We start from the raw sequence: 67,371 nt of genomic DNA, 5'->3' as shown, positions 1-67,371 counted from the left end.
TCAAAAAAATTTGAGTGATGAAAATTAACCACAATAACAGCTCTAGGCTGCATTTTAAAGCTCATAATGGCCAAACAACGTGAAAAAAAAAATTCTATTTTTTTTTTAAAAAGTTACACTTGACGTTGAATTCTGGGACACCCTGAATATTCATATCATATATATTGAATTTTTTTATATATAATCCAAATTCATCAACTACCCTAATTTCTAAATTGAAGTGATGCTCTTTAATGAACATTTAAGATCAGTTTGCAAAATAAGTTTCCTTACATTTTTACTATTTCAGTATTAATTATTCTACTTGATAAAACATACATGTATAATCATATTTAATTTTTTTAATCAAATATTGTGTTATGATTTATCTAGCATTTTAAACATTTTACAATATTGGTTAAATACTCCAACTTTTGATAAAAATTTTAAAACACTTGTACATTTTTTCAAAAAAGGGCCTCTCAAATTCAAATTTTTTAATTTATAGAAAACTTTAGAGCAATTGGGTAATTATTTTGGTTGTAATCTTAGAAATGTTATTTACGGTTATGGTTTCTAAGTTTAAATGATCAGGGGGCAAACAGGTCCAATGTGTTATTTTTAATTTTAAAAGATTTTACGAAACAATAGCTACAATATTCAACCATAATGCTGTATATTATCTTGATCTAATATTTTGTCAAAAATATTTATTAGTGAGATTAAAATAACAAATTATGCCATCTATCTCTTACAAAATTGCTTTTTTTTAACTTAATTTATTTTTAATCACTATTTTTCTGTTGTTTACACCTTCGCCAGGGTAAAGGTTTATTTGGCTCATTTTACCCACTCACATATAAGTTTTTATAGAGATTTTATAATAAACAAAAACTGTTGAATATGTGTTTTGTCATACTGTATATAACCTTGGTCTGGAATTTTGTCAATACTCAGCAGTAGAATTGGAATAACTATTTATTTCATTTATCTTTTAAACAATTGCTTTTTCTTAACTAAATTTTCTGTTTTATTTACTGTTTTTCTATTTACCTTACCAGAGTAAAGATTCAGTTGGTTCTTTTTAAATATAAGATTTTAAAGAGGTTATTTAAAAAAAACTAGTGAATCTAACTTAAAAATAACCACAAATCTTGAATAACAATCAAATAACGTATCCTTAAAAATTATATTAAGGCCTCGTAAACTAAACAACAGCGCTCATAACCAAAAAACGAACAACTAAATAAAATACTTTTGTTATGGATTTTCAAATATTACCATTTAACCTCTGATAGCGACTTTATAAGGATGAAGATTATGGCTGTTTATACATTTTTTGCCCTCTACTTTCAAATATTGTTAGTAATAAAAAAATATCTTTACTTATTTTGGTGGACCTATTTGCCCTGTTTATATTTTTCATGGATCTTCAAGCTCTATTCTACTCTAGAAAAAATGTTTGACCAAATTCTTTAGGAAAAAGCGGCAATTTTGTTTATTTTTTTATTAATTCACCCTGATCGACTATACATGGAAAAGAATTTTGCACTTTTGCATCACAACTTTGTTTATATAAGCTGAAAACAAACTTTATTATTTTTAAATTACAAAACCTCCTTTATAAATTAACTCCCATCTGCGATCGTATTTAGAAACTTCGTGACTGCAAAATCGGCTCCGTTTTAAAATAACAAAGCCCGCGATAAAGTCGATATTATAAATAACAAAGAAAATGCAGCGATACTATAATAAGCCATATAATGCACATAAATGCCATATAGATATATAACTATATGTTCAACTTGATTTTAATGTCGAATTCCCAAAGTGAATGTAATCCATGAATCCTTCGGCACCATTGTTTTTTCCAAGGTTGCATCTTGTAAATGTCTATTATCCTATCAAATTCACTCGGCAATGAACAAATCGAGATTCGCAGAAAACGTTTATGTCACTGGGTTGATAAATTATAAATTATTTTCAGAATTGCACGTGTATATAACAGATACACTGTAAATTTAAGGAGAAGCATGCTTAAATCTTCTGAGCCAAGTCCAATTTTGATAAAACCTTTTTTTGTTCATCCAAGTCGATATGCTGATGGTTCTCATGAAAAAATGTGTGGAAATTAGGAAAAACTTAGCGTAAAACAAAATATCATTCTGGTGTTAATTTCTTCAAATTTTATAATGCTTCTCTAGAGCATTTCCTCCATGTATCCATATATCAGAATCGAATTATATTTTATTAGACGTGCATTTTAACTTATGCCAGTTGACTAGAATATTTTATGCATACTGCATTTCATCATATTGACTTTTCATTGAGTTATTGGTGCGTAGTTAAAATTTAAATCAATGAAATTGATAGCGGTACTCAGTATGTACGTGCAATAATTTCAATTGTAATCGATACGATTTAATTTATGCTTTCTTGCTGTCGTTCGAAATGCATAATAGATAATGATTGATTGCTAAATTGAAAAATATACCAGTTCGAACTCAAAAATATACCGGTTTAGCAACTAATGCACTGATAATTTATGGGATTAATAGGAAACAGAATTTGCTATGAGTAATACAGACTCAAACCAATGTCACTTTATATTGCTAAACAATTAACAACATTTAGCCAACTGAATATTATAGTAAATCCACCACTCTCAATTACTAAAATGTCGGAAAAATTCATTTCTTCTATTTATATAAAAACCAGTTATAATATAATCCCATTGACATCCGAAACGCATCTGTTCCGGTATATGCAATTTTAAATCTTGTTTAGGGGAAATATTAATCGCTAAAGAATGAATTGCGTATTTATGCAAATTTTCATAAAATCTCTGCCTGTATTAGATATCATATCATCCAAAACTACATCAGTACCCCAATGATAACGAAAATGTAAGAAAAAAAATTTAATACTTAGAAAAGAATTTAATACTTAGGATTTTTCATTTGATAATATAAAAATATAATTATTTTAACATAACATAATAAATTTCTATGTGTTCTTATTTCTATTCCTATTCCTATGTGTTATTGGTTTAACAAAAATACGAATCAGGCAATTGTTAAAAAATGATTAATGTATAATTTTATATGTAGGATATCGTTCTAGAGTAAAAATTATAGATCAAAATTAAAACTAATTCAAGAGTGTGGTTTTAATGATACACATACACATTATATATTGAGATTTGTTAATTAATCAATAATTTTACGGATTTCACAAAAATTGTGGTGTAGTGTAGAAATTTAAAGTTTCACTCCTAATATCCTTTATAATTTTTAGAATAATTATGACAATTATTCTACAAGTATATATTTCTACATATCCTTTAACATTTTTCTATTTTTTTAATCAAATTACATTTCTGCCATGCAAAAGCTGTCCTAGTTTCTATTTCATTCCCAGGGGCGTACATAAAGTAGGGTAACAGAAAAATTTGCATATGAAACGGCGTTTATTAAAACGCGCAATATCACAGAACACCATTCGTATAGTTTTCACAATTAAAAAGGGTGCAATTCGAAAACTTTGTCTGGTATCATTACTGGTTTTTATAAAAATATATTATAGAGGACGACGGGGTTAAAATTGCTGATGGACGATTTTTGCCAAAAATTAATCAACTAATCAAACAAATTAGAACGCTTGTCAAATTTTTACTACTGCATTTTAGTATTCTCAACGATTGCCAAATAAATAATAAAAAACTGAAATCTTACCATGTATTATTTTGCGATTTTGGATGAAATTTTTTATTGCCGATTTTGCTCATTTTCACAACGTTGGTTCCTTATGACCTGAGAAAAATGCTATTAAATAATTTTGATCGCATCGATAGTCTTTATCGATATAATATTTATAATCTCTTGGATTTTTCCCCAAAAAATTGGATTTGTGAATATTTTTGCCTGACAAGTCAATATATTTTTAGAAAAGGCTGTTGTTATGCTTCGTTTCTTATATAAAATGGTACTAAAAACTGTCAAAATGCTACTTGGTTCTTATACAGTCAGAAGTTTTAGATAGAAAACTCAATCTGGAAAACGTACAAAAGTCAAAAAAGAATCTTATCATAACTGCATATTTCTGAAGTGCCATAATAACAAGTGAGCAAAGTTGCATTTTATGTGTAAAACGTCTGATCGTATAACAAATACATAGCATTTTGACAATGTAGATAGAAAATTCAACCCAGAAAACGTACAAAAGTCAAAACATAATTTTTGTCATGACAGCATCTTTCTGATGTGTCATGATAACAAATGAGTGAAGTTGCATTCTATGTGTAAAATGTCTGATCGCATAGGAAATACATAGCATTTTGACAATTTAGTTAGAAAATCTAACCCAGAAAACGTGCATAAGTCAGAAAATAATTTTTATCGTAACTGCATCTTTCTGATGTCCCATAATAACAAATGAGTGAAGTTGCATTTTATGTATAAAACGTCTGATCGCATAGAAAATACATAGCATTTTGACAGCTTTTAGTATCATTTTATAGGGATTTGGAATAAAAAAAAATTTCATATAAAAATTTTGTTACAGTTAATAAATTTCTGGTGCAGGATCAAATTTTGGGTTTTTGGGCTAATCTGTTGGAAGAAAATTGGCACAATTTCCAGAAATGTTTGTATTTGTAGATGCCTTCCTTAAAATCTTACTACCCCCAGTTTCCTCTATTACTAAATACATGCACATTTCACCCCTACGGGTCCACATTGCGAGTATTTATGCGGTTGATGTGCATGACGAATTAACACGTCACAGACGAGCCAAGTCGATGACAGGCGCGTTTGGAAACTCAATATCTGAATTTAATCGAGGCATTCGCTCTTATTATCCGAACAACTAGTACAACAATGATGATCTAAATGGTGTCAGTACTTTTATAAAATAGTTTGGCATGTGTCCTGATAATGTGTCTGTATGCCGATATGTTGGCGATGAATAAATTATATTTGGGATAGTCAATAGACCAGATATTGATTGGGTGATGACTGAATCGAATCGATACATAAAAAACTAACAAATGTATTTTTTATGCACAAAAATTTGATTTATTTTATGCACAAATTTTTGCATAAACAATAAAGTAACATTTTTCGACCTATGACTCTACTTGCCTAGTCCAGTCAGTCGGCGCATTTATGTCAATTATATCAAGGACGATGATAATTCAGTTACGAATTGCGCATTTACCGTAAATTTAATTTTGTATTTATTCTATATTATTCCTTTAGTTTTGAACAAACAAATACGGTTCATTAGGTCTTTCCGCCGCCACACATCATAAGTTTTGAATACAATACGCTTTTGATTTTGAAACCAAACTCTGTGAATATTTTATTTAAAAATCGTTTATGAAATAATGTTAAACAGCAAATGTATAGAAATATCGCGTAATCGCTGAAATTTACATATTCGCTTAAAAACTATCTACCGGAGACTGGAGGGTAAAGGAATCACATTAGAAATCACTATTAGTGGTAAATGATTTATGTAAAAATTTTTACTATGTAAATAAATCTTAATTTTTGTAGTGTGTGGACTATAATAATTACAATTTATTTATATATTATACAATAAATCGCTGCATTTTTTTCAATATTCTTTAAATATTCAGAAAACTAATTTACCAACTGAAAAATTGATTTAGCAAAACTTTTTTGTTATGAAATTTTGCATAAAGTTTTCTCACAAGACTTAAAACGTATAGTTAGAATCTCTGTACAAGCCAGACAAAATCCTTGCATTTTTTCAATTTTATTCAAATATTTAGAAAACTAATTCACCAACTGAAAAATGGTCTAACATAAACTTTTTTGTAATAGAATTTTGCATAAACTTTTTATACACGACTTTGCTGTGACTTAATTAGTTTAAATAATATAGAATTTTAAACTTAGTTAATACTATGTAGTTATAGAAATTCTATATGTATAAGCCAGACAAAATCCGTGCATTTTTTCAGTTTTTTTTTCAAATATTTCGAAAACTAATTTATTAACTAAAAATTTTTTTCAAGCAAACCTTTTTTGTAATAAAATTTTGCATACGCTTTTCATACACGACTTTGCTATAACTTAGTTATTTTATAAATTAAAAAATTTTAAACTTAGTTAATGCTATGTGGATAGAAACTCTATATGTACAAGCCAGACAAAATCCATGTTGTTTTTCAGTTTTATTCAAATATTTAGAAAACTAATTCACCAACTGAAAAATTGTTTTAGCAAAACTTTTTGTAATAAAATTATGCATTAACTTTTCATACACGGCTTTGCTATAACTTAATTAGTGGATTACAAATAATTAAGTTTACAAAATGCATTGCTACGATTGTGCTTGTTTCTATATAGGGAAAAATTGACAATTTATATCTAGGAGCGTGAGGCAATATATTTATGATTTTAACAACCGTAAATAATTCAAGAGCATATTTTTACACATTTTTTACCGGATTGGATTTCCATTTCGGCCAGCTCGATATCAATCAGTGTGATATCAAGCTTCCACTTGAAGTTTTAGATATTTAAAAAAATAATTAATTGTGCATCGTTAGGCCTAAGTAGGTATGTATGATTTATAATTTATGTCCTTTTACCCCGGTTTCCTCTAAAACCCCAGTCCATTGTTGTGCGTGACCGCTGTAAATATAATATCATTGTTGGAGAAAACTCAAAGTTCATATTATATTTGTGTGTCTGTTTTCTGCATATGTACATAAATTCAAAAGTGGCATGTGGGCTCCAGGAATTCATATTTAAATATATTTAGAAATGTTTGACGTCTGCCTTCCGTCCTGGATTCATTTCAAAATTCCATTTTTGACAATGCAGCCTCGGAATTCGTAATAAAACAAAGAGATATTATGTTACATACAAATATCAAAATTTTTGTGTAATATAAAATAGTTTTTTTTAGTCTGATATCTTTAGCTATTTTTTGCATATTCTATTAGAGAAATAGAGGTTAATTATTATCATACCGTTTCATTCAATATAAACATTAATTAAACATCAAAGCGTTGAAATTAAATTTATACCACTCTTTACAGTATTAACGGTGGTATGATCGTTAATTATCACATTTGTGTTTTATTATCAAGACAGAGTACAATTAAATAATATAAGCGAGTACTTAAAATGAAAATATATTCATCACATCGAAATTACATTATGGGAGGTATTCAATGTAACAGTCAGATATAATAATTTATGAACATAAGAACAAAATTTAATAATTTTTAGATGAGTAAAGAAATATACTAGTCTAAAATTCTATTATTTTCTGTTCATTTTGATAATAAAATCGATATGAAAATCAAATTTTCTTTTTGTATAGTTTTTATATATGAGCCCAACAAAATCCGTGCATTTTTTCAATTTTCTTCAAATATTCAGAAACCTAACGTACTAACTGAAAAATTGTGTTAGCAAAACTTTTTTATAATACAATTTTGCATAAACTTTTCATACACAGCTTTGCTATAACTTAGTTAGTTTAGTTTTTTGTTTCGTTAGTTTAGAAGTTCTGTTCAAACCAGACAAAATCCGTGCATTATAAATATAAAATAATCAGAAAAATAATTCAATAACTGAAAAATGGTTTTAGCAAACCTTTTTTGTAATAAAATTTTGCATAAACTTTTCATACACGACTTTGCTATAACTTAATTAGGTTAGAAGTTATAGAATTTTAAAGTTAGTTAATGCTATATAGTTAGAAACTCAGTAGTAGCCAGACAAAATGAATAATTTTATTTCAATTTACAGAAAGATATTTTTTAGAAAATTTGTATTACTAGAAGCTATTAAATTTTGAAAATTATCAGCAACACTTTAAGAAATGCAACACATTTTTTTCCATCTATTATGAAAAGGCTACTCCGTGACTCAGTTGTAAGAGCTTTGGCCTTGCAACGGGAGATTCCTAGTAGGATACACTTTTTGTACAGCCTTTGTACAATTTTTTATAAATAGTAATCTTAATCTAATAAGTCTTAAGAAATATTTCATCAAGTTAAAAAAATGTCTTAGTAGTCACAGAATTTCTGAATTAAAAAAATTAATAAATATGTATCATTATACATGGACTTTAAGTTCTGATTCAAAAACAAAACAAAAATAACCAGTGTGAAATATTGTATTCGGTAATAAAATTTCGGTTTATTACATCATAGACATTAAGTACTTTTCTCAGAACTTGAAAAATGAGTAGTACAACTCGTTTGATTGAGGAACAATGTATGAGTGTATGTTTGTACGTATGTCTGTATTTAATCATTTGAATATTATTAACAATAAATTTATAATATTCATAGAAAACCAAATCAAACTATATTCCACGTTCCACGTTGAACAAAAGGCCATTGTATGAATTTACGAGATTTTTTTCTCTCTTCAAGTGTATTATTGCTGGCGCGCCTTCTACTTCGACTTCGACTTCGACTTACCAGTGATTATGCATTGTTCTTATGTTAGTTCTTAACCAAGTACATTATTGTCACATACAAAATAAAAAAATAAATAAAAATGAAAATCCATCCAGTACCTAATAAAGATGCAATCTTTTGATATGGTTAATCGAACAATTATCTATCATCTCGGTGTACCCACCAAAACCTGTTCTGTTCTTTTGTAATTAAATATTGATTTTTTACATTTTTATCATGACTTAATTGCTACGATGAGTATATAAAGTCGGATATTTTCAATACACAGTCTCATGAATATATCAATGAATTTTTGTAGTCGGTTTCAGAAAATCATATGAAATAATTTCTTTAATAATTATCCTTTCTATTTAGAATATTTGCAGATGGTGGTCAGGTATAATAAAATGGACAGATGAGATATATTGTTTTCTCAAGTCATAATTCTTGCCTTAAATATATGTATGGTACGATATATAATTAATGCGCTACCCCGGAACGATAAATCATTGTAGAATAAAACGAACGAGATTCTACAGTAGCATTCCTAAGAAATGTAATAATAACTTTATATAGGTATATATATATATATATATATATATATATATATATATACCTATCCCATATATAAATTATCCTATATTTTTATGGTTTTTTAACATTTTGGTACTAAAATACTTGCCTATATAGTATTGAAGCAAATGATGCAGCTCTTTTAGTAAAACTTTAAATTTCCTAAATTCTTTAAATTATTAATTTTTTTTGTCTTCATTAGTCTTGTAACCGTTTAGTTAATATAAAACATATTAGCTACTCTTATTAACTAAAATTTAATTTATTTTATCAAAATAGATAAGTTTTTAAAATCAACTATACGATCAAAGCTTTTAGTTGCCTAAGTCGTACCACCTATATGGTCTTTTGTCGTACCTATTTTAAAATTCCAGATAATAAATATTATCTGGAATTTTAAAATCCCTATATTAGTTAAAATAAAACATATAAGTCTCTATTATTATACAATTTACTCAATCTTCAATTTCAGTGCTTTTGTCAGCCAAATTTCTTAATTTTATTTAAGATTTTTCTACACCAATAGAGTGAAAAATAATTTTTGCTCAAAAATAATTTGGCAAAATTGATCATTTTACATTGAACCAAATTGCACAAAAAAAACGTCTAATTAATCGACTTAATCCAAAATTATTAATATTTTACAATTTTGATAAAAAAATTAACTAAAACAATTTATTTCATCAAAATAGATAAGTTTTTAAAATCAACTATACGATCAAAGCTTTTAGTTGCCTAAGTCGTACCTCCTATAGTCTTTAGTCATACCTACTTTCAAATTCCAGATGATAAATATTACTAATATTTTTTTCTCTATATTATTCTAGTTAAAATAAAAGATATAAGCCTTTATTATTATACAATTTACTCAATATTCAATTTTAGTGCTTCTGTCAGCCAAATTCCTTACTTTTCTATGATTTTTTTACAGCAATAAAGTGAAAAGTAATATTTGCTCTCTCTAGTCAAGATTTTAATCAGTCAATCATTATAGATTTTATTTAATTTTGTAAAAAAATGCTAATTTTCATTGGTCAAAAATGATTTGGCAAAATTAATCAATTTACATTGAACCAAATTGTACAAAAAATGTGTAATTAATCGATTTAAACAAAAATAAGTAATATTTTGCATTAGATAAAAAATGTAACTAAATTTTATTTATTTCATCAAAATAGTTACGTTTTTAAAATCTACTATACGATCAAGGATTTTAGTTGCCTAAGTCGTACCTTCTATAGTCTTTAGTCATACCTACTTTCAAATTCCAGATGATAAATATTACTAATATTTTTTTCTCTATATTATTCTAGTTAAAATAAAAGATATAAGCCTTTATTATTATACAATTTACTCAATATTCAATTTTAGTGCTTTTGTCAGCCAAATTCCTTACTTTTATATGATTTTTTTACACCAATAAAGTGAAAAGTAATATTTGCTCTCTCTAGTCAAGATTTTAATCAGTCAATCATTATAGATTTTATTCAATTTTGTAAAAAATTGCTAATTTTCATTGATCAAAAATTGTTTGGCAAAATTGATCATTTTACATTGAAACAAATTGCACAAAAAATGTGAAATTAATCGATTTAATAATAATAAGTAATATTTTGAAATTTAGATAAAAAATTGTATCTAAAACTTGATTTATTTGATCAAAATAGATAGGTTTTCAAAATCTACTATACGATCAAAGCTTTTAGTTGCCTAAGTCGTACCTCCTATAATCTTTAGTCGTGCTTACTTTAAAATTCCAGATAATAAATATTAATAATATTTTTTCCCAACATTATTTTAGTAATTCTAAATTCATCTTTAATTATTATACAATTTACTCAATATTCAATTTTAGTGCTTTTTTTAGCAAAGTTCTTTAGGTATGCACTTTTATCTATTATAATATTTTCCCATCTCAATAAAGTGAAAAATAAATCTTTGTTCAAGTCAATTAATTGATATCAAATTTAATCAATTTTGTAAAAATTGCTAATTAATAAAAATTGTCATTTTTTTGGCTTGGCAAAATTGATCATTTTGCCTTGATCCAAATTATAATACTTATCGATATGTGTGAATAAATGTTAAAAAATACTTTAGATGAACATTTTCAACTGCAACTTAATTTATTTCATTACACCAGGTACGTTTTTAAATCTTCTACAGGACTTTTAGTTGCCTAAGTCGTACTACTTAAAGTCTTGGTCGTACCTATTATACAGAACTCAATCTAAGTTTATTCCAAAAATAAAGTTTTTGCTTTCACTAAAAACTAATAAATACAATTTCTAATTGTTATCATTCAAACAGACTTGTATTATATATTGTAAAAATAATAGAGCACCAACCTGTGCTTAGAACATGCACAAATGCACAAGTGAAAATTATTGTAAAATTCCTAAGGACTAAATTTTAAAATATAGATGCAAAAATAAATAAAATTCTCAATATCTGGATGTCATCTAATTCCCAAGTTGTTCACGTTATAAATTTAAGTAATACTTAGGGAAAAAGTCATATAATATCCCTCAAAAGTTGGTAACTCGGAAGGTTCTCTATTACCGATTTCAAATTTTAGTTTATCATTCGATCTATATCCACCCACTGGTGTTACTCCAGTTACGACAACTAATTCTTAAGGAATTTCTTTATAAATTGCTCCAAGAATTTCTATTCGAAGGCGTTCGGAATTAATTCCTATTCCGGTTTTCGGTTCATAAAACTGAAATCGCTAATCTGGTTTTGCAACGACAATCGGTATCATTTAACATATGACTAATCCTAGCACGTGTTCATAGATAATAATATATGGATTGTAGAATAATAATTGTCATTAGTAAAAGTTATAGTCGATAATATCATTTAATGGTCTTTATTTTATTTTCAGAATGGATTTTCGCCGCTGATTTCGCTGTTTGCCCTTGGGGATGCTACTGAAAAGAATAGCAAAGCTGGTGAGTTGGAAAATATTTATATAAATTGTAAAAATCGTATATATATATATATATTACATAATTATATATAAATCCTGATATCTGATACTGACAAAACTGCGTTTTTGAGAGACTTTTCAGAAAGTCATGTTATTTTGATCAACTCTACAAATACTGTTAACATAAGTTCATACATCTATAAAAAGACAATGAAAAATTTGCAGCTGTGTTTTTCAAGACAAAAAGTTGAGTAATTGTCTATGGAATAGTTTACTATTTTTTTCTAAAATATTACATTTAAAAACTTTGCAATAAAATTACTTATTTCTGTCAAAAATGGCATAAATCGTATGATCATGAATTTTTATTATTCTCGTGTTGTATTTAAAATTCGGATATAATTTACTGAATATGTAAGAAAATTATAATATTTTGTTAAACAAATAATATTCATTTTAACTATAACTAAAAGAGAACATACAATCTCTTTAAATCAAATAATTGATACTGAAATTATTAAAATTTTTGTCCTTTTGCTTTGTAAATGTAAAAAACTTCAAAAACGTTATAATGATACAAAAATTATTAAATAAAAAGAAAATAGATAAAAACTAATTGAAATGTTGTAAAAAAAATTGATACTTGGAAAAATATTACTAACCTAAAATAAAACAGTCACACACAAAAATTCACAGAAAATCATATTAAAAACAAGACGCTATAAATGGAAGTTAATTGGAAATAAAATATTAAAATACTTGGAAAAAATACTATTAATAATTTGAAAATAATAGAGTCTTTTCTTATAATAATCTTCTATAACATTATTTATATTGCATTTGAAATTATTGTGAGTCTGAAAATAAACTGATATAGTTATAAAAAAAATTATGATACTTGAAAAACTTAAAAATAATGTATTTTCTTCTAATACAAGTTTTACTTCGCAGATTTATTTGAAAAATTATATAAAAGATAAATACGAGTAAAAATCAAGATATTTAGAATAGTTAAATGCCAATGATAATTTTGAAATAATATTTCTTTCTAACAAAAGCAATTTTTTACCAATTTCTGTAGAAATAGTATATCCATACTAAATAATTATTACTAATAATTTTTTGAATTAAGTCTAAATGCCAAAGTCCACAATTATAAATCTACTTCATTGGTCACGTATTAATTGAAAAATCACGATTATTTTTTGTTATCTTCAGCATGTCGTCACATTGTCATCGATCAAAGATCTGATTTGACAAAAACAAAATTGTTTTCTTGTTGCCAAAATCTATTACGGTTATCGCATTTGTACATTTTTGCATTGCAAAAACAAAAACGTCCGGACATTTATATGAAAACTCCGATAAAGCCGAAACACGCACATTTGTTTCAATTAATTGAATGCGCAATTGATTTATCAATAAATAATCTTCATAAGAATTCAAAATGCAAAAATTTGTTTATAAATAAAATTTGATATAAGGCACGTTTGCACGAAAATTGAGATTGTGTCCACTAGGCATATTTTTGTATTGCGTTCGATGTATTCAATTAATAATATCAACATCGCATACTTGGCAAAACTAATTATGCATTTGTTGAAAATAACTTCTTTAATTGTTATACAATGATTTTTGATTGGTGTATTTTGAAAATTGCCAATGATGTCATCACTTAATAACTTGCAATTACAATAATAATTGATACTGATAATGGGGCGCGGTAAGGCAAAACTTTTTGGCTTCTGTGATATTCTTAAAAACTAGATTAATTATTATTTAAAATACCTAATAATATCAAATTGACTTTATAGAATCATCAGTAATAAATAATATTAACATTATTTTTTATTATACACCATCTAGCAGTCACAATGGTAAAGTTTATTTTCAGATTAAAAAAATATTTTAAGTTTCTAGCAAAATTATGAAAATATTTGGGAAAACCTAAAAAAAATTCTAAACGAAGAAAATATTTATGTGACAAAGTTCATATTTAGAGTCGTTTTATTGACTTAGTTTTTTGACCTAAATCTTTGTTATTACATAATTAAATAAATGTAGAATTTTGTTATCTTTCTAAATATATAAATATCAATATAGAGTTACTAATAAATTTTGAAATTATATATAAAAGCTTCAAATCAAACATTAATTGTTTTATGTAGACTATATAAAAATGCATTTTTTTTAAATTTACTTTGTTAAAAATTCAAAATAATTAAATTAAATATTTTAAGTATTTACAAATTTTATACCAGTTTTATATCAGTAGGAGGTACGACTAAGGCGTCTAGGTGTTCCTAAACCTCATTTTTATAAAATGTAGAAATTACTATTTTAAAATAATATTTGTCATTCATAAATCAAGTAAATAAAATCAAGTCAATAAACCCCAAGGATTTTCTTAATATTGTAATTTAATTGCATTAAGTGTTACTGAGTTATTATCTCAGCTGGTACGACTTAGGCAACTTTGCTCTATTTTTTTCAGTATTTCACAAAATCCTAATACAAATCTCTAAACACTATCTGAAAGTAGATAACGCCAAAGTTTATTTTCTGCCATTTTTTCTTTGTCTGAAATGCAACTCCTTACTTAAAGTTTGCGTCATCATTTATTCCATCAAGGCGGCAACTTTTATGATACAATTGCCGTATAAACAAGATTAATAATAATAAGAAAAAAATAATCTCAAGATCTGAGACTGCTTGGCCGCGTTTGTCCTCAGAAGTATCAATTACGAATTTCTCATCTGAGCTAATGTTTACTTCCAAGGAATTGCAAATCACGACTTAATTCTGCCGCGATTGCAGGATCTCATTACAGAAGATCTTTTCTGGTCCAAGAAATCGGATTCTGGATAAAAAATAATACATGGTAAAGGATGTATCAATAGACACAGATTTCATGAGTGAATATTGGATGGAATAAACAGTTTATTCTGATTCCTATGTGTCTTCAAAAGTGGCTGAAACAATAACAAATCCTTTACCGCGTTGCATTTAATACACATATCTGTGTATATTTGACACTAAATAACTCTAGAACAAAAACAATCCTTAAATATACAAAAATTGTATAAATAAATATGTATATGAAATACGAAGCACTCTGTTGGCCAATCTGCCGAGACACGTTTTCATAAACAACTCTCGGAACGATAACCAAAATCGTAAATCTTTCAAATGCTGACTTAAAACCTTATATCAACAAAAGATTCAATTTAAAAAGAATTCGAAATATGATGAGGATTTAATGCTGGGAGGAAATAACATGGTCCAGACACATTATAAGCTGAAATTTAAGATATTTTTTTTAACTTTCCGAAGGAGAAGTTTATGTTTTCATAAAAAAATCGGATCGCTAATTTTATGTTTCCTCGGCGGTTCAAGCCATTCTGAATCGAATGAGACCAAATTTGGAAAAAGTATGTGTGTTCGTCTTTGTGTATGTATTTGATATATGTTACAGATTTTTTGCCGTAAATCAACTTTTTCTCAAAAACGCCTGGACCGATTCCAAAAATTTAAAAGTCATTTGATGTACCTCAATGAGCACTAGTATTTATAAATTTTGCGCGACGATCAGTCAAGCCATTTCTTTGTAAATAGCAGAAAAGTGAACAAAACTTCGTTCACGGTTTAGCTCGCAATTCTGAATCGATTTTGAAAATTCAAAAACTGTTCGAAAGATTTTGGTTGGGAATCGTGCTGATTAGTTTTTGGTAAAGTCGGCCGGACCGTTTTCTTGTAATAAAGTGTTAAAAAAAATTCCACGATTTTTTTGAAATTTTTTTGACGGTAGATACCATAGTCTTATAGATCATACTAAAATATTACGGCCCTACGACAAGTCGTTTAATTTTTAAAATTCATCAAAGTTTGCTAAACTTAGTATCGTTTTTTTGGCGTTTCTCAAAATTAGACTTTAATCGACGTTTTCTCGAAATCACCTAAACTTTTATCTGAATATCTAAATCTCCATTTCGGTTGGTTAAGTCAAATATTACACATTTCGGTTTAGATTGACTAAATCCATCTATCATTTACATCGTTGTTCCAGTATTGTTCGAACGAAGCAAAAATTTAACCCTGAACTATTGTTGCGCAGAAATTACTCGGAATATTACCAATCGTGTTGTATGAAATGAAAATGAGTATATGTAATATTGTTTCGTTCCCATATAATCTCGTTTACATCTGCGAAATGGAAATTTATTCTATTCGACCTTCACTGAGAAAACTGTCGCAACACTAGAAGAAAATGATTGTTTCAATAAAAAAGAATCACATCCTAAGTTTAGGTTTATCTGTTTAAGTAACTGAATGTACTGATTGTATAGTTTGTAACAAATTCCGAAAAAACGCGACATTTTTTCAAATTTGGACGAAGTTTTAAAATTAAACTAATTGTCGTAGGGATGTAATATTTTAGTATGATCTATAAGACCATTGTGTCTACAGTTATAAAAAATAATAAAAAAACAATTAATTACAAGAAATTGTGCCAACTATGAATCTTTACCATATATTAGGTTGTCAAATATCTCCCTTCCGCTTTTTTGCTCTTGGTTTATAATACAAAAAGGCGGAAGGGAGATATTTGACAACTTATTATATAATCAGGTCGATTCAGAATTGTGGGCTAAAACATGGACAATTTTTTTTCACTTTTCTGCTATTTACTAAGAAACGGCTTGGCTGATAGTCGCGCAAAATTGACAAACAATAGTCCTCAACGAGATACATCAGATGGGTTTTAAAATTTTGAAATCGGCGCAGCTGTTTTTGAGAAAACGTCGACGAAAGGTCAAAAAACTGTTCTTACACACATATACACATACACATATACTTTTTACAAATTTGGTCTCATTCGATTCAGAATTGCTTGAAACGTTGAGAAAACATAAAATTAGCAAATCTGATTTTTTATGAAAACATAAACTTCTCCTTTGGGAAATTAATAAAAATTGACTATTATTAGTGCTTAGGAAATTCTTGGTCCCTTTAGGTCCAAATGGTTCACTACCTCTGTCTTTTAATATTTTTGCATCTCCCAGCCAGCATAGCGTCTCTAAATCTCATTCTACAATTCTTCTAATAATGAGTAACAATTACGAATACATTTCTGTGAATTCTCCTCCAACTCTACCAACATGAGTCGTTTTCCAGGCCAGGTGTTGTTTATTATTTTCTTAAAGCAAAACTATGAGTCTAATATTACAAAGATTGTACGTAACTTGATTTCTCACATTCGATAAACACAACTACATAGGAAATTATTAAAATAATAATAATATGGTCATTTAGTAATAGAACGAAAACCAGGAATAAAATGTCTTGGTGTTTCTAAGTAAACTGATTAGATAGTGGTTAGAGATGTTGGAATGGAAATACTGATTGTGCGTTTTAGGAAATTGTCAGGATCAGGATTGATTGTATCGAAATGTGATCCTTATGGGTTCCAGAAAATATAATCGATTCCTACAATTTGATAATACAGTAATCGTTTAATACCATTAACGTCAGCATCATGCATTTCTGATTATGGAAACGAAAACATTACACCATAAATTGGTGACTAATTTAAAATCTACAATAACAATTGTAACTAGCAATAATTTCTCATATTCCAGTGTTTATTACGTCGAATACTGAATATCAATTTATCAATTGAGGTCACACATTCAATAAAAAACGCCTGTCGAATGAATCAAATCGTCGGACGAATCGAGGAACGTGCAGTCGAATAGTAATTTATATTAACGCTTATAAATTTATATTTTATGAGAATTAAAAATAGTATATTCAACTTTGCTGATACTATGATATATAATATCATTTTTGAACAATATAACTTTTAAATGGATATTTTGTGATCTTTCGTAAAGTAACGAAATATTCGAGGGATAGTAAATGTTTTCAAATAGATTATTATAAATACTGTAACATTTTCTAATATTTATAAGAATTATATGATCTGAATTACAAAGTTAAAATTATTTATTTAAAGTATATAAGTGAGTTTTAGAATTTCAGCCAGAATTAAAATTAAAATCCGAATTATTTTTGATATACAAAAAAAGTATATTTGTTTTGAATTTTTTTTAAATTTTGAAATAAATAAAGTCCTGAAAATCAATTGTTACGTAACCACAAACTGAAAGTTTTTTTAATTATTCACATCGGTTGCATAGTTCTCTCAAAAACTGCCATTTTTTCCACATTTAGCTCCACACACACACACACACACACACACAGACACACACACACACACACATATATATATATATATATATTTTGTATGATTCTGAATTTGATGTTGACATATGTATTAACAAAGTCTTATAATCGGGCATAACATCAATAAAAAACTGTTTTTTATTGATGTTATGCCCGATTATTAGACTTTGTTAATATATATATATATATATATATATATATATATATATATAGGTATTGATTCAATTTTTAATAATGTCTTTTATTAATTTGTTATATTTTTGGTAAACAAAAATTCAAATTAGATTTTTGATTGTTAAGCATCTCTTTAAAAAAAAAACATTTCTAAAGAATTCTTACATTTGAGGGAAGAAATATTGATTTATTGAATTTTTAATATAGCACATGGTTAAAACCTCAAGTAATAAAAATTTAAATATTATTTATAGTAATAATAGATACGATTTGTGAATTTTCGATGAACATTAAAATTAATAAATTATTTTGCTGAACAAATAAAAAATTATATTCCTATTATTTTCCACGATAATTATTAACAAGGAAAACAGCCCCAAAAACAAAATCTGATAGCAAAAATAATTACAATAAAAAATTCTAATGACATCTTAAATTTAAGGGTAGCTCATTTAATTTTGCATTCTTTATTTGGATCTATGGCTGAAAAACTTGTATTGCAAATATAGAGTACATCTTTATTAAATTTTTAATTACAATTATCTCGAAAAAACGCCCTGGATCAAAAACTTGTAAGTTGCTAGTAGAATCGTATACAAAACGTTTTGGTTCAAGTAAGCAAAATTTAAAATATGATATTTATTATTAATACTTACTATTTATGAGTTCCGTTAAGCTTAAAACTAAATAATTATTCTGTTGAACAGATGACGTATTACGTTGGGATTATTTTAACATAAAACTATGATTATAATTATGCAAAAAAAGCTCAGGATCAAAAATTTGTAAGTTCTTAGTAGAGTATACAAAACGTTTTGGTTCAAGTAAGCAAAATTTAAAATATGATATTTATTATTAATACTTACTATTTATGAGTTCCGTTAAGCTTAAAACTAAACAATTATTTTTTGAACGTATTATGTTCGGATTATTTTAATACAAAACTATGATTATAATTATGCAAAAAAAGCTCAGGATCAAAAATTTGTAAGTTCTTAGTAGAGAATACAAAACGTTTGGTTCAAGTAATCAAAATTTAAAATATGATATTTATTATTAATACTATTTAATAATACTATTTATGAGTTTCGTTAAGCTTAAAACTGAACAATTATTTAGTTAAACAGACAACGCGTTATGTTCGAATTAATCTCATACAAAACTGTGATTATAATTATGCAAATACAGCTCTTAACAGCATTTAATAATTATCATAAAAAATTCTAAAGAAATCCTAAATTTAAGGGTAGACCCATTTAAGATTCCCATCACATTTTTTCTTGTCTGAACACAACCATCAACTTCCTTTTATTTCTTTTCGGGGTTTATTGACCTCGTTCCCTTCATTCTCGAAAAAAACTCTTTTATAATCTATTCATATTTTTCAAATCCTCTCGCTCTCTGATAGAATACATCGGTCATTGTCAAACGTTTCGACAATAGCAGAGCTCAATTTATACAAGAAAAAATAAATAATATTAATAATAATAATAACAATAATAATAAAACGCATTCCTCCGAATGCATTGTATGCAGAGGCGAGATGCATCTCTCTCTCGGAGTCGTAATTCAATTAATAAAGCAGGGCGGAGGAATAGAAGGCTCAGCTCGGCTTCAGTCAATCATTTATTTCACTCAAATTGTAATATAAATGATGAAATCAACATATGGGCATATGGGAATGCAGTGGTGTAGTCCGAAATGCGAACAAAAAATTTTATTAGAATTGTTTTAATGGAGCGTATTTTACAGAATTTATTTAAACTGCGCTGAAATAGTTTAACTCAATCTTGAAACGGATGCTGAATTTGTGCTAGAAAAATATGTTGATATCAATAATTAGCAATATTTATAATAATTATTATAAATAAAATTTATAATAATAATATTATTAATTGTTTTGTACAATTGCAAAAATTTCCTGAGTTTTAATTTATATACATTTATCAATTATTATGATTGTTTGGGTATATGATTTTTGGCCATTATTATTTATTTATTTATTTATTTATTTATATTCAACTTTCATATTTTACACTGATTTGTAAAATGCATGAGTACTATTTAAACATTTGTATTTTACTTTGAAATAATATATGAATTTATAAAAAACATTATAATGTTCGAAATGTGAATTAAAAGTGATTTGAAGACTAATAAAAGATGTTCTAAAGTCCACATAATTATTAAGATACTAAAGTTTTCATTTCAACTGCGATTTATTCAAAGTTTTAAAATCGAAGTGTATATAAGAGCATTTACTGAATTTTATTAAATTTTATCTAGTTTATCTATTAGTTTTTACTAATGTAAACAAATTATAATGTCTAGTACAAAAATTTAAAGTTATTTCACCAAATGTAAAAAAATGTCTAAATCCATGTATTGCTAATTATGAAATCTCAGAAGTGTATTATAGCTTTTACGAGATTTTAGTAAATTTTATATAGTTTTTGCTAATATTAATATATTAAAATGTTTAAATTGAAAATTAAAAGTTTTTTGAAGAAATGTAAAAAATGCCTAAATCAATATGATGCAAATTATAAAAATACTAGAATCTGCATTTCAACTGTGATTTATACAAAATTTTATCATATAAGTGTATATAACAATTCTTCCTAAATTTTAGTAGATTTTATCTAGTTTTTACTAACGTAAATAAATTATAATGTTTGGAACAAAAACTTTTAAGTCTTTTGAAGAAAAGTAAAAAAATATTCTAAATCAATATAATTATAGAGATACTAAAGTCCGCATTTCAACTACGATTGATTCAAAATTTCAATATCCAAGTGTATATAACATTATTTACTAAATTTTAGTAAATTTGAGGTAATATGTTTAGGTTGATGTAAAAAAATTAAAATATCCAAATGCAACTTTAAATATTATTTGGAAAAAAGTTAATAATGTACCAAATCCATATAAATATCAAAATACTGAAGTCCGGATTTCATCCACAAATTATTCAAAATTTCATAATCCAGGTCTATATAACAGTTTTTACTAGATTTCAGTAAATTTTATCCAGCTTTCACTCATATATATATAAAGCAAATTGACAGGAGCAAAATTTCCACAGTATTCAGAAAAATGTAGAAAAATTTAACATATTGCTAGGAAAATGTTCCAACACGTTTTATACAAAATTTCATTATGCAAGTGTATACAACAGTTTTTACTAGATTTTAGTCAATTTCATCTAGTTTTCACTAATGTATACAAAAACAAAATATTTGGAACAAAATTTTATGTCATTTCAAGAAATGCAAAAAAAACAACACTATATTTATTATAGCAGCTTCAATAATCAAAGTTCAACAGAATCTTAACTTTTAGTTGATAGCTGAATCTAAGAGATTGCATGTAGAGAGGATGAGTCAGTAAAACTTAAAAGAACTTATACATATATTATATATGTATGTAATGTATGTACTTATGACGCAAATCAAAAGTTGCCTCCCAATTGTCCCACGATCATTACACGAGGATCCTCTATCATGCATTCATGCGTATTCAACTTTTATTCAACTCTCTTCTAAGACATTATATATATATATATATATATATATATATATATATATATACATATATATATATATATATATATATATACATTGTAAAGGATTTAGCAATCTGAAATCTCCATACATAAATAGAAAAATACATATATAAAATATACAGATGAATAAATGTTTTCACGCTTTTCTAGAGTTTTGCATATTCAATGTTTATTAATTTTAGATCCACTTAAATTTTCCACTTTTATTTTTACAAACTAATAATATTTGTAAATGTATCATCAATTAAATTATATAAAATAAAAAAAAGAACAAGACTCGTCAAGAATTAAATTTTATTAATATATGTTAAATTTGAAAATATCCAGACTTCACTCGTTTTTGCACTTTTTTATTATATGATATTAATTTCAAGCGTTTTGGGGCTATGATATGTTTCATCATCATTGCAAACAAAAATTAGTTCAATTATTTATGAAAATAAGTTTTTTAAACATTATCTTGCATATATTGAATAAATACTCTATTGTGTATTATTATAACCACATTAAATTTTATTAATTTCAATTTGATTTAAATAGAACTCATACTTATGGCTAAAGTATTACCATTGCAATTCTAGCAATTCTAGATACAAAACTTATATTTTTATTTTGGTCTTTGTAATTTTTATATTATAACGAAAACTTTGAGTGTCCCTAAACAAAAGATATATTATAATATTAGTTTTATTCAGTAATAAAAAACAAAATTTTAAGTACTCTCTTGTTGAGAATTAGTTTCAGTATCAGACTCTATATAAATTAATTGTATTCGTGTAAAGTTGATTTTTGGAACTCAGTTCTTATGTTTATACATATAACACGATTAATTTTGAATTTTTTTATAATCTAGTATAACAAGATTTAACAAGAAATTTCTTTTAACAAGAATGTTTGAACAGTGTGTTATTTTACAAATTAAAATTGATTATAAAATTGACTCTGACATGAACTTGTCCTGCTGTTTTAATTTCAAGAATCACAGCTTGTATATCACTGAATATTTTTTTCAACTCGACAAATTTTATGTGAATACCTACTGTTTTCATAATAAAAAATGTAGGAAAATAAAAATATTATGTGTTTGTTTTAAAGTTTGATGGTCACCAAATAAAATTTATGGCTGGTTTAATCATATTGTTTTCACGAGGAACCGTAGTTGACCATTTATAAAAATTGAATGATCAGATGTTATTAAATTGTTTAGATAGAAAATTATATTTTTAACTTTCCTGGTTTTAGGGCAAGTAATTGCAATCGTCCAAAAATCAAAAATGAAAATTTTTGCATATCTTCACGTTTCAGAAGTTTCTGAACATTTCGGCATACCTCAGTGTGTGTGTGTTTATGCATACAATTTTTCGTCCACGTTTTGGGGAACACGCATTAACCGATTTGAAATATTCAAAAAGCATTCAATTCCTATTGATAAAGAGACGTGCTGATTAGTTTTTGTCAAAAGCAAGTCCAGCCGTTTCGGAGATACGGAGCAAAGTTTGCAGAAAATAAAAATCGAGTTTTTGAGAGAACGGAGCATCCGATTTGAATGATTCAAAAAACATGGAATTCGTAATGATGGGAAGAAGTTGTGATTAGTTTTTGGCAGATGTAGGTTCAGCCGTTTGGGAAATATGGAGCTGATTATGCAAACAATTGCAGTTTTTGAGAGAACGGAGCATCCGATTCGAATAATTCAAAAAACATCTAGTTTATAATGATAAGAAGACGTGGTGATTAGGTTTTGGCAGAGATAGGTCCAGCCGTTTTGGAGATACGGAGCTGAATATGCAAGAAATGGCATTGAGAGAACTAAGCATCCGATTTGAATACTAAAATTACGTTGCATATATAAAATAATTTGTAGAAAAATTTTATGTAACAAACAAACTACATAGGTATTAGAATCATGAATATCATAATTAAATAAATTTTAATTTTATAAAAAAAATCATTAAAATCCGAATGCGATGATGTTCATCTCTCTAATCCAAACCAACTGAGTAATAGTTGAAGAATATTTCTTTACCATTACAATATAATGATATGTCTATATGTGCATTATTTCTGTGCATTCGAAATATTTTCTTTCTTTATATTATACATCGAACATTGTATATTGTAATACATGGTGAATACTTGATAAACGGGCTAGGCGTATTTCCATTGTTGTCATATGTTTTATTGTTTTATGCACGTCCGTGGGCAGTCATACATGCTTATATTAAAGTTCCTTCTATGATTAATATTGCGGACGACACTGGTAATGGACACAGCAAAATCTAACGATTTGAACTCATAATTCAAAATTAAGGGATTCCATTACTCATACCTTGGTAATAAAATATGAACTATTCATATTTCTATCTGTATCTGGTTTTCAAATTTTCTATTACATTATCTATTTTTTACCGTTTAAATTTTATTATCATTACCATTAGCAAAAAGCGAATGCCGGAGAGCTTAATGCCATTGTGTTCCCGCGACTGCGTTTTTACCTTAGTTAATAACTCGTAAAATTTTACCGAGAAGACAATGAATCTCTCTTACAATCCATCATCTTAACATCCCATATACATTTAACATTTCTTTCCGCAAAACGCGTTTGTCTTTCTCTGCGACAACTTAATTTCTGATCGTGCCTACGCAATGCCATTTATTATGATATTACTATTCAGGGGAGACTTGGGTTTAGAGGAAATTATATATTAAATTGTATTTATATACACTTCCTAATATATTCTGGAAATAATTGAACTGGTGTTTGAAATTTCAAAATTACTATGACTAACAACTATATCTCATCTCATCGAAAAAGCTCTTTCGTTTATGATAGGAAATTGAAAATAAATATTTTTCCAGTGGCAGTTTTTGCCAGTGTAAAAAATTAAAATATTCGAGATGAAAATTAGAAGTTATTTGAAGAAAACTAAAAAATGTTCTAAATCCATATGATGCAAATTATGAAAATACTCAATTCCGCATTTCAATAATTAATTACTCAAAATTTCAATATACAAGTGTATGTAAAGGATTTTACTTCATTTTAGTACATTTTATCTAGTTTTTACTTATGTAAACAAATTATTATAGTATCCAGAAAAAAAATTTAGTATTATTCGAAAAAAAGTTAAGTTTAATATATTTCGAAAAAAGCAATTACAAATGATCAAAATACTAAAGTCCGCCTTTCAACTATGAATTATTCGATATTTCGATATGCAAGTGTATATAATAGTTTTTGTCAGATTTTTGTAAATTGCATCTAGTTTTCAATAATGTAATCAAATTATAATGACCGGAATAAAAATTAGAAGTTATTTGAAGAAAACAACAAAAATTTTTTAAATCAAAATACTAAAGTCCGCACTTTAACTAGAAATTATTCAAAATTTCAATATGCCAGTGTATATAACAGTTTTCACTATATTTTATTAAATTTCATCTAGTTTTCACTAGCGTAACCAAATTATAAGGTTCGAGAAAAAAATTAAAAGTTATTTGAAAAAAAAAACTCAAAAAATTAGCCAAATCAAAGTACCAAAGTATGCCTAATTTCAACTAGAAATTTTTCAAAGTTTTCATATCCAAGTCCATATAACAGTTTTCACTATATTTTAGTAAATTTTATCTAGTTTTTACTGATATAAACAAATTATAATGTCCAAATTGAAATTTAGAAGTTATTTGAAAAAAAAAACTAAAAAAATGTTCCTAATCAGAATACTAAAGTCAGCATTTCAACAACAAATTACTCAAAATTTCAATATGCAAGTGTATAAAACAGTATTCACTATATTTTAGTAAATTGTATCTAGTTTTCGGTAACAAAAAATATAATACCCGAAGAAAAAATTAAAAGTTATTTTAAAAAATGTAAAAAATGTTCTAAATCCATATAATGCACATTATCAAAATACTAAAGTCCGCATTTTAAGGATAAATTACTCAAAAATTCAATATGCAAGTGTATACAACATATATTTTAGTAAATTTTATCTAGTTTTTACTAATCAAAATTAAAATATTCTGAATGAAAATATATAGCTTTAAATTTAATTTCACCTTTACTCCTAGTACAAAATTTTATCCTATTATTAATCATAGGCATAATTTGCAAGACAATAAATTATTATTGACTTGCTAATTTATATTCAAAGCTTTTTAAAATATTGTGCAATGAGCTTAAAATTATAATATGTTGTCAAATATCGATTGCATAATTACAAATAGTCATTACAACAATGACAATAGCATTTGAAAATAGAAATATCTTAAGAGCAATATATATAGAAAATAAATTTTCATTGGATCGATTTCATGTATCGACTAAATTATTGTTCATGATGTGAGCAAATAAATTATGCAAGAATCTCTGCAAAAACAATACGAATAGATCTGATATTTATACAAAAGCCAACAATTCAAAAAAAAAGAGTTTCTTCGCAATCTAATAATCAGTTGTCTATATATTAAAACGTTGAATGTTGCGACATATTAGAGCAGAAATATAGATTGCTTACTAAAACAATTTATAGGTGGAGATCTAGAGGCAAAATAATAATAGACAGTTAGATAGTTTATCAGCTATTTTTTTATTTTGTGTTCTACTAAATGATTTTATTCATTTGAACTTAACATGAATCTCTAGTTGACATCATTTGTAGCTTTGAAGGATTCAAATTATCCTGAGACATTTGTGTTTATAATTTTTTTTAATTCTATTTCTTTCCCCCCAGCTCCTTGTCTATCCATTATATCTGCTCTTATTAAGTTTGTTGTTTTTGCTCCGAATTCGTTCCATAACGAATCGTTCAGTTTTCGTTAATGGTTTCTTGTGAAAAAAAAACTCTTTGCTCATATATAACTCTTTGCCCGGTGGATGAGCAAATGCTATTAAATACTCTACTTGAAATGGAGAGAAAAAACATTTTTTTCGACATAAATCTTGATTGACATTTTAGTTATTATGATATATGTTAATTACGAATGTCGGCTTGTGCGACTTTGGAGATTATGTGTCCATTAGATATAGATCAGATTATACATTAGATATAGATCTGATTATGTGAAATGTACGAGGGGATTTCAATTTGAATTTAATTAATAGGCGATTCCATATTTGTTCTGAACTTTCGAAAAATTGTGACAGAAATGACATTTCTGTAAAAAATATTCCAAGTCATTACTCCAAAATTTGATCATTACTGTCATAAGCAACCGCAAAACTATATGTAAGTGAAATTCTGCCTTAAGGCAAGTCTCTACAAATATAAACAATTCATAAATATCCGAAATGAAAATCTAAAGTTATTAGAAGATATGTGACAAATATTCTAGATACCTATGATGAATTTTTTGGAAATACTGAAGTCCGCATTTCAACTACAGATTATTCAAAATTTCAATACTCAAGTATATATAACAGTTTTCACTAGATTTTAGTGCATTTTATCTAGAGTTTATTAGTGCAAAAAAATTATGATATCCAAAAGGAAAATTAAAAGTTATTTGAACAAATATAAAAAAATGTTCTAAAGCCATATATTGAAAATGGGGAAATACTAAAATTTGGATTTCAACTACGAATTATTCAGAATTTCGATATTGAAGTATATATAACTGTCTTCACTAGATTTTAGTGCATCTTATCTTGTATCTAGAATAAATATTAAAAATTATTTGATAAAATGTAAAAAAGATGTTCTGGATCCTTATATAGTGAATTAAAGAAATACTAAAGTCCGCATTTCAAGTACGAATTATTCAGAATTTCAATATAAAAGTGTATATAACAGTTTTTACCAAATTTTAGTAAATTTTATCTAGGTTTTACTAATGTAAACAAATTATAATATCCAGAATAAAAATTAAAAATCATTTGAAGAAAAGTAAAAAATATTCTCTACCTAATCATTTGGGTTTGAAATTATTTTATAGCTCCAAAATCTTTTACAAAATAATTTTTAATTCATAACATAAATTCCAATGACGAATAAAAACCTTCAGTATTTTTTCCATTATAATAATATAACCGCACCTTAACACCTGATGAAAAAATCTCTGAAGATATCAATTTAACTTCTCGTCCAATGCCTATAAAAAATTATATAGTGTGTCGATACGATCTTTGGATCTATAAAATCTCAATTCGTTATTTTTTGTCTTATATTTGAATTTCATAAAGAATATAAGAAAAATCAAAATTTAATAACCTGATAAGCCAGTTGTAATAAACGCCGGTCATCGCCTGAGATCGAAAAAAATATGAAATAAAAACTCGAATTTTTATAAAATAATATAGAAATTTATAGTAATGTTCAGAATGTTTTAATAAGTCATTATTTTACTGACCATGTGTCATAACATTTGCTATAATAATTACAATTATCCACGACAACAAAATTAACTATTTAATAACACATTAAATAAATTCATCTCTAATTATAATAACAATTTCTTAATTGGTCGACATTTTTGAATAATTCCAATGATGTCTACTTGGATGACTGGCCTGGATGCTATTCCTTCTCAATTGCTTTGGAATTCTTTTCAAAATGCTGAATCATTCGAATAAAATACTCAAAATTGAAGTTTTGATGATCTGTAATATTAGTTGACATGTTCGAGATATTTTTCTATAATTACAGGTCATAGACTTGCCTTCTATAGTAATTAAATCCGTTCAGATAAAATATCTTCTGACATCTGGCCAGAAGAAAATCTGTGAGAATGGATTACTATGGGAGTAAATGTTGAGTAATTAAAATTTTGGTAATTAGGAGAATTGTATTGAAAGTTGAAAGTCGGAATTAGCTCGTGTAATAAGTATCTTTCCTTTAATATCTGATTAGTGGAAGATTTTTCTGTTTTTTTTTTCTTTGTCGACCTATTTTCAAATTTATGTATTTGCAATAATAATTTTTAGGTCTGGTTACATTCTTAAAGCCATGTTTAGATTTCTTTATATATATATATATATATATATATATATATATATATATATATATATATTTGTTGGAAAAAATAGATAAAATTATAGACTATAGACAAACTTTGCAAATAAATGCTTTAATATTTACATGTTTATACTTACATCATAATAATTGTTTTCCTTTTATATTATTTAATTTTTCTGGATATTAAACAATCTACAAAATGTTATAATTTAATTTTAACCTCCCATATAGTTATTTTTGTGTAACTGTATTTTTAAAAGTATTTTATATAAGTTGTTATAGCAATAAATTTGAATAATAACTACTATAATTTTTTACGATAATTAAAATTAAGTACAAATTAGAAGACATATTATTTTACCAAAATCTATAGATGTTAAATGTTAAAAATTTGCAAAAAGCTACCTTAAAAAATTGATAGAAAAGGCTACCTAGAAAATTAACTTTTTAAATTAGAATCTAAATTTTAAATTAAATAATGATTTTCAAACGATTCAACATAATTTTTAGCTCTAATTTTCTTGTCTTTCTGATATGTTAAAAATAAATATACGTAAATTTAAAAAGTTTTTTATAATTATAAAAAATTTCTCAGAACTCGACGTCAAAATGAAAAAAATAGAGAAAAATATGTCTCATGTATTTTGAAAATTTTGAGCTTTCAAGTGCAACCCAGAGCTTTGGTGAAATTATGGCCATTTTTTGGATACTGTGAAACTGGTTTGATTTATATACAGAGTGTCCCAGAACTCAACGTCAAAATTTAAAAAAAACTAAAAAATATCTCAAATAGTTTGAAAATTATGAGCTTTCAAGTGCAACCCAGAGTTTTGGTGATATTATGGCCATTTTTTGGTTACTCTGTAACTGGTTTAATTTATATACAGGGCGTCCCAGAACTCGACGTCAAAATGAAAAAAATTAAAAAAAATATCTCTAATAGTTTGAAAATATTGAGCTTTCAAGTGCAACCCAGAGCTTTGATGAAATTATGGCCATTTTTCAGTTACGGTTTCACTGGTTTAATTTATATACAGGGTGTCCCAGAACTCAACATCAAAATAATAAAAAAAATATATATATCTCAAATAGTTTGAAAATTATGAGCTTTTAAGTGCAACCCAGAGCTTTGGTCTAAACTGTGACTATTTTTCGGGTATTGTGGTCAATTTTTATTATTTTTGTTCATTTTAACTTTCGAACCATAACTTTGATTAACATTTGTTAAAACACATTTAAAAATAATGATGCATTTGCCTCAAGTTTTCTCGAATTTTTGAATAAATTTAAATTTCTAAAAGTGGCCGAGTTTGAGAGACCGTCCTTTAAAAAAAATACACTAAGGTATATTGGCAAATTTCATCAAAACTCTACAAATTTGATCAATGTTGTAAAATAGTAAAATACTTGATGGTTACATAATAAAAAATTTGAGAAAGAAAAACAGAAAATGGCAAAAAATTTGCATTGTGCAAATTGTGCATTTTGCTCACTCAGTTCAGATGTTTGTTGTACGCAATTTTTTTCGACTAATAAATATTATTAATTTATATAAACAAAATTAAGTCAAAATTAAGTCTAATAACTTCAATAAAGTCACCAAAGCCATAATATTCTATACCAATTTAAATAATAATAATAAATTCATCGTACACTTCGCAATCTCAATAATATATATATTATATATAGAGGATATATCCTCCTCTATCGATTATGATTTTCTTTCTAAATACGTCCCAGATATTCTTATTATAATGTCGCAATTATTATGAAACACACGTTTAAGAAGTAAAATGTGTATTTATTCTGTAATAAAATTATTCATTGCGGTTCACGAAAGCAACACTTCGGAATTATATGGAAACAAAACACTTGGATATTTGAAACAGATATGGCACCGAGATTCCAAATAGGTTTGTAAACGACTCTATAATTGAGGCCAGAGTTCTGGAACTGGCCATAAAATTTTATATAGAGGAAACAGGAGGTAAATGACTCAGTTTTTATTAAAAAATTATGTCCTGGCTCTGGTAAAATTTGTATTGAAATACTTAATTTGAAAATATCAAGTTAAAACCATGAACTACCTATCCACGCTTTTTTTTAAACACTTTTCACTCAATAGTGAAACTATCAAGTTGAAGCCATGAATAAATTAAATAATTTTGTAATTTTTGATATTTTTGTGATTAATATTTAATTAATTTTATTATAGTTGATATTTTCTGTCTTATTTCTAATACATTTATTATAGAACTATTTTGTGATAAAATAAATTAAGATCCACGATTTTTTAAACATTTTTACTCAATTCAAAAATGATATCAAGTTAAAACCATCGACGTTTTTCTTGTTCGTCATAAGATTTTTCTCAATTTTATTAATTTTGCAATAATTCATGTTTTTGTAATTAATATTTTGTTAAGTTTGTCAAAATTGATATTTTCTGTCTTATTTTTAAATATTTATTATACAACTATTTACGATGAAATAAGTTAGGGTAACCATGTTTTTTAAATAAATGCACTTAATTTGAAAATATTCACGTTTTTCTCTTATTCACATTGAAAAAATCTATTTTAATAATTTTTACAATAATTGTCATTTTTGAAATTAAGATTTTAATAATTTTGTTATAATTAATATTTTCTGCCTTATTTTTAATACATTTATTATAAAATTATTTCTCATCAAAATAAATTAAAGTTCAAAATATTCTAGTAATTATACCCTCAAAATATTGGGAATTGTCTAATACATTTTGGATTATCTGAAGAAGTCATAAATTATTTGAAAATGTTGTAGATTGCTTTAAAATATTGTGAATTATCTGAAAATTTTGTTAATTTTGTAATTTGTTGAAAATGTCGCCTTAAAATGTCGTGAATTTTCTGATAATGTTGTAAATTGCCTAAAAATGATGTGAATTTTGTGATACTATTGTAAAGTGCCTAAAAATGTAGTGAATATTTTGATAATGTTGTAAAGTGCCTAAAAATGTCGTGAATTTTCTGATAATGTTGTAAATTACCTAAAAATATTATAGGTTATTTAAAAAAATTGTAAGTTGCCCAAAAATGTGGCTGATTGTCTGATAATATTGTTTTTTGCCTAAGAGTAATGTAATTGTCCTTAATGTTGGAGATTAACTCTCCCAATGTTGTAAATTGCCTGAATATATTTTAAATTACCTGAAAATTCTGTAAATTGCTTGATAATATTGTAAATTGTCTGAAAATGTTCTAGATTTCCTGAAAATTTTATGAATTGTTAGAAAATATTTAAAAATGTTGTATTTTGTTAAAATTTGTTATGAATGACAAGAAACTTTTAAAGATGTCTGGAAATGTGGTAAATTGTCTCAAAAAGTTGTAGATTGTCTTGAAATGTCTTAGATTATCTGATAGTGTTATAAATTTCCCAAAATTATTGTTAAATATCTAAAAATGATACAGATTTATCTGCAACAGATCAAGTTTATTTTAAAATAATAAATTAATCTAAAATTAATATATTTTATATGTAAATGATGACACATATCGTGTGTCGAAACGTGTGATTAATAAAGAATTTTTTTTAACTTTCATTTTCATGCAAGGGCTGCTAATTGTTTTCAAATGTGTGTTTTATCCCCCCGGTCTCCTCTAAAAAACCCATTACGTGAATATATTCCGATTGTGCGCACTACTACCTTTTATGTAAGTTCCATATTGTAACAAACGTCTATGTCTGTATATAATATAAATAATAATTCAGGCGAACTGGCAATTTAACAATTTAGTAAAACGATGACAATTGAATAAAAGTCTTCGTTTACGCCTTGAATATTTATTAGATAATTAGCTTAATTTAATCATTAACCACGTGTTGGGCTAATTAGAAATTATCGTCGCGAATGATAATAAAATTAAAATAAATTCTGACATCAGGAATAAATGATTATTGAGATATGCTAGTTGCATTAGTATTTTTATATGATAAAATATTAGGTTGTTTCCATTATTTTTTTTTTATTTTTTTTTCAGCTGACTATTCAAGATTTCTAATGAAATACTCCTCCTACACGGAATGTGGAATGGTCCAGTGCCGTGCAGAAGGTTCCAGGGACCATTTCCACTGTCGGCACAGTGACGTCTGTGCTTCTTTGCCTTTATCAAAAAAAGAGCAAATCACCAGACATCTCAAGTGGCACCAGAAACGTTCCGATAGCCTCAGTCACGGATTCCTCAGGTTTTCCTCAACCGACGACTGTTCTACGCAATTTCCCGAGTGCACGCACAATAGAAAGCAAACGCACTATCATTGTTTGCAGCAAAATTGCGATAAGGTGTATATCAGCACTTCGGATGTGCAGATGCACTCGAATTATCACAGGAAGGATTCGGCGATTATCCAAGAAGGGTAAGAATTAATTGTATAAAATTATTAACATTAGACCAAACTTTGGGAAGAAAATTCGCGCTTAGCTTCGGACAGAAACTCCTGTTATGACATGAACTTTTTTAAATTTAAATTGTACATATTTAATTTAATGGGAGATCAAAAGGGTCTAAATTATTAAAAAAATATTCCGAAAGATATATACAACAAAAAAATAATAAGAGAGTTATATAACACAGTCGAAATTTAAAAGTGCCTCTTCATTGCTTTGACTACTCATTTTATTTAATAAAGGGTGCACGAAAGCTTTTACAGGACCTTACTAAATTTTATTTAATTTTAAACTAATTATAATTTAAACTAATTTATATGGTTAAAGTAAAAATTAGAAGTTATTTGAAAAAAAATGTAAAAAATATTTTATATCCATATATTGAAAATGATCAGAATACTGAAGTCCGCATTTTAATTACAAATTATGCAAAATTTTAATATGCAAGTGTATATAGTTGTTATAACTGTTTTTACGTAATTTTAGTAAACTTTATCTAGTTTTCACTAATGTACTCAAATTATAAAAGAACGAAAAAAAAGTTATTTTAAAAAAAGGAAAAAAAATGTGCTGAATTCATATAATGCAAATTATCAAAATACTAAAGTCTACATTTCAACTACGAATTATTCAAAATTTCAATATGCAAGTATATACAACTGTTTTCACTAGATTTTAGTACATTTTATCTAGTTTTTACTAATATCAACAAAACATAATGTCCAGAGTAAAAAATTAAAAATATTTGCAGTAACGTAAAAAATGTTATAAATCCACACAATGCAAATCATACAAAATACTAAAGTCCGCATTTTAACCACGAATGATTTAAAATTTTAGTATCCAAGTATATTTAACAATTTTCACAAAAATATAGTATATTTTACGTAGTTTTTACTAATGTAAAAAATTAAAATGTCTAGAATAAAAAATCAAAGACATTTGAAGAAAACTACAAAATGTTCTAAAACTATATATATCAAATTATCGAAATACCAAAGTTCGCATTTCAACTACGTGTTATTCAAAATTTTAGTATTCAAGTGTATGTAGCAGTTTTTACTGGATTTTAGTTATTAACATTCAAAAAAGTGAAAATGCCCAAGCAATTCTACAGACGGGTATTTTCACCCACCCCGCTTATAATGTTAATACAAATTTCGTTTATTTTTCAGATTTCAGAGGTTTCGTGCAACTGAAGAATGCAATGCTGAATATTGCATATTTTATCGTCAGCGAACCACACATTTCCATTGCCGAAGGAGTAATTGTCAATATACTTTTAAAAATAAAGCAGACATGGGTAAGTATCCTCTAAACATTCGTACAAGGTTTCATACAAAATAGGTTTATAAAATGTGTATCTATTTTTATCTAGAAAAACATAAGACTTACCACATAAAAGACGAGCAGCTCAACAGGGACGGTTTCAAAAAATTCCTAAAGACTGAAGAATGCAATTACAAAGATTGCAAATTTTCGCGTAACTGTAACCACATCCATTGCATTCGCGAAAATTGTAATTACGTACTGCACTCCAGCGGACAATTATTTTCGCACAAAAGGAAACATGAACGAAAAGATCAAGAATTGAGTTATAGAAGGACACATATATCAGACGTGGACATCCCTGCAGAATTGTTCTCTCCTGCCATGATGTATGGGCAAAGACCAAATCAGGGTTTGGGCAAAGTAGTGTTGTCTACTGGTACTGAAATATCGGTGATGCCTACGGATTTGAGTATGAATTCTAGGTCTGTAGAAAATTCTGCAAATCCTTTGCCGGATATTAGTATACGCGCATGTGCAGTTTCACCCAACCAAAGCAGCCCTGAAGAAAGCATCGCTGCAAACATCATCAAAAAGACGGAAAATGTATCCAATAATGCTCCGAGTGAAACTTTCAACACATTTCTGCAAAGATACATCACAGATAGATGTACCAGTAACGACATGCCTTCACCACCAACCCAAAACCAAAATCAAACCAACAATTTAATTGATTGTTACTTCAGCAGACAAGTCAAACACGTTCATTGTCTGGTTCCTGAATGCCCTGCTCAGAGATTTCAACAGATCATTCCCAAAACCTTCGAAGATATTATCAAACACTTCAAATACCATTTTGATATCGAGGATTCTGAGTTGGAAACGAGTGGCAATGAAGTGAATAATTTTAGGAATCACAAAATTGAAGAACAAAGAACTAATGTTGAAATGGGGAATTTGAACCATGATGGTGCTGATCAGAATTCTTGCAGCATCGGAGAATTTTTCAATAGGAAACGGGGAAGGCCGCCGAAGAACCGATTTTTTGAGGTGTATAATACGGTAAGCAAAACAATATTATAGACTTATTGTTTATTTTGAAAGTTTAATCTCTTTTAATAAGCAGTTTTAAATACACTAATCTGAGTTCTGTAATTTGGCAAATTATTAGGTACGTGTATATCCCCTGAATTTTTTTTACATATTTTCATTAAAACCAAAGCGCCTTCATTGGTCACGTGTTTGATTTTTAAGAATTTTTAGACCATCGATATTGATTCTTGATTTTTTTATATTTGTTTTTTTTTTTAATTTATATTTATTTTTTTGGAATATAAATATACGTAATGTTTTACTAAACCCCCTCTCCCCTTTGTGATATTTCATGTTTTTTCATCAAACTCATCTCCATTGATCACGTGATCGATTTTTAAGGATTTTTGGCATATCCTCCCTCTTGTTGATTTTTGCATTTGTTTTAAATTTATATAGAATATAAATACTTGTGGTATCTTATCCACTAGACCCACTTCCCTTTTGTGATATTTCAGGATTTTTGTATCAGATTTCTACACTTTTTTCAAGGGTCACGTGACCAATGAAAGCTCAATAATAAATTGGCCACGGATTTTTTTTTAGATTTTTTGACCAATTTTTTAAAATGAAAATTCATATATCCCTAAATTTTCACCCCCTCACTACAAACCGAAATTTTGCAAAATTAATTATGAGAATTGCGTCATTTTTGATTCGGCTTTTTGACAGCTAATGCTTTTCAAAGAATTTCAATTAAGATGTTTTGAAATTATAAAAAAGTTTAATTTTTACATAAAAAAACAATGTAATTTAAAAAAAAAACACTTATTTTAAATATCTTGTGTCAATTTTCTTTATTTTATTTGACTATGCATCAAGTTGTTGTGAAAATTTGGGAAATTATTAGGTTTATGTACGAAAAGATTTTTGCACATTTTCCTTAAAACTATGTAATGAGAATTGGCCTGAATTTTCTTTAATTTTTTGACTATTTTATTTTACTTTTTCTCCTCTCACCACAAATCCATAATTTATAAAAATCATTATATATCATATAAAATACTTTTATATATTTTCAAAAAAAACAATCAATCAAAAATTGAAAGTGCTGAGAGTTGGCCACCCCTAGCCTTTTTTAATTTTTGGGCCATTTTATTTTACTTCATAATGAGTGCCTAAAAAACACGTACAACCCTAAATTTTCTGAATTTATAAAAAAGATTAAATTTTATGTAAAAGACAATTTCATTTGATCAAGTATAAATACAACTTCTATTACATTTACATAATTTATGAGCACTTTTTTTTAACAAAAATTACCATTGCAAACAAATTTTGTCTGTAACTTTGTCAGAACATTCCTTCATCAAGGTTAGAAAAACTATTGATATAATCTTTCTTTTATAAATTTGTCTTTTAAATTTATTTTACATTTTATTTACAGTTTTTTATTGTTTGGGTAAAAGCTCATATAATCCTTTTTACCCCACCCACACTTAAGCTTTTATAGAGGTTATATAGAAAAAACCTGTTGAATCTAACTTAAATTTAACAATACGTCTTATAAAACGTTTAAATACCGTAGACTTAAAAATTTTATTAAGGTCTACTAAACTAAACAATAGTGCTCACGACCCACAAAACTAACAACGAAAGAAAATACTTTTGTTATGGATTTTCAAACATTGACGTTTATGTTCTGACACCAACGTTGTAAGAAACAAGGTGATGCCTGGTTGTACATCTTTTGCCCTCTACTTGCAAATAATATTGTTAAAAAATTGTTATGTTTTTAATTTATGTAGAATATAAATACAGGTAATGTGTAACAAGATAGATCCCCTTCACCATTGTAATATTTTGTGTTTTTTTTTGTCACCTAAAAAATTGGCCACCCCTAAGATTCTTTTTTAGTTTTTGGACTAATTTTAGTTAAGCATAATTAAAAAATACATATAACCTTAAGTTTTCATCCCCTTACTACAAACTTTACTTGTTTTTGGAGATCGCTGATGGATCTTAGTACCCACGGATTTAAACAAATTTCCTTTACCATGTGTCTATTACCCTTCTAGGCTCTGAATTCTCCGCAAGGATATTTCACTTCGTTCAAATTGGAGCAAAACAATTCGAACGTCGTTCGTCCCGAACGCAAATTTGATCCGAATGAGAAGCAACAATCGCCGCCACAAAATCTAACAGAATGCAATTTAAATGAAGCGAATAACGAAGAAGATGAAGCATATCGCGTATCAGGTGAGCAAAAATCAAAAACAGTGATTTATATGACGTAGTATATAGTGTTTATGACAACCGTCAGACGTTGCTTATTTTACGAGCTCTATTCAGAAACAGAGGTCTCAAACCTAAAAGGTAGAAAGATGGAAATTAGTTGGAAGTTGCATTTTGCCTTTGGGCAAGTTGCATGGTAATAGTCAATCAACTTAAGGGGCATACCTAGTGTGACAACCTAAAAAAAAAACATTTTTGGGAATTAAAAAAAAATTAGTGAATCCATCTATTTAAAATTTTGAGGGTATATTTATACATGTTTTGAGTTGCGTTTGGCCTTAAGGCAAGTTGCACGATAATAGACAATCAACTTAAACAATAAGAGTTGAGATTCGGCTAGTTAGGCAAAATGTTCAACGTTCGTGTTTATTTTGAAATTGAAATTTTTGCTCTTACTAAAAAAATAATCAGTACGGATTCCAATCAATGTGTTTTAAACACACTTATAGTATCTGTAATTGTATAAAAAAATTAAATTGTTTAACACAATTCATTTCGTCGTCTATTTCGTGTTTTAAAAATGTTCTTGATTTATTTAAGTATAAACTTCGGCATAGATTCTGATCAGAATCGCTTAAGCGCCCTTCTACATTTTGATTAATTTTTAAAATTCAATCGCTTATTGTAGGACTATAATATTTTAGTATGTTATTTTAGGCTACGAAATATATTATCGTGCAAAGTTTCGTCAAAATCGTTAAACAGCACGATCTTCCAACCAATAAATTTTAAACCAATATCTTTTATTACCAGTTTTTGAATTTTTCAAATAAAATTTTTTTACGTAAACGTGGCCAGAACTTTTTTGCTGATTTTTTTAAATTATTTCAGCCGTGTTTTAGAAACCGTCATCGTAACGCAAATTTTGACTCACGTCAAAAAAGCTCATTTTTTAAACTTTGATTAATTTTTTATTTTTAAACTTTGATTAATTTTCAAAATTAAACAACTTGTTATGGAGAGCCGTAATATTTTAGAATGTTCTTTAGGACGATGATCTCTAATATCCTATAAAGTTTTCGTTCAAAATCGTCAAAAAAATTCAGAAATGAATTACCAAGAAACGACGCTACCAATCTTGCCAAAAAATGTTCAGCACGACTATCAAGCAATATTTTTGCATAAATTTTGAATAAAATATGACAAAAATGTTACACTTTTTTACTAATTCTAGAGTAACGGTTTGACGAATCGTTGCAAAAAACTGTCAAATTCTAGTCCTTATCGAGTTACATAAATTGGCTTTTTTTGGAATCTGTTCAGCCGTTTTAGAGAAAAATTTGACGAAAATTCAAGTTCACGTCCAAAAAACGTTTGCTCATTTTGTCAAACTTTAACGATTTTTTAATTAATAAGAAACGACTTAACGTATCTGTAAAATTTTAGTATGTTTTTTAAGAATAAATTTCCATCATCGTAAAAAGTTTTATCAAAATTGTCAAAAAAAAATCAAGAATTAATTACAAATAAACTATCCGGCTAATTTTTACCATAAACTGATTAGCACGATTCTCAACTAATATCTATCCAACAGTTTTTAAATTTTTAAAATCGAATCAAAATTTTTGCCTAAAACGTGGACGAACATTTTGGCTCTTTTTTCATAATTATAAAAAAATTTGCTTGGCAGATCGTTGCGCAAAATTGATAAAAAATAATCCTAATCGAGTTACATCGAAGGGCTTTTAATTTTTTTGAAAACATCGTCGAAAGATCAAAAATTGGCTCATATACACACAAATATACATAAACACACACATACAATCTAACATTTTTCAAGTTTGGCCTCTTTCAAATCAGAATGACTTGAAACGTCGAGAAAATACAAAATTAGCAAAGCGTTTGACAAAAAATGACCAAATATTACATGAAGACCAAATATTACATTACGTGAATTCCATTTTAACTAAATTATATAAAAAATTCAAAAAGAAACTCCAAAAATTTAACATGAGGAAAGTTAAGTTTCAAAATTACCACGTATCATAGAGTCCAAAAATCCTTAAAAATCGATCACATGATTAACGGATAACTCCAAAACGATTTGCGAAAACATATACTTTTTCTTCGGAAAGTTTAAAAAAATTGCAAATATATTAGAGTCATTTAATATTTTATACGTACTTCAATTCAGATAAATTTAACTCACTTGTTTCATTTTAAAACCAACTTAACTAAAGGACTTGACACTTTTTTAACAAAGTTTTTTTTATTTTTATTATTTTTATGACTAACTCTATACTTATAGCATTATCTATCATAAATTTTTCATTCGGTATGATAATCAAAATTAATTGAGTGTAAAGTAAAATTTTAGTCATTTGTTTATGAAATACTATATTTATAAACAAAATATTTCTGAAGTGACTAATTGTAATCTTAGGTTGTAAGCCGGAGTCCAATCACACGAAACACATCATACGGTTCTAATTTGCAATCGGAATTAATTCTCATTTGCTTATGCATTTGATAATAATTACTAATATTTCTGTTTCTTAGAATACTGTCGAGAACGGTAATATTATTTATTCACGCTACAATTCCAATTTCATGGCTGAATCATTCAATCAGCTATTTATCGTTGCTAAGCTTAATGGGCGCGCACGGTAGCCCATTAAAGTGATCATTTTATGGAGCTATTATTACCATTCGGAGATGCTACAGGATTGTATTCATAAATGCATAAACTCGTCATTATTGTATTTTCATACAGCACTTTTTATTGTTGCAGTCGTACGCTCGTCGGGAATTTTCTATCCGCAAAAATCCGAGAACAAAAATGCACCATCGGACGATGGCAACGGTAAGGACTTCCTCTCGCACCGCACGAGCAATTTGTATCGTGTAACTATTCAAGAATCATTTGCTATAATAAGTAATTTAGATTTATTCGTTACAGATCTTTGCAGATCATGTTGCAAATTGAAGAAGAAAATACATTTTCATTGCGAAATATGCAACCAAGCGTTTACCGACAAAGGGAAATTGCAACTGCACGAGTTGCGCCATAAAAACATGACGGTGGAAACGACTCCTGAGAGGAAAATCAGTCATCCTTTACTAGATTTGTTAAAACCGAATGAAATCAAGGATGAGGTGTTGGATATGTCGCCTAAGCGAATGTCGCCTTCGCATCCGATTTTGAGTGCTAATTTGACTAATAACACAGCCGAACCTGAAGATCTTTCGAAGAAAGTCGAGTCGGCAACAGTGCCTTCATCTTCGTCAGAACCTGACGTGGAAAACTCTGCCTTAGATCCAAACGTGGTTAATTTTCTACACTTCCAAAGACTTCAACTATTCTTCCAAAACTACTACCAACAACTTATGGGCCAACAAATGCTAATGCACCCAAATCAACCCTTACCAGAAATGCCTTCAGGAATACCTTACCCAACAGATCCTGCACTGCACAACGCCCTTCTCGATATGAAGAATGCCAAAAGACCCTTGGTCGAATCCGAAGGCCAAGATTTACTACAAAATTTTAAGAAAATTAAACTAGAAAAAATGTACGATAATAGAAACGATTTAGGCAAACCTTTGAATGGAATTGATCAACCAATAATTAACCCAGCGCTGATGGAATACCCACCAAATTTTCCAATGTTACCCAATTTTTTAAAACAAGAACTACCTCCAATGCCTGTACGGATGCCTTGCTCTACAAAACAAAATAGGATATTTAAGGACGAACCTGTACCTAAGGGTTATCTAAAATTCAAATTCAACGAAGATTGCAATTTTATGAACTGCGGGTACAGAAATCATCAGAGCCACTTCCACTGCATCAGGTAAAAACAAACAAATTTTTATAAATATTAGGTTGTCAAATATCTCCCTTCCGCTTTTTTGCTCTTGGTTTATAATACAAAAAGGCGGAAGGAAGATATTTGACAACCTATATGTCTTGTATCTAATTATTTATTATCTTGTATCTAATTATTTATTATTTTTCCTAGGAATGACTGTTGCTACAGTTTTTGTGATAAAACCAGATTTGTTCAACATTCAGCCAGGCACGAACGTTTGGACAAACTGATGGGCGGAGATTTCAAACAATTTAGAGCAAATATGAGCTGCGATTATCAAGATTGCGAATACAATAAGAACATAGGTAAGACTTGATTATTAAAATTACACTTAAAAAAATATTATGTATGTATTATATGGTAAATTTTTGCTGTATCGCTTGTGCCAGATTCAATAATCGTATTCCGAACAAGTCATGTTTTATTTTGCAACATCTTCTTACTTTCACAAATTGTACGGTGTGTATAGCACAAATAGGTACTTCATTTCACACTCGCTAATAAATTAGAATAACTTGAATTTTGGTTGTGCAATTGAATCGATTAATTCGCCATTGTTTATTATTTAACATATGATCATAAAAAATTCATGGTAGGGCTTAAAGATCCACGGGTGAAAAAGTCTGTCACTATTATCTCAAAAATAAGTGAAAAAATGAAATTTTTAATTATGCTATTTTAAAGTAGAGGGCAAAAAATGTATAATCATCCATTGCCTTAAATCAATCGATTTTGTCATAACAAGATAAACGGCTACATAGTCAATTTTTATCAACAGTATTTTGTTCGTTGTTAGTTTTTTTAGCTTTGAGCAGTGTTATTTAATTTATGACACTTGTACATAATTTTTAAGTAACGTTTTTACATTGTTCTTTAAGGTGTATTATTATTTTTATGTTAGATTCAGTAGTTTTTTTTTAAACTATTTTTATATAGAGTAGGGCAGGCCTAAGGGGCCAATTTGAATTTGAGCAATAACAAAAATATTTGTCGATTTTTACTACTGTCAAAAAATCTCTGTCATATTCAGACTTATTTATATTTGAAATAAAATTTTTAAATATAAGAAAAATAAAACTTCTGCCTGAAAAACATATTTTATGGGCACATTTTTTACAAAGATCTTCGTATGGAAATTCGTCAGAATAATTTATCATTAGAGTTGTAAAAATATTTAATTTAATCTATTTTTTGTGAACTTGTCTTTTTAAACTTATTTTACTATGTTATCTATATATCAGTAAAGTTCAAGTGAAAGTTCAGGTGGTCCTTTTTCCTCAACTACTTCTAGATTTATATAGAAAATGTTATATAAAATATGTTGAATCTAACTTAAAAATAACATTACACCTTATGAAACAATTGTAACGTATACTTAAAAATTTTAATCGGGTATTGTAAATTAAACAACACTGCTCAAAACATAAAAAACAAATAACAAAAAAAAAATCCTTTACAAAAATGATACGGTAGTCGTTTATTTTGTGTCATATGAAAAAAAAGTTGAATATGATCCAAAAATAACAATACATCTTATAAAACAATTAAATAACGTATACATAAAATTTTTGTCAGGTATCGTAAACTAAATAACAGTGCTCAAAACGAAAAAAAAACTGACTAAATACTTTTGCTACGAAATTGACAATGTGGCTTGATATCCAAGTCGTCCGATTTCCAAGATTTACTACAAAATTTTAAGAAAATTAAACTAGAAAAAATGTATGATAATAGAAACGATTTAGGCAAACGATTTAAGGCGATGTCTAATTGCACATCTCTTGCCCTCTACTTTAAAATAACAGTGCTCAAAACGAAAAAAACCAACTAATACTTTCCATACAAAATTGATAATATTTGCGCGCATCTTTTGATATCTAGGTTGTCCGATTTAAAGCGTTGGCTGGTTATACATCTCTTGCCCTATACTTTCAAATAGTATTGTCGAAAAATGCCGTAATTAGGGGACGACCGTTATTGCCCTACTGTATAAAAAGTTGGTAAAAAACTGCTGAATCTAACTTAAAAATAACAATAAACCTTATAGAACAATAACTTGAAAATTGAAATTAAGTATCATAAACTAAATAACAGTGCTCAAAACAAAAAAAATTAACTATAACTTTTGTTACTAAATTAGCAATATGGCTTGATAACCAAGTCGTCCGAATTAAGGCGATGTCTGATCTTTCTTGCCCTCTACTTTAAAATAGTATCATCAAAAAAATGTCACAATTTATTTTTTTTACACAATTGTGGTTGATTTTTCTAAGCCCCGCTCTACTCTATGATCTTATATTTTGGTGTTGCAACTTCAAACATTATATTTCCATTTTCGAGATACAAAAATATAAATTTACAATTTACAACTGCCGGCAATTATTGATACACATTTAGATATCCCATTCGCAACTGCGAGCACTAACCTCATTTCGATTAATCGACGTGCAAGATCTCAATCTTAAAATTATTATCAAACAACAGAGAATACTATTGCAATAATGATTGATTATTAAATTTATTCCAAAACAGGGCCGAACAATAAATCATCACATTTCCACTGTCTGAGTTGCACATTTGTTTGCTCCGATACAAATAAAGTTGTGGCTCATAGACGTCAACATAGTAAGATGAACCAAATAAAAAGTGCAGGATTCGAAAAATTCACACCAGGAATGGATTGTACACGAGGTGCAGGTGGAAATGATAATTCTGATGGATCTCCCAATGAAGGTTCGACCAGGGCCGAATCGGGCAGTTGCGTCCACAATATGAAACAAACACATTACCATTGTCTGGTGTGCAATTATGCAGTTTTGGGCCTGGCGCAGATGTCTGCACACAAATTCAGGCACATGGACTGACCTAAATGGTGCAAAAACTTTGTAAAGACTTCAGTGAAAGTGAAGATTGTGTTTTAATATTTTTTATAACTTTTTATACCTGAAGTGATCAACGCCACTTCATTTTTTTAAGACTTTTTGACCAATAAGCTTGAGTGATAGTCAATGGACCTATAAATAAAAATCTGTAAGTGATAAATTAAGTGTAGCTATAAATCTTTTTATTACCGTACTATTACTATCATATTATAGTCAAAATATTATGTGAACTGTGAATTACACATAGCTCATCGTGTGTCTTTAATAGGATTTGTATATTTACCATTTAATAACGCAATTACAAATACTACAAAGAATCGATTTAACATAACGATCATGTGTTAAAGGCCATAATTATACTGTGACATATATAGAAATATTATATACATATAATGAGACTCATTTGAATGCCACTATTGTGCTACGGAACTACGGAACGTGTTGAAATTTTAACCTCGGGACATTTTCTAAAGTGTTGCTCATGGTAGAAGATAGGAATTTTGAGATTTTTGAGTAAACGACGATTTAATATTAACATAAAAGTAATGCTTTTTGAGATATTAAAAATATTTTGAAGACGCTTCAGTCGTAAGCTGTTGGTAATTTTCATGTGGCTTATGCAAAACAAAAATTCTATTTTTTTTGCATCTGTTCGAAAACTGTCTCAATTTCATTGTACTTTAAAATGAATTTTTATTAATAATTTTAAAATTTATTCTAAAATATTGCTCATGGTAAAAGATAGGAATTTTGAGATTTTGGAGTAAACTACGATTTACTTACATGCTTAAATAATATCAACGTAAAAGTATTGCTTTTTGAGATATTAAAAATATTTTGAAAAAAAACTCAGTCGCAAGCTATTGGTAATTTTAATCTGACTCATTCCTAAAAAAATATGGTAAAGGATTTTTTTGCATAAAAACTGTATCAATTTTATTGATTTTTAGAAATGAAAGTTTTAATAATAATTTTAAAATACTTTTAAAAAGACTTGGTTGCAAGCAGTTGGTAATTTTGATAGGACTTATTTTGATAACAAATTTTATGCGATTTTTTTTAAATAACAATTTAATAGAAATATTTTTTTTCTCAATTTATGAATTTAACTAATTTCTAACTAATTTTGTTTTGGCGATATTCAAATTTTTTTTAGCAACAAAATATTTTTTTACATTTGAGATGAAATACAGTTTGCTGTTTGTAATTTTCTTTTCAAAATCATTTTTATTTTAATCTTCTATTTTTATCAATCAAGTTGAACACGATGATAATTGTCCAGAAATTAATACTGCACCTCATTTTCGAATTTATAACATATAAAATATTTTTTATAAAATTACTACCATATAATTATTGCATTCTCAAATATTTTAACTTATTTTCAAAATATTTTTTTTTGGTCGATTTTCTTTTCGCATCGGCATAAAACTTTCTATATTCATAAATTGAGCTTTTAACTTGGTACTTTATTTCCAAAATATTTTTTACTATTTTATTTAAATTGGCACTAAAAGATTCACAATTCATATATTTAGTAAATTATAAGACAGACTAATCTCCTTTTAGTGAACTTCAACATTTTTTTTTATTAGTTACTTGAAATTATGAATAAATATTTTTTTATATTTGGAATGAATAAATTTAACAAATTTGTAAACATTTCATAACTCGTTAATGCAATCTCCAATCTTTTTATGATGTTATAAAAAAAATCATATTTTGAAGAACATTTTATATTTTTCGAATTTGAGACCTTTGAGACATTTAAAAAAAATTTAAATTTTTGTTCATTATTATTTTAATATGATTTTTACTTTTTTCACAGATATATGGTGACAGCATTTAAAAATAATTACGTAAATTATATATTTAAAAGAAAAAAATGAAAAACAGCATAATTTTGTAAAACTTATTTTTAAAGGCTACAGTTTTACGATAGATCGTTAATAGAACTTAAATTTAAAAAAAAATATTAAAAAAAAAATAATACAACATTTTTAATATGAGGTAAAATATTTTTTTAAATTTTTTTATAACTTTTTAACTGATGATCAAATATAAATAGAAGAAATCAAAAAAACTCTTTAACAAGCACCCATAGATATTATAAAGAAAAACTAAATTATATTCTTAAAAAAATCAGTGGACTTCCATACGTTTCTAGTCTCAATTTGACTCTTCCTCAGTGGAAAAAACGTAATATGAAATTTATAAAATAAACAATGAAAAATTCTGATATAGTACGAAAAATTAGTACATACATAAATAATGCATATCATTAAAAAATCATCTGATATCTGGATGGGTGTCTGTTGAAAAGCTCTTTTGTTTATATATATATATATATATATATATATATATTATATTTCAATTGAATGTCAAAATTACCATACTCGCCTCGCGCGTTGAAACGATCTGATTATAATTATCAGATTTTTTCCAAAATATTTCCCACATATTACCTGATTTACAAATCGCTAATTCATACTCTGACATATCAATTTCGAATGAAAATTACACGTACTCGAGTTCCAATTCCTTTCCGACGTATGTAAATTTAATGTAACTTATATGCATTCTAGAAACATTCTGTTTCAGAATCAATTACATTAAATTATCCGACATTTCAACACGTTTCGTCTTTAAGCACGTTTTAGTCAAAAAATTCATATATTAAAATCATAGACTATATCATAGATTATTTTAGAACTGAACAAATATTACAGTTATTATATTATATGCATAAATGTAACTTTAGATAGAGTTTAGAGGACAAAAATCATTTTATGACAGAGAAATTGAATCTATTTTTATTATATATGAAATTTTTACATTTTTATATACGAAATGTATTAAAATTGGTATCGACAAAATTAATATATTATATATTTTAAAAATAAAAAATACTTTTAAATATGAACTGTTGTTTTTATTTTTTTCAGAAGGTGGACGATGACTCACTAATATATTTCAGGAACCATTTTTTTTGTTTCATTATATTTTTTCTTTAATCTAGATTTTAATAGAAATAACGTTAGAAAAAATTTTCAAAAATATGACAAAAAATTGAGATAGAGAACATTAATAGAATGATTTTTTTCAGAAATTTTTGATAACATTTTAGATGTTTGTATTGGTAGTTTTTTGGTCAAGGTTATTTGGTTTTTATTGGTCAAGGCTTTATCTTTATTATTATAAAGCAGTTGTAATAAATTTCTATGAATATATTTATATTTTTTGTTTCCTTAAATAGCAAGCAAAATACAGTACTGCAAAAAGAACAAAATATATTTTAAAATTGCATTAAAAATAATTTAATTTAATTAATTGATTATTAATTTAATCTAGATATTATTAAAAATATATTTGTTTAAAAAAATTAATTTAATTTATTGAAATATGAAATAATGTTAGGAATGATTTTTGAATAAAAAACGACAAAAAATGAGGTAGAGAACCTTAATGAAATGATTTATTTTTCAGAAATTTTTGATAACATTTTAGATGTTTTTATTGGTAAAAATTCAAATCTCTAACTTTATTATTATAAAACAGTTGTAATAAATTCATATAAATAAAAATATACATATTTTTTACTTCCATAATTAGCAATTAAAATTCAGTATTGTAAAAAGAACAAAAAATATTTTAAAATAACATAAAAAAATAATTTAAATTTTACTGAAGAGAAAGAAGTCTATAGTTTTATTCAGAATATTCAAAATATTTTCTTTCAAATTCAATATAATTTCATTATTTACTAATTTAGAATAATTACATTTATTTCGAATGATTTTGCTTTTTGTTTTGCATTTATATTTACCTATAATTTAATTTTTAATTTAATTATTTAAATCTTTTAAACCTTGAGAATATTTCATATACAAACACTTATAATTATTTAAATATTTATAATCATTTTATTTTTATCATTTAAACTTATATGTTCTCAATTAAAATAATCTAAAAATTACAATTTTTTAATAAAATAGTTGACAAAATTTTATTCAATATTTTACAAATAATTATATCTTTTCTGAGAAATTTTTCTTCTATTTGAAATTTATTCGTAATTTTGATAAATAATATTTTAATTTATAATTAAAACCTTAAAATTCATTTATATATAAATACTTAAAATAGTTTGAATTATTTTAGTATTTTTACTGAAAACTTACTAAAAATTAACAAAGGACTAACAAAATTTTATCTAATAAGATTCTCATTGAATAAAAATTCTTGCAAGTAGCAAATTCAGTAATTAAAAAAAACATTGAATTATGTCTTTATATTTTTGATAAATATTAATAAAATTAATGTTTCATACAATTATAAATTTTGTTTAATTTATAGTGTTTGTTTTAATAAATTTTTTTTACTTTTGCCTTCAATCACAAATGTATAATTATTCCACATGGAACCCAATGCAAATTTCTGCACAAATCAAACTTTTTAATACAACTATAAGTTATAAATCAGTTCCAAGCGACAATAAATCTTTTCGAATAAGCAACAAAATAAATAATAACATCGGTTACTTGATCCTAAAGCCATATTAACCGAAACGCTTAGTACATTTTCGCAAATAAATTGTGATCGTAAAATCTCTTATGGATGTTAAAATATTTCAAAAGGGCATTAAAAAAAATAACGAGCTTATGTTTTTATTACATTTCTCATTCTCGCGTAGAAATAAAAATACGATCGTTCGTCTAATGTTATTTGTAAATAACAAATAAAATAAAATAATTTGGTTCTAGAGAGAAACCGATCCAAACAGCTGCCTCCCGAAAAACAGGTTTCGGTAATGACCAGAAAATTCTCATTATATTATTTTTCAAATCAGTCTTGTAGTAATATTGTAAATGAGTTTCGGGTTTGTTTCGTTTCGTTTATTTTTACAGATATTTAGATTTTTTTGCATGAGCTTTTAGAGATATGGGAAATGTATTGATGACTCGGCACGCACTATTAATTAATTATCAGTAAAATAAATATAAAATTTAACGATAGAAAAGAACGTAATACAATCATGTTATAGTAATAACAAAAGTGAAAAATATTTTTAGCTACATGCGTCTCATGTACATTTTATACCAGATGTTCATTTTTATGGATTTAATAAAACATTTATGAACAAATATAAAAACTAGCCCCACTATGCAATATTTAACAGTTGTACCTAAATCCATTTTTCAATTCTTTTGATCTAAATCCTAAAATAAATTTGAATTCATAGCGAAAAAATTCTTCTATTCAAAAAATTGGTTCATATGCTAATTCAGTCTAATTTGCATACGATAAAAATTTTACCGTTAGGGTCGCGCGCGTTTGCACATTTATTATATTTAAAAAATACGAAAAAAAAATTCAAAGCTTTTGATAAATGTATAATAAAAGAAATAGATAAAATATCACCCTTTTATTTGCTCACTAGATATATTCAATTTCTAACGTATTTCCGTATATTTATTTTACACAGCATAATTTACTACTATCCTCCTGGGGCGATTCTGCGAGTTTAAAGATCTCGCGAAAATTTCACACAGGTATTAAAAAAAACGTATATTTTACCTGCGCGGTTTTTTACGCAATTTAACAAAAAATTCGATTGCAGGGGTTAAGGGTGCAGACGTTTAGCCTAACCCGTATAGTATTTAACCTTATACGAACAAAAATTGCTCCCCTTAAAAGTTGCGAAGCTTTTGTTCAGGGTTCATCGTTTTTTCTCATATTAGGGAAATAGGTCGGATGGCATGAAATAAATGTCAAGTACAGGTGGATTTGATAAATTAGGGTTGAAAGTTATCTGTAGTAGATTTTTGGAAACTTTTTGTTTGGTTGAGAAATTTGCAATCTTGCTATTGTATCTATATTGTGATAAAAGTAATGGCAATCTTCGATTTTTTTTAGATAATAAACGTTATAACTAGTGGTGCATCGCATCGTGCATTAATGCAAATTACTGGAACTTCCAGTACCTTAATGAAATATTCGAGGAATATTAAATGTTTTCAAATATGTTATTATAAATACTGTAACTTTCATTGTTCTTATTTTATAGACAAAATATAAGAGTTTATTTTACTTTATTAATCGGATTTAAAATGAAGGTCATTGTCTAATATTTCTAGGAATTTTAAAAACTGAATTGCAAATAAAAATTAATTATTTAAAGTATATAAGTGATATGTAGAACTTTAGCTAGAATTAGAAATAAAACTCGAGTGATTTTCAATATTAAATTTTTTTTTTAGAAATTAAAGATAAACAAAGGAATGAGATTTTAAAAAAATCGGAAAAACAATCGTTGCGTCAATACAACCAGAAAGTTTTTTAAATCATTAAAATCGGATGCTTAGTTCTCTCAAAAACTGCAATTTTTTGTACATTTAGTTTCGTGTCTACAAAATGGCTGAACCTGCCTCTGCCAAAAAGTAATCAGCACATCTCCCTATTAATAGAAATCCATTGTTTTGTACGCCCGAAATCGTCGACAAAAATTGTATCCACACATACACACACACACTAAATGCGTCCATTAGTGGTATTTCAAGGTATGCCAAAATGTTCAGAAGCCTCTGAAACGTGAAGATATGCAAAAAAATTTATTTTTGATTTTTGGCCCATTACTATAACTTACCCTGCGGAAAGTTAATAATATTGATATACTAGCCACAATATTAACAAAGTATTCACGTAGACTAAATAAAATTGCATAATCAGTTCTTAGAATTCAACATTATCAAATTATGAATTTTTAGTTTATTTAAAATCATCCTTTTTATACAATAATTAATTGATGATTTTACTGATAGCCGCATGAATACAATTTCTATAAAATAATATGTGTTCTAATTTTTATGTTAAGAATTATTATTTCAAGTACAGTTGTTATTAATAATTCAATTTACATACAAAAATCAAATTTACATCAGTAAAATTTCCTGTTTGTGCTTAAATATATATGCGCTTTTAATTTTAAAGCAATGGATTTCATGAATATCATTTTCACCAAAATTAAAATTATTCGTACTTCGTCAAGAATTTACTTTAATACAAAGAATTTGGTTATAGTAGTTTAGCTGCTTTAAAACACTTTTTTTTAAAAAAAAAATCACATTATTAGGACCACAAATATTTCTTAATTTTTACAAAATCCACCTTCTTTTCAAAATATCTCGAAAATTATAAAAGTTGCGTATAGAAGTATAATGATAAAAAATTTACAAAAAATGCTTAGAAAAATACATTTTTCTATGCAAAATCTTTGCTAAAACCTAATCATCACGATGCCCAAATGATTTATTTCAAAGTATTTTTAAATTTTAAAATCGGCGCAGGAGTTTTGGGTAAAACGTAGATGAATTTTTCCTCAAATTCAATCCTAAGCCTAATTTCCACGCAAAACTAATAAAATCAAGTCCTTACTGAGTCACATCAAATGGCATTACACTCAATCAACCTAAAATATTATTAATATTAGACTATTTACTTATTATTTGTCAAAATATTCAGATTAATTAATATATTCCCATCTGTGATTTTCCGAAGGAATGTCTATGCTCTGTGTAGACATTATGCAAGTCTACATTTCGCAGATAAACGTTTCTGCGACTTCAAACAATCTTGTTTTGTCGCGGGTAATAATTTACCGAGAGTGTAGTAAGTATAACGTTAACAACGCTATAAAGTACATTGAAGTCCACAATAATTGCTGAATAACTCGGCAACGAATTGCTAATAATAATACAAAACTTAAATATAGTGCGACATTATAAATAAAACGACAAGCTTTGGTACACGCAAATGTTCACTCGGCAGAGCAGAATCGGAGGAGAGAAGTTTCCTTCTTCTACCATTTTACGATCGTCCAAATACAAATGTTTCTTTTCCAATGACATTTTTATATCGTTTATAATTTTTTTAATATCGTTTGTTATTGGCAGATAATGTTACATTGAAAACAGCGGGACAGATTAACGCAAACGCAATTTGCGATTCGCAAATCGTTGCTCACAGCTGGCGAGCTTTATACGAAGGACATTTTAAATATTATAAAATCGTATGAATGCTAAAGCTTAAATTAAACTCATCTTATTTCATACGAACGTATAATTCAATCTGCGGAATGATAAATTAGTTGCCGACATGAGAGAAGAAATCTAATATGAAAAATAAAGTAGAGTATAGTTTTTCATTTCTAAAGTTATACTTTACTTAGGATAGTTGTAAAAATTATAGTATAATAAACAAGATTTTATAATTTAGGCGAACACATAGGGAGACCAGGGGCTTGTTGTAACATTGTTTTTTAATTGTTGTATTTTAAGATCCTTGATCCTTGATATATATTAATTTTTGTATATAATTTTCGTATGTTTGAACTAGCCCCAAGATTTTGTTTCAACTAAACCCAGGTATGATTTTTTTTACATGAATCAAGACTATTTAAGAGTGTATTCTAGTGTAAAAATTATTTTTTTTAAATATTTTAAAAGTATAACTATTTAAGAATATATGTACGAGAGAATTCTTAAAAATTTGAATTATTTTCGAAAATATAGCTATATCAAAACCGTCTTTTTCAATACGATACCCACGATTTCTCGACTCCTACTAACCCGATTAACTTTAAATTTTCAGAAAATCTTCTTTATAGTCTCCTCTCTAATATATGTTGGACACATTTCCAAATTTTAATGTTTACTGTTTTTAAAAATTTGAGAAATTCAAAAAAGTGGTAACAAAACGGTGTTTTTTAAACCGTCGTCTTTTTCAATACGATGCCCACGATTTCTCGACTCATACTAACCCGATTAACTTTAAATTCTCAGAAAATCTTCTTTATAGTCTCCTCTCTGATATATACTCGACCCATCTCCAAATTTCAATGTTTACTATTTTCAAAAATTCGACAAACTCAAAAAAGTGGTAACAGAACGAGGTTTTTTCAAACAGTCGTCTCTTTCAATACAATGGCCACGATTTCTCGACTCATACTAACCCGACAAACTTTAAATTTTCAAAAAATCTTCTTTATAGTCTCTCTGATATATACTGGACTCATCCCCAAATTTCAATGCTTACTGTTTTTAAAAATTTGAGAAACTCAAAAAAGTGGTGAAAAAACGGTATTTTTGTCATTTTGTCATTTTGTCAAAAAAAAAAAATATTTTAACTTGTCCGTAGTATATACAATAGCGACAACATTTTAGATTAGTAATATTTTCTTTCTTATCAATTCAGATTAATTAATTTTTTGAGACGCTCCACTTCAACAACCACTAATTCTTAAAATTGATAATTTTTTTTTACTTTATTTCTGTACTCTTGAAACATTGATAAATAAATTTAAAGAAAACTATAATAAAAAAATAGATTGCCTCTCTTAAAATGATTTAAAAATGAGCTAAAATTCATGTCTCTATACTAAAATACTCCCTTAAACAATTTAGCAATCTCAAAAATTTGATGCAAATCAAGGATTGCAAAATTTGAAGCAAATTAAGATAAATAAAATTTTAAATTTGTCGATAATAATAACGCAAACAGAAATTTTCTAATAGTATAATTCTAATAGTATATTTCCTGGCAAAAATGACGCACCTGCACACTTCTGTAAACTGCGTAGTATCTATGACAATATTATGCAGAAAGGTTTACATGTTGAATCTAGACAAAGAAAAATTTTAATACTTAAAAATTCTGCTACCAAAATATTTTTCTTTACTCCTCTAAGTTAATAAATAAGTCCCTAGCTCTCATATTTAATATAAACCAATTTTGAAGACTTCTATTTGAATTTTAATATTGCTATTATATACTTTAAACAAAATTGTTCACTAAACAAAAATTTTTTATATATTATACTGATTTTGAAAAGTATTCCCAAACTTATCACATTTCTTCAAGCAAATATTTTTAACCCTTTGTAATTGAATACTTAAAAAAGTTTTATTTTTTTACCAATATTTCAATCAAATTTAAATATTCATATAATTCGAAATTTTTCGAAACGAATTTTCCGTCAGCTGTTTCTCGTTCCCAAAAATCTTCAGGTTTCTCCTAAAAATTAAGGGGTTTGAATTGAAGCGACATGTGACACCTAAAAATAGGGTTGAATCGAAAAAAAGGGTCTTCATTTTTTAGATAAAGGTGCGATTTATACGAAATAAAAAGTTTCTTTGTAGTTTTTTATCGAGACATACGCTCGTATGTGTAGTCTCACGAAGTAACTGATATTTTTATAAAAACGTTTCGGTAATGATGCGAGATCGAAAATGATTAATTGATTTTGGATGTGTTTTTTGGACATTTTTTGTGAAAATGAAATATAATAAAATTATTGATGAATTTGCGTTACGCTTGATTACTTTAACGAAATGAAATATATACTGGCAAAAAAATAAATAATTATTTTAATTTGTTGGAGCTAATGTATATAAGCTTTAATAAATAAGCTACTTCAAATAAATAAAATATATTAGGAAAATAAGAAATAAAATAATTATAAAATGAAAAAACTAAAGTGCAAAAATTATTGTTCAGTTCTTATTGTTGGAATCTGATATCAGTACCTATTATTCGTAATCAAGCACAGGTAAGTATTATTCATAAACATATAAAATATGCATATTATATACCAAATGTAATCCTTTCCTAAATTGCATATTCAAAAATCATATTTATATTTCCGATATCATCTTTCTCAGTATATTTTCAGGTAAAACCATTAACCGGCTCTCTCACCCTTAAGAAAAAAAAAATACAAAAACACGGAACGCGACACTCAGACGCGGCGTCAGTGGGAACAATTTTTTTTCTCCAAATTCTTCATAAAAAAATATTTCCGAGTTTTTTATATATTTTATACGATTTATTAAGGACTGAAATATGATCATTAGAAACTGCGCTGAGTAATAAATGATTGAATTCGAGCTCGGAGTGAAAGTATTAAGGAAACCAGATATAGGAAGAATTAGAATTTTGGATGATGATTGTTTGAATTCCCACAGTAGGGATAATGTAGAGAATTTATAATTTGAATATCCGTGAAATATATTATTTAGCATATTTAATAAAAAAAAATTAAAACAACAGTCGTTGATATAAAAAATACATTGGACATCAAATAATTAAGGTTTGAATTTGCTTAACGAAGTTTCAATTTGATTTTGAGCAATTATATTGTTAAAACCAAACCAATTATATCATAACAAATTACACATATCAAACAAACAACTATCTGACTATGTTCAGTAAAACTTCCAGCTAATTCATCATTCTAGAAATGTGCTTTTTGCAGTTTTTCAGAAATTTTTCAGGGGCAAACAGGTCCAATGTCTTATCTTTAATTTAAAGAATTTTACAAAATATTAGTTACATTATTCAACCAATGCAAAATATAAATTTTATAAGTAAATTTTTACAGAGCACTGTATATAACCTTGATCTAGTATTTTGTCAAAAATAATTATCAGCAGCATTATAATGAATATTGATTTAAATTATCTCTTGTAAATTTGTTTTTTCAATTTACTTTTTTATTCACTATTTTTCATTGTTCATACCTTTTCCAGAGTAAAAAGTTCAGTTGGTTCTTTTTACCCCGAGGTTATTTAAAAAAAAATGTTATATCTAACTGAAAATTCATAATACATCATATAAAACAGTTAAATAACGTATACTTAAAAATTATATTGAGGTCTCGTAAACTAAACAACAGTACTCACAAACAAAAAATCTAACAACAAAAGTAAATATTTTTGTTATAGATTATTTATTTATCTCCTGATATCAACGTCGTAGGAATCACTGTGATTGCTAGTTACACATTTTTGCCCCCTGCTTTAAAATAGCATATGGAATTTTTAAAATAGTGGTTAACTTTTTCGAAGATAAAATGTTCAACTGTTTATCGTAATCAGTACAAAATCTTAATTCCTTTTTACCTCGAGGTTATATAAAAAAAACTGTTAAATCTTACTTAAAATTAACTCTACATCATAAAACAGTTGAATAACGCATACTTAAAAATCATATTAAAGTCTCGTGAACTAAACAACAGAGCTCACAACCAAAATAACTAACTTGCAGATTTTTTATTTATCTCGTGATACCAACGTCGTAAGAACCACGGTGATTTCTGATTAAACAACTTTTGCCCTCTACTTTAAAATAGCATTGTGAAATTTTAAAATGGTGATTAACTTTTTCGTAGATAAAATTTATAATTCATTCATGATATTGAGGTCTCATAAACTAAACAACAGTGCTCACATCCAAAAAAATATAACAACAAATTTTTAAGCGTTGTCTTTTAACTCCTGATACTAACGCCGTAAGAATCCAGGTGATTGCTGATTAAACAACTTTTGACCTCCACTTTAAAATAGCATATTGAAATTTTAAATTAGTGATTAACTTTTTCGTAGATAAAATTTTCAACTGTTTATCTTAATCAGTACAAGATTTTAATTATCTCGAATTAATTTACAACGTATCCAATTTACATAAAACCGCTCATTTGCCTGCATTCTGTTTTTATTTCCTTTAGTGTGTGACCTCTTAGTCTAACTCAAAAGTCTAATTTGCATTTTACGTATTTCGGCATATTTTCTAATATCCGAGCTAACTGCTTATTTTTACAGCGGTCATAAAATTGAAATGAGATCATCAAGCGATTTCGTCATTTAATTACTTCCACAAAAGCCAACTTTAATTAGCATAGCTTTAAAAGAAATCACAAAACTTATTATGTTCGCGAGATTAAAGAAAAAAACGGCACATAAAATCATAATGCGATCTGGTATACGAGTATTCACCATGGGCAGTAATAATAAATGAGATTTGTGAAATCTGGAGCAGGTTGGTAAAAATTTTTACCTACTATATGTTGTAAAACAATATAGTTATATATATATATTGGTAATTATAAAGTATGACGTGCAGAGAAAGTGATCAATATTTTTGCGGTTATTTTTTGTTGACGAATCTCATATTTATTGCTACGAACGCATATCACTGTTTTAAATAATTAAAGTCTTATATAAATTTTTATAACACGTTTTGTTTATATTTAAAAAACCGTTCTAATATATAATTTTTAAAAAAATATTTCCATTCCCCGGGTCAGGTACAAAAACCCGAAAATGCGTAATGAGGGTTAAACAGGGTGACAAAAGGTCCCTACAAAGGAATCCCATTCAAGGCGACGTCTTTGTCACAGATACCTCAGAAAAAGACCTCGCCGAAACAGATGTTTGACTATTCCCTATTTTTATACATATTTCAAAGTTCTTAATTGTATTATCTCTAGGGTATCTGTTGAAAATTTGCGAACATATCAATGCAAGAATTATGTAAATATTTTGGGTACCACGGGCCATTTGGCAGGGCGATAAAAAATTGACCTCTTCGGAATAAAGATGGTAGGTTTTTTATTAGATCAATTTGGAAATGTGGTGACAGGGAAGGAAATAGGATTTATGGGCTATCGGTATTTTTTATTTATGCATAGTCGACCAAAAATAGCAAAATAAGGCATTTGGATAAAAAATCTCAAATACAATCTTTTACTATTTATCATTCTCATTTTTTATATTCCTGTGAACAGTTTTACTTCTTCTTCTTTCAGCAATGGTAATGGCATTATTACGAGTAATATAATCTGGTATGTTGGAATAGATTAACTAAACTAGCATGCAATATTTTTCCAGACGCCAATTCATTTCTAACACTTCAAATAAAACAAATAATCATTGTGCCTTTTTTATTCTCGAAACAACACAAGTCGAAATACAAAGTGCTAAATCATACGAAATACTTACGTAATGTATGTATGAAGACATAAATTATTATAACTGTATAAACAAAGTGGGATTGGGTCTTTCGAATTAAATTTATGTAGGAAATTGATATTTAGGTTGTAAGAGTTCTTATCTATCTGTCATAGTGGATCCTGTTCCAAGCTAATAAATTTAATAATTAATAGTAAAGAAAGCACTTGATAAATCTTAATATATCACTTAATATATCTTAGTTATATCAAATTTATTTCATAATATTTTACTTTATTGCTTTTAATATCAAGGCTCTATATTTACTTGTTTTGAAGATTTTAGTTGTAAGTATTACACCTACAGCGTAACACGTGCAAATTTTAATATGCATATAATGTTAGTATACACTTAATAAGTACATATTATTTCTTCTAAAAACCCATGAATCAAGAATTGTTAGCGATTTGCGTTGGGTGTGTCCAACATTTTGCCAAGAGCAAAAGATTTTGCTAAGTTGTAAAACCTACACATGATAGGGATGGCAAAATTCTATCTAAATCAATGATTTATTGAAAAATTGCCTAAATAATTATTCAACGAGATCATGTAATTTGGGAAATTAAATCTAAGTTAACTTCCTGAAAAAAGATCAGAATTTTTTTGAAAAAATGATGCTGGCAAGGATCGGCCGTACTATATTAGGTAATTAATTCTTAATTTTTTTTTGGGGCATTTGGTGAAACTTTTTATGATGATATAAATCTTAGCCTTAAACTATATACTTAAATATTATAAGATTACAAAAAAAGGTTTAATTTAAAAAGTTCAGCAAAATTTGACTCAAAACTTTTCTCATAGATTTTTTACCTAATTCTATTACCAAATCGATGTATTTTCCAACCCTAACCGACTAATAGCCGTTAGATTACTCGAGGCACTTAAATTCGCAAATGGGTATATCTACTCTCGATTATAAAATCTATTATGACAGGAAATAATAAAATTATATGCTCGTATTATTTCCAATTGTGTCAAACTATAGTAATTTACATCTTATCTCGTTCGAAAACAAAAGAAAATTTATGTTTCGTCATAGAAATTTGTTTTATTACTCAATGGAATCAATGACTCGTGAATTTTTATTGAGGTTTTAAAATAATTATTAGAGTAACATTATTAGAATAAAAATGATTTTATTACGAAATAGGTTGTGCTTAAAAATATATTTAATGCGCAAAATTTTTTGTGTTTGATTTTTCACTTTTTGAGAACGTACAAGTCCATTGTAAGCTCTATTTTTATTTATTTATCATTGGGCTAAAGTCTACAAAAAATGACAATTTTATTCATATTACTTTAAATACCCTTATTTTACTAAAATTTTCTCATCTTACAAAAAATCATATCACACATTTCACATCATCACACGTTGACTCATCTTTAAATAATACTCCCTATTATCAAATATGTAAATAAAATATAAAATCTATCACCATATTCCTATTCACAATGATCCAATAAAAAATAGACTTTTTTATATATTTTTTTCTCCCTTTTTAAAATATTCACAATCTGCCATTTAGGTATCAATAAACTTAAACTTAAGTGAGGTCAACTTGACCTCTACCCTAAATGAAAAGTGGCCGTCTGGGGAGAACCAAAATATTTTATTACTCAAACGTATATATAATTTCTTACTTTTTTTAGAATATATAAGGTTTCAGAGTTTTTTATGAGTAGGTGCAGGAATTTTAGTAAAATTATGTTTGAAATAGGGAGATTGGTGGGAATGAGTATAAATAGATTCGTTAAAGAAAGTATCACTTTTCAACAGTGTACGAGTAAGTTATCAAAAATTGGACTCAAATATTAAATATATGGTTTTGATTTTAATTGCCATTTATTTAAAAAAAAAATTATATTAGCTTTACAGAAAAAAATATTAGGCTAAAACAACTACACTTTTGTTCTTTCGTGTAAAAAACTTGACTTTTTTTAAGACAAATGGATTTAAATTTATAAAAATGACAAAATCCAAAACAAAAATATTTTTTTTTAGGAAGCAAAGACTTATCAACATTACGAGCAAAGTAACAAATAATTGATCGATTTTAATGCAAATTTATAATAATTCACTTCCATAATAAAGTAAAAAATAGTTTAAATTTAAAAGGGTAAGAGTTTTAATATATAAGATATACAAGATTATTAAAGTATTTTGAAAAAATACTTTGAAATTACGAACAGATACTGCAATTTTATTTTTATGTATAGATGTATAGATATAAAAATATACATAGACAAAAGACTTATTTAGTATGTTTATGAAGCCTTATTTGGCCTAACTTAACCGTATTTTATTGCATTATTATACTAGAGTATTTGTTTTGCAAAAAGGAAATGTATTTGTATAAAATCCTAAAAAAAGCAGAAGTTCTGTTTGTTAAAATTTATTTATCAGGAAATACCCAAATTAGCCAAATAATTTTTATTGTACATTTTTGTGAACTAAAATTTTCAGTATTGGTAGATGTTTTAAACTTTATTAGTTTATTACAGTGATACTAAAAAAAATATGACAAACGTGCAGATTTGTGCAAAATGTGCATCGCTGGGAAATTCCCATCTTTGGAGTTTTTACATACTCCACTCTTAGTTTAAGAATTTGAGTATTTAAGACCAGTTTTTTAATCAGTGCCAAACCATCTTTGAGAAAGCACATTTATAGATCGTGGAATTTTTAGTTAGTGAATAAGTCAAAGTGACGATTGAAAACTGTTTGTGTCAATTTCTAAGGACATTTCTAAGGATCTCTCGCTACGTGATTACGAATTTTTTTTTTTAAATTACAATATTTATTACAACTGTTAAATAATTTAACACCTAGTAATAATAATAAACAATAACATAAATTCAAATAAATAAGAGTACAAAGGATATAATTTACATTAAAATGATATCCGTAGTATGATGATTTAATATAAAATAAAAGCAAATAATAAAAAAAAATAAATGGTTACGAATAATTAACTTAGCATTAATTGTATTCATCATCTTGTCTGAAGCATTACAGAATAAAAGTGTCACCATAATATATGTGAACAAACTAATCCGTCGCTATTTGGAACCACCCAAAGACGTTAAAAAGGAATCAAAAACAGAGAAAAAAACTAGCACAACACCACTGGTTGTAAGTATATATCCATGAAGTCCGAGCAATATCTAATTTATATCACATGCTTCTGAAAAAATTTAAAACGCCTTATAATTAAGGTGACCGTACGCCCCGGATTGGCCGGGACAGTCCCGATTTTCCGCTTTGCGTCCCGGCTTTTTCTAAAAGCAATATTTGTCCCGGTTTTAGGTGTTTTGTCCCGGATTTTTAAAAATGTTTTTATTGCCAATATTCTTTAAAATATATTTCAACTAGAAAATTTGAACCGAGAAAATGTGCATATATATTTTTAGCTCACCAACACCCCCTCTCCCCCGCTCTCAAAAACATTATAATACGTCCCGGATTTTATGCAAAAAAATATGGTCACCTTACTTATAATTATATTCAACCAGACAGCCTAAATATTACTAGACAGATTCTTGTTGTTACTTTACAACAATCTATCTATTACCAATCCGATCTATCCTTTCCTTGTTTATATCCAGCCCGACGCGTGCGTTTCTCACTGGCAGAACCCAAACATTGCATAATCCTGTCTCGAGAGATCCGTCGCCCGTCGCCCGTCGCCCGAGCGGTGTTCCCCTGCGTCCGTCGGTCCGTGAGTCACCCGTAGTAGCTAAACACCGCCAGACCTGCCAACTGGCCGTTCGGCCGCACAGCCGCACCGCCGCCCGAACGACTGACTAGCCGACACAACGTACCTCCGTACCGTGACAGGTCAACCGGCTGACCTCGTCAACGGTACTACGGGCAGCAGTTAACGCACCTCGGCGAGGAAACGCGAGAGTAATGGACCAGATAAGACAAGAAACACGCGCCGAGAGATGCAAATTAGGCCGAGTCATGGGCAATGGGTAATGGAAGGAAGGTGTAATAGAACTAGTGGTGTGTGGCATCGTGTCTGTAGGCAAATTGCTGAAACTTTCCGTGCCAAAAACTAAATTACTAATAAAAACTTCGCAAAACTTGGAAAAAATTAGATTTTTACTTCCCGAAGGAGAAGTTATGTTTTCATCAAAAAATCCGATTTGCTAATTTTATGTTTTCTCGACGTTTCAAGCCATTCTGAATCGAATGAGACCAATTTGGAAAAAGTATGTGGTGTGTGTGTGAAACAGATTTTTTGCCGTAAATCGTCGTTTTCTCAAAAACCGCTGGATCGATTTAAAAATTTAAAAGCCATTCGAAATATCTCGATGAGGACTAGCGTTTCTCAGTTTTGTGCGGCGATCGGCCGAGCCGTTTCTTTGTAAATCGCAGAAAAGTGAAAAATTTTTCGTCCACGTTTTAACCCGCAATTCTAAATCGATTTTGTAAATTCAAAAATTGTTCGAAACATATTGGTTGGAAATCGACCTGATTAGTTTTTGGTACATATTGGCCGGGCCGTTTTCTTGTAATAAAGTGTTAAAAAAAATTTCTCGACGATTTTCATGAATTTTTTTTTTTGACGATAGATACCATAGTCTTATAGATCATACTAAAATATTAGGGTCCTACGACAAGTCGTTTGATTTTGAAAAATCGTCAAAGTTTCAAATAATTAATGTCATTTTTCTGGCGTTTGTCAAAATTATAACTTTCCCCGACGTTTGCTCAAAAACGCCTAAACCAATTCCAAAAATTTAAAAGCCAATCAAAGCATTTTAATGTGGATTATCTTTTCTTAGTTTTGTGCAGCGATCTGCCAAGCTGTTTCTTAGTAATTTGAAAAAAAGTGTTAAACTTTTCGTTATCATTTAAGCTCATACTACCGAATCGATTTTAAAAAATCAAAAACTATTCGAAAGATATTATTTGGGAATGATACGGAATAGTTTTAGGTGAAAATCTATCGAGCCGTTTACTTGTAAATAATTGTTGCAAAAAAAATTGAAGCCGAATTTTATGGAACTTTTTTTGGCGATATATATCATGGTCTTATACAACTCATTGAAATATTACGGCCTTACGACAAGTAGTCTAATTTCAAAAATTTATCAAAATTTGAGAAATGAGTATACTTGGTATAGCGATAAGTACTTAGTCTTAATAAACATACTAAACCTACGAAAACTGGTTCAAATATAAAATTATGGATATTTGAAAATTTGCTTTTAGAAAATATTCGTTCTTTCGTTTTCAATTATGTGTAATGAATCCACTCGGAATACTTTTAATCACTCATAAATTAATTTATTTTTTATTGAATAAATCTATTATTTACACATATCGGGAAGTTCATGTAACTTGCTTCAAGGCAAAATACCAATACCAGCTAGTTGAGAAATTTTTTAGAAAGATATGCAAACATTTTCATTTTCATTTTTTTGCGATTACTATAACTTACCCTACGGGAAGTTAAAAATGACTTCACAATAATAAATTACTTATTATTAAAACAAATAACTTGGTGGTTAGATCTCTCCATCGTGTAATCAATATCAAAAATTTAGTAAATAACTAAAATTTATTATTTCCCCGGTTGACCAGCAATCCATAAACTCGATTTGAATATATATATTATATATATATATATATATATACATATATATATATATAATATATCCATATATATTTAATAACTTAAAATAATAATTATTTTGAAACCAAGATTGTGTTATTATGCTTGTAAAAAGATTTCTTATGTTGTGACTTTTCCTATGTTTTATGAAAATTGAAAGGTAAACTATTGCTCACAGTCTTTCCCAAGTGTTTTTTAACTTTTGCGCTATTAGTCGAAGTAAATAGTCAATTATTCGCATAAAACATATAATTAAATTTATTACAAAATTGATTTATTATAATCTATAAGTGTTGCTTTAATTGACTTATGGTGCAATGAAGTTTAAAATCGCCTGGAGAAATAGTAATCCAATGCCCTAGTAGTTAAATTTTATGACGAAAAAGTTGTTTTTACTATTTATGTATATTTTCCATAAAACGGATTCATAATTTCTAGGAATGTTAAAGTTAATTATTAATACAGATATTGTGTAAGCAGCAAAAAAGAGATAAGAAAACTATTTGGTTTTTAATTTGTTTTATGATTTTAGATTTGAACCAACAAATGAGATTAAATTATTTACGGTAAAAAATATGCACATTAAAATTCAAATTTTATATAAACTCTATTACTGTTACATAATTTCTGGAATAAATTTTATTCGAAAACAGTAATTATGTGTTAGAATATAAATCATGTAGAATTTAAGTTTGTTTTTGAATGCAAAAAGGAATAGGTTTTGCCTTAAATTTAAAATTAAGACTAATGTAGAGCAAACTGTAAATATATTTATAATCAATTTGTATTAAATTAACATGTATGTTAATATTAATATGTTTGTTAATTTTCCAAGTCAATTTACTATCTCCTGATAATCTTCTCATATAATAAACTGCTAAGCATGAATTTGTTTTCTGTAGATTTAATGTATTTATTCAGCTTTTGCATCTTCATCTCGCAATGTCGGTCTCAGTACTAAGAAAACAAACATAAATGTGCTGCTGAGATTATTTACGACTTTGCCACGTGCCACACACAATTTTAAATAATATAGTAACACATTTTTAGAGCTATTAAAAAATTTCCGATCAAACGAGAAACAACCCAATCTTATCAATAAGTCTATTAAGATTTACCCTATATTTTATATTTCAAGCTTTCATTTTCAAAGCTGTAAAAAGTGCATTTACAGCGACCTATTAATTTTAATTAACCTAGGATAAATATTAGTTATTTATTTCTAAGGCAAAAGATAAAATATACCAGTAATTGCCCTAAGCACTTTTTGCATTTAATTACAGTACATTAAATAGTAGTGAGTCATGGTAATTTTTGAAGAATTAGAATTATTAATTGGATTATTTTTTGTCTATAATTGTTGATATGTGTAACAAAAAATATAATTAGAGAGAAGTTGTCTGGAAATTGTAGACTTGAAATATATTTTATCTGTTTGAACGATTCGCTTTATAATAATTGCTTTTATAATTTTTTTAGTCAATATACAAAGTATGTAATAGTATTTTTTAGTTTTTGCTCAAGAAGATTGTAATCCTGCAAATTAACAATTAATATATTTGATAAAGTTGGAGACTAATCTAGTATTAGGAATGCTAGAGGCTTGTTGTAACAGTTTAATTTTAAATTAATATATCTTAAGATCCGCTAAATATAAGGTTGTCAAATATCTCCCTTCCGCCTTTTTGTATTATAAACCAAGAGCAAAAAAGCGGAAGGGAGATATTTGACAACCTAATATATTTATACGAAATAAAGATGGATGGATGCTCTAACTTTTTCTTTACCAAATTCATCAAAAATATTTCCATAACTGTTGTTAATAATTTCACAACTAATCACTTTCTAGGAAAAGTGTGGTGTAACAACTTACTTCGTGATTGAGTCTAATTAGGCAAGTAGCAATGACAAAAAATCGACCACAATACCTCTGCTAATATTTTTAGGGAAATTAACGTGTTTCTAAAGTACTGTCTGACTGAGATATATATAATTTATGTCCAAAATTTATGTTAATGATTTAAAAAATTCTCAGTACCCAAGAATCCTCAATCCTCTCGTTTCCTCTACAAAATGTTGCAGAGCAGAGCCGAGTGTTTTGCATTTTTTTCTTCTCCAAGGGGACAGCAATAAATAACGCCGAGGAACAAGCGTCGAGGAATATCTGTTAGCGCGTTTTTAATTGACCTATAATTACATGTTAATTACACAACACGGCGATACTGGCCGACAGTTTAATCGGCGGTCACTGACGTCTGACATTGTAGAGTAGAGTAGAGTAGAGTAGTCTCTCTGGAGGAGAGGACCGAAATGGTAAAAAAATAATAGAATACCAAAATTTTGTACATATTAATTATTAATTTGAAAAAAAAAAAACATTTTAACCAGTTCACTGTTAAATTGTTCACTGTTCATTTGCTATTTTTTTTTTAACTCAGTTTTATTTAGCAATCAGAAATACATAAAGATTCCTATGAGCTAAAACGACAATATTTAAGAGCGATGCCTAAGAAAAACTCCAATGAGAACTTCTCAGTTACCATTTGCTAATGAAATTGAAATTTTTGAAAAAAATATTTTTTTCTGAAATGTCAAGTTGTTTAGAATATTTGAAGGTATTGACTGTATAAATTGAATAGTTGTAAATAGTAGTTTACCTTAAGGTTAGTTGCATGAACTTCTAATAATGTGGAAATAATAAACTTATATTTGCTAATATAATTTAAACCAATTGCTTCAGTTTTCAAAAACTGAACAGAACATTTTTATAATTATAGTTCTAGTAAAAAAAATCAAAAATTTGCATCAAGTCTTGAGCCTTTACACTGGCAAGATGTAAACAATAAGAAAATAATAAATAAAAATGTAAAAAAAAGTTAGAAATAGTAATTTTACAAGGGGTAGATTAAAAATCTATCTTTTCTAGGTAGATCCAAAAATCTAATGATAAATTCTTCTAACAAAGTTTATGATCTTTGTAAAAATGTACCTACAAAATTAGAATTTCAAATAGTAGTTGTGATTATTTTATTTGTAATAAATGTATATAAAAATAATAAGAAGTCAATTCTGGGATAAAATAGAACGTTATGCCATTTGCTAATGAAATTGAAATTTTTGAAAAAATATTTTTTCTGAAATGTCAAGTTGTTTAGAATATTTGAAGGTATTGACTGTATAAATTGAATAGTTGTAAATAGTAGTTTACCTAAGGTTAGTTGCATGAACTTCTAATAATGTGGAAATAATAAACTTATAGGAATAAAAATACAGCTATTTGAATAACATTTTCTACTGTGTATTT

The 67,371-nt window shown here is 27.2% G+C and overlaps 1 protein-coding gene across 1 annotated transcript; it reads left to right on the top strand.

Moving 5' to 3' along the window:
* Positions 1-8,209: 8,209 nt before the first annotated feature.
* LOC113373362 (zinc finger protein castor homolog 1-like) lies at positions 8,210-44,581 on the top strand. The gene is made up of 9 exons (XM_026613668.1): positions 8,210-8,251; positions 11,892-11,958; positions 32,903-33,278; positions 34,485-34,612; positions 34,688-35,640; positions 37,689-37,869; positions 40,805-41,699; positions 41,868-42,022; positions 44,250-44,581. The coding sequence occupies exons 1-9, from the start codon at positions 8,210-8,212 to the stop codon at positions 44,579-44,581; spliced, it is 3,129 nt and encodes a 1,042-aa protein (XP_026469453.1).
* Positions 44,582-67,371: the final 22,790 nt, after the last annotated feature.

Source organism: Ctenocephalides felis, unplaced genomic scaffold, assembly GCF_003426905.1.
Source record: "Ctenocephalides felis isolate EL2017-DRISC unplaced genomic scaffold, ASM342690v1 CF-g0.4_SCAFFOLD_01604, whole genome shotgun sequence".
NCBI lineage: Eukaryota > Metazoa > Arthropoda > Insecta > Siphonaptera > Pulicidae > Ctenocephalides > Ctenocephalides felis.
Note: the sequence above shows the minus strand (reverse complement) of the source record. Positions and strands in the feature narration are given on the sequence as shown.

Coding starts and splice junctions, on each gene's coding strand:
- LOC113373362 (XM_026613668.1), top strand. CDS start 8,210: ATGAGTAGTACAACTCGTTTGATTGAGGAACAATGTATGAGT. Junction 8,252..11,891: donor TTGAGGAACAATGTATGAGT/GTATGTTTGTAC, acceptor TTTTATTTTCAG/AATGGATTTTCGCCGCTGAT. Junction 34,613..34,687: donor TAAAAATAAAGCAGACATGG/GTAAGTATCCTC, acceptor ATTTTTATCTAG/AAAAACATAAGACTTACCAC.